At 39.0% G+C, this 56,431-nt stretch overlaps 1 protein-coding gene and 2 long non-coding RNA genes across 3 annotated transcripts; 2 read left to right on the forward strand and 1 right to left on the reverse strand.

Annotated features, from left to right (window-relative positions):
• Positions 1–11,381: 11,381 nt before the first annotated feature.
• syt9a (synaptotagmin IXa) lies at positions 11,382–37,646 on the reverse strand. Its single transcript, XM_047362252.1, has 7 exons — positions 36,953–37,646; positions 27,454–27,949; positions 26,798–27,353; positions 15,916–16,036; positions 15,648–15,819; positions 15,253–15,382; positions 11,382–12,018 (listed from the first exon to the last, which is right to left on the reverse strand). The coding sequence occupies exons 1-7, from the start codon at positions 37,098–37,100 to the stop codon at positions 11,950–11,952; spliced, it is 1,692 nt and encodes a 563-aa protein (XP_047218208.1). The 5' UTR covers positions 37,101–37,646; the 3' UTR covers positions 11,382–11,949.
• LOC124866460 lies at positions 31,435–32,034 on the forward strand. Its single transcript, XR_007037827.1, has 2 exons — positions 31,435–31,876; positions 31,974–32,034. It is a non-coding gene; the product is annotated as an uncharacterized LOC124866460 (long non-coding RNA).
• LOC124866459 lies at positions 37,182–44,231 on the forward strand. Its single transcript, XR_007037826.1, has 4 exons — positions 37,182–37,315; positions 38,449–38,511; positions 43,347–43,461; positions 44,089–44,231. It is a non-coding gene; the product is annotated as an uncharacterized LOC124866459 (long non-coding RNA).
• Positions 44,232–56,431: the final 12,200 nt, after the last annotated feature.

Consider the following 56,431-nt stretch of genomic DNA (forward strand, 5'->3'; position numbering starts at 1 on the left):
TCAAGTTGTATCCACCCTGAGCAAAGCTCTAACAGCTATACTGACATTTTTGTGACTCTGAAAGTAAATAACCTCCTGAGTGTGGTTTTTGGGTTTAAACTCTCCTCTCATTTGGTGACCAGAGTGTCACCAGTTGTCAGGATTGTCATCTACTTAAGGCCCAAGCTCCTATTTGGAGTGTTTCAATTCAGTTCAGTTTAGTTTGATTATTTAGCGACAATTCACAACGAAAGTCAACTGAGTCCGTTATATGAATTTGATTTCTGTCAAATTATAACCACATTTTAAATGACAGAATCATGTTTACTGTTTTAATAACAATAAAAGAGCAGTTTTTGTTGTCCATCTACTAAAACTGACAAAGTCTTGAATTTGTAGTTTATTTCCCAAAACAGTATATGCAGGGTGGTGAGAAAAGATCACTTAAAAAAAAAAAGATTTGTTTTGCTGCAGTAGTGGCCTTTATTTTGTCATTTTTCTTTGAAATTAGGTTGACAGTAAATGGGGTAAAGAGAGGTGGAAGACAAGTAGCACAGGTCCCTGTGGTCGGGACAGCCACATGGACCGCAGCCAAGATCACATTTTTAATAAGAAATTAACTCCATAGATTCAGGTGGGACGTTATTTACTTCAATCATTTAGCAACTGATGATTTAACAAATTTGTTATGTTTTAAGTTGCAACTGGACAATTTATCAGCTAGACTTCTTGTAAGGTAAAACAGTAGCAGAGATGACTTACTCTTCTTCATTCTTTCTTATTCTTTCTTGCATATCTGTGCAATCACTTCTCTGTACTATCGCTGCCTGCTGGCAACACAATGAACACAACAAAATTGATACTAATATGTAAAAATGTTCTTAGGAAACACCTAAGGAAACTGCCTTAAGAAAAGTAATAAATATTTTATCTGTGGCATTGTAATATGTCAATAGTGAAAAACAATGTCCCTTCAACGAGGATTATTGCAGAATAAAAGATGATGTTCCATGTCTGCTGACTCTTTTAGGATCAGATTGTTGTTGGAATAATTTTGAAAGTAAGATTTAACTCTCAAACTCAAAACAAGTGTTAGTTACACAATAATTATTCTTTCTTCTTCTCTCTTAATATCTGTGCAATCGCTTCTCCACTTGCAGGAAACATAATGAGCACAAAATTCCCCCTTTTTGTAAAAACAACGTACTTGTACCCCTGTTCCACCAACACAGTTCGTAGCCCGTTCCGGTTCCCGAATGTAATTTCGAACCAGTGTTTCCACCGCCGAAAAGAGGATCCAGGGCGCAAACTCTGGTTTTTCTGCTCAAACTGCAACAGCACCCGTCCATGGGTCGAGGCTGTAGACAACAGAAGCAACAAGGTGAAGTCAAAAATGTACCATATAAATTTACATGTTTGCAAAAACACACATTATAATATTTTGTTTCTGCTATATACTCCCAAATACTGAACAAATACAAATGAAAACATAAAGATATCATTGTTTTTGCAGAGTCGCTGTCTCAATTTCCGTATAAACTGTAGTTTATGGATGCTTTTTTTTTCGCTTTTTATATTAGAAAGAACACTACACAGCTCAGCACGCCCCGCTGTCTTGCTTTCCCCCCGCATTCTGTATTGCCCTTGGTTGATAACTAATGCTCGATTCCCACAACTGGTGAAAAAACACGCATCGGCACTCAACAAAACACCAAAGTTCAAAGGCACCTGAACTGAACTGGTTTAAGAAGGATAGTTCTTTCTCAGTGGAATAGTGCTATTAGTGTAAAAAAGAGAAAACCAATTTCAATGTATATAAAATAAAATGGCAATTAACAACTTGCTGAAGATATGGTAAAATGTATGTAACTTGGCAGTCAGCATAAGCAGTAGCAGTAATACCAAAATTTTACAGTTAACGTCAGTAGCCAAAACATTCTCAAGCCAACATTTGCAATTGGAAATAGTATCAAAACAGATGTGCTGACATTCCTTAACACATTCAATATTTAGCATTCATTATCAGTAAAGAAATAGCAGTCTATTAATTTTATGAACCAGCAACATGCATTAATAAACATTTAGGACTTTATCTTCAGAATGCATTTGTTACAAATGGAGTGTCATGTACAGTCATCAGGAGATCACTGTGGTTGTGTGTGTGTGTGTGTGTGTGTGTGTGTGTGTGTGTGTGTGTGTGTGTGTGTGTGTGTGTGTGTGGGTGTGCGGATGTGTGTTATAGCAGTCAAAGTCTGTGCTGTGACAATTTCTTCTATTTACTGTATATTCACTTTACCTCTAGATGGCGCAGCAAGTAGAAAAGTATATTACAACAATAAAGCAAGTGTAATCAGAATCAGAATCAGAATCAGAAAAGCTTTATTGCCAAGTACGTTTTTGGACATACAAGGAATTTGTTTTGGCGTAGTCGGTGCAATACAGTACAAATTAAACAGTATAAACATATCTACAATATAATATAAATATATGTGCACAGTTTTAAGTGAGTGAGAGTAAGTATAGAGCAGTATAAGATGCAAGAGCAATACAACAGTGCAGATGATCATTGTGCAAGTAAAGCAGGAGTCCATGCTGAACGTTAATGTAACGCATAGAGTTGCAGGTTACAGGTGTCCTGGGGGGGGGGGGGAAGGGAGAGTGTCAGGGTGGTTTCTGGGCTTTGTTAACCAGGCTGGTGGCAGATGGGAAAAAACTGTTCTTGTGGCGTGAGGTTTTGGTCCGGATGGACCGCAGCCTCCTGCCAGAGGGGAGAGTCTCAAAGAGTCTGTGACCGGGGTGGGAGGGATCAGCCAGAATCTTCACAGCCCGCTTCAGGGTCCTGGAGGTGTACAGTTCCTGGAGCGACAGTAGACTGCAGCCAATCACCTTCTCAGCAGACCGAATGACACGCTGCAGCCTGCCCTTATCCTTGGCTGTAGCAGCGGCGTACCAGATGGTGATGGAGGAGGTGAGGATGGACTCAATGATGGCTGTGTAGAAGTGCACCATCATAGTCTTTGGCAGGTTGAATTTCTTCAGCTGCCGCAGGAAGAACATCCTCTGCTGGGCTTTCTTGATGAGGGAGCTGATGTTTGGCTCCCACTTGAGATCCTGGGAGATGATGGTTCCCAGGAAGCGGAAAGATTCCACAGTGTCAATTGTGGAGTCACAGAGGGTGATGGGGGCAATGTGGGGCTGGGTTCTGCAAGAAGTCTCACTTTAACATGAATTATGTTTTGTCTGGTGCATTTTTGAAACCTGCTTGTTCTTCATTTAGTGAAGCCAATTACTCAAGAAAGAGTAGCGTTACCTAAAGATAATATTATTCAAGTAAAACTAAAAAGTATGGGGCAATAAAAATACTCCTCAAAGTACTTTCTTCTGTCAAGGAGTTACTTAAGTAAATGTGACTTAGTAAATGTAACTAGTTACTACCCAACTCTGGGTGTGAACTGAAGACTAAATGCTCAAACTAAATCAAAAGCTTTTCAACAAAGTGTTCATTTAGGAGTTTGCATTCATTCAGCAAGGTTGTTGCAGCTTTGTATTTTAGATTTATTTCCTCTAAAGTTTTTTTTTGTTTGTTTCTTAATGAAAAGATAAACACTGAACAGATTTCTATGTAATATTATTTTCTTTCAAGCAAAACGTTTGTCGTAGAAAATGAGACAGGCTTTTAAATTTGACTACAAATGGCATGTCAAAAATATGTATGCTCTTCTCAGTAATCATGTGGTAAAATATTTATTGGCATTACAGCTAAACTGTGGCTTGGTTAATTATGTCAGATCTTCATTAATTTCTTTTTAAACACTGTTTATAGTGCTTGCTTCATAAACACAAAAGGTAAATTTGCTCATACTCTTATAGCCACCTACTGATCTCTCACATCAAAAGAGATTATATCTACTAATGCTTTAGGAAGTTTCATTTAATATGTTTTAACGTAATTATTATGCAATTATCTCTGCTCAAAGTTAGTAACTGAATCTCATTTTTCAGTCCAAATGGATAAAAACAAAATGAGTACTGTTTTATTGTTCTTTCAGAAACAAGCCATAAAGCATCAGCAATAAAGTCTTCATCACGGTGTCTTTATTCAAATAATTTACCAGTAATTTGATTAAATTATTCTTGATTAAAATCTGTCCTCCACCAAGGCTGCAGCTAATGCTTGCTTGCTTCCTCTTTCAGTTCTGTGACTGGGGTCGAGATTGCGACCTCAGTCCCTTAGCTCCCACAAGGTTTGCATCTTCAAAGATTGAAATTACTCTGTATTTTACATCCTCAGCTACCAATGTTACTTAATAAAAATATTTCTTAGCTGAATGCCAACTTAATTTCTTCACATCCAAATTGTTTCTCAGCTCACGTATAAAACTAAGCATGTAATATGGGACAGGAGGATTACACAAGCATTACAAGTTTAATGCATTAGATGTACAAAAACAAAACTGTGTGCATTGCCATTGAGGTTATTTCCTAAAGTGTGCAGTTTCTTTGTCTTACCAGCAAGAGGCGCTAATAACACAATAATTAGACAGTCATTGTTTATTCAATCTAAAAAGAAAGGTATAAAGCACCTGTAATGATGATTCTATAATTATCCCTAAATAAATATGGTTACATGGCTGTGATCTAATCAAATCTAGTTCACTTACAAAATATTATATGAATATATCAAGGCAGTTTAAATGTGTAGTTATGCTAAATAGAAAGTACACCCTCTGTCACTTCTAGAGTTTTAACATGTAAATGATCTGTTCTTCATCAGGTTTTAAAATAATCAACAGCATTTGTATAGCAATGATGCAGCCAAAATAAAAAAGTTAGTGAAAAATAGATATTAAATACAATCTAGAATTAAAAGTGTGAGTACTTTCTCTTTACCATTGTTGTGTATCTGGACTGATCAAACAAAGACAAAAACATTTTAAATTCATGAAACAGTGTGGTCCTATTTTCACTTTTCTATAAAAATCACTCATTGTGAAGGCTCAGTGTTCCCATTTTGTTCTGATGGATCATGGTCATGCAAAAACAATGCTAAACGAAGAAATAGGTTCGACAGACAAAAAACAAAGTAAGCAAATTATTGAAAACTCAATTTATGACAAACAGGCTGACCAAAGATGTGAGCCCATAGCCTTGAAAAAATGAAATCTGCACATACATATTTCCTTCATGCCATTTTCTTAAAAGCCTAAAACTGTCATAATGCTAGGCAAAAATGCTTTTTGTCTTTGAGCATGGCTGGATTGTTGAGATGCACAACAAGACCTCTCATATTGTGATGGCAAAGGTTGAATGTAGTCATTTTATATCTTTTGAAAAATCCCGCAACCCTAAAACCTAGTTGTGATTGAGCAGAGCACCTGAATACTTGTAACTTTCCCCCAGTCTTAAGATCTGGATTAGCTGTGTACATATGTAGGTTAAGCATTCTAGCACTGTTCCACTGAGGAGCTTATTTTTTTTATTTACCGGATTGCAGGAAAACAAGTAGATTGACTAAAAATGACAGTTTGAATCCCACTTATTTTTTTTTCTACCAGGTTAAAGTTTTACAGTGTTTTCATGTCAAACCAATAATTATTCTTATTCATTTCTTATTAAAGATCCTTTTCAAATTACTTTTGTCTTAAACTGATTTTTTTTCTGTCAATGTAGCTATTCACAATTACAATTCTTAAGCGTTTTAACACTAACACTCTTTGGCTGTATATGCCAAATGTCTGCTGGATAATTACATTACCAGGTAAGTTGTTCAGGAAAAAGATCTCCCTCTTTCCTCCAAGCACTTGGCTGAATCATTGTAGTACAGTGCAGTAGAAATGTGTCATACACAGTGCCCACTAACAAGGCCTTAACAAGCAACCCACTCACCTCTGTCTGCAGTGACAACCAACTCTCTCCCTCTTTTTTTGCTCGTTCAGATGACACTCCATCACGATACAGTCACATGGTATGTTATAATCAGCAGAAGACTAAGTAGAAAGCATCACAGCTGTTCACTACTTGGTCATAAGTTTGAAGGCTGTGATAGTTACATAGAGAGTTCTGAATTATTCATCTGTAACAACGAATGACTGCCATTAATAGTTGCAATCAACTGAATGTATCTTGGATAAACAAATTTAAACGTATTTGTTGTAAATCTACATGAGCAGGAGTTAGAAATGTTCTAGGACCTCCATCTTTCTATTTTCTGTTACTTGGGATGTTTTTTTTTATGTCCACTGGTTCTGTTCTATCTAGGTTTTATATAGCATAATTATGTGTCAGTGTTTCAGTCATATAAATGTCTTCAACAATCTGTCAGTTGGTCCAGACTAGATTGCTTCTCTGGTCCCATTTTCTTATTATTACAATTTTACAAGCCACTGTAAGGATCCTAGTCCAATGTCGATGCATATATCTATTTATAGGTCGGGCAACAATAAGGGTGAACATATTACTTTTGAATATGTCTAAAATGTTTCCCTGTAATTGGCAACAACCATTCTAACTTTGACCAACATAGTAAGCTTTGCTTGAAGTAAATAGTCTAGTCCTAATGACCCTTAATGTGGTGTGATATAATTAGTGTCTAATTAATGAAAATAGCATTATTTATTTTCCATATGTCAATTATTTCTTATATATATGATAACTTTTCCTAGTCATGACCTTTTTTTCTTTATTGCTTGCTTCTACAATAGGAATTTAAGGTTATGAAAGCTAAATGTTATGTTTTTTTTATTCCTTGAAACTGTACATTTTCCTGTGTTAGCTTACAGCCTATAATTATGATACTCCATTTATTATTCATGGGTGAAGCCTTTTGATTATATTTTACGTTAAAAGTTACAGTAATAATATGTTAGTAATTTTATTGGTTTCAGATATTTTTCCAATCTTTAAATAATTTTCCAACAATTTTGTTGGAAAATCTACACAAGATTTCATATGAATCCATTTTTGGAAGAGGAATGCCAAACATGTTGTTGAGGGAGCTTACTTCTAAATCTTTTTCCTCTCCAAAATCCCTAGTAGTTTTTTGTTCATACCACCTCTCACTCATTAGAAGGTTGAGTTAGGCACCCCCACAGACACACCCCAGGTACTGCGACTGACTTTTGGACAGCTGTACTTGTAATATCACCTCTTATGTCCTCTTTTGCCTGTTCTACATGTACCACCTACTTTCAGATCAAATAATTTACATTCCATTCACTGATTTGCAGTTGTAGCAAATTACATCAAAACCAGACAACTCCTCCCCAGGATTTTGTAGCATTGATGGCATCAAAAATGCTGAAATTTTAGAGATATGGGCTGCAATAAGATTTATTTTCTTTTTCAAAGTCTGTTTTTCCTTAATCAGAGAGAATATTGAGTATGTTTGACCTTTTCAGTTGATGATTTCCAACCAATGAATAGACTTTTTTGTGTTTTGCATTTTTAATTTCTGTATCAATAATATTTATTTTCCTAATAATATTTATACTTTTTGTAGCCATTTGGCAAGTCGTTAATTGCTTTTAAAATATTTTATTCAGCTTTAAATGACTAATACAAATGCATGTCTCTCAAAGGTTTTCAAAGTTCATATCAGCTTGTAACACTGCTTGAAAGCATAAAATTATGTTGTTCCCTGTGTATAGTGATATTATTTTGATGAAGGAACCGCCATGTTAAACATCTGTCCCTTCTAGCCCTGAAAATATAACTGCTTGCATGCTTTACTGCTTCTAATTTAGCCTGATGGGTTTTGCATAAAAAAAGAGATGAACATGTCTTTTCCACTCCAGAAAATGTTATAGCAATTTCCACTCATGAAAGAAAACTGAAACATAGAAAGTTAGGATAATAACAGAAGCAAGTTAGAAACATGTCTCTTTCCGAGGTTTGCAATTTTCTAAAGTTTTTCGAAGTTGGCTTTTTACGAAATCATATCCATATAAAAATATGAAAGGGTTTTGTAATAATTTAATCCAAGTTAAACAATATGACTGGAAGAGTAGTTATCTTCTTGCACAAACACATTTTCTGAGCTGCCCTGCATTTGTATAAATACATGTACTATAACATAGTATGATCTTAAACCTTAAAATATCCCATATAAATCAAGATATTTATCTTCAATGTTCTGTATCAAAGGTAAAACATTTAGATTAGTAATGTTTTGTTTTGTTGGTGGGCACAATTTTGAAATTCCTCAACATTTCACCTTGCCTCTGAATGACACATGTTGAGTCTTTGCATTGCTGCCATAAATAAAAAAAATAAAAAATGTAAAAAGCGTTATTGTTTTGTGTTGCATGGATTCTCATTTTAGGAGTTTTGTATTTAACTGATTTTAACAACATGGCTATATATATACAAAGCACATTATGTCAATACATTTCCTGAAATATGCAGTCATATTCAATAAATCAGAATATGTGTTCCGATGAGGCTTGTTTGTCAGATTAAAAGTAACAACCTTTAGGCAGGTATTAAACTGAATTTTCATTAAGGCCAGACCTCTGTCTTTAAAAGTGTCTTTCATTGGTCTGATGTAATATTCAAATCTTAAATGTATGTTTGTTGCCCTCCACAGTTAGCACAGTGGATGAAAATTTCATTATAGTAGATCATTATCAGACAATGCTGTAACAACCTTTAAAGAATCTGTTCCACTTTTGATTTCGTCATTATCACAGAAAAACACAGTGGAGGGCAATAATTTTGTTGAAAAACTACAGACCTATATCCAATCTTCCATTCTTATCTAAAATTCGTGAGAAAATAGTTGCTAATCAAATGTGTGAGCATTTACACACCAATGACCTGTTCGAAGAGTTTCGGTCAGGCTTCCGAGCTCATCATAGCACTGAAACAGCTATTCTTATGGCCTCAGATAATGGACTTGTGTCTGTTCATGTCCTCTTAGATCTCAGTGCTGCATTTGATACAGTCGATCATAATATTCTCTTAGAAAGGATGGAACATGCTGTAGGGATCAGGGGAACAGCGCTAGGCTGGTTTAAATCTTATTTGTCTGACAGATTCCAGTTTGTTCATGTAAATGATAAATCATCTTTAAGCTCCAGGGTTAATTGTGGAGTACCACAGGGTTCAGTACTTGGGCAGCATAGGATAAATTTTCACTGTTACGCCGATGATACTCACCTTTACTTATCCATAAATCCTGATGAGCCCAACCAGTTAGATAGATTACAAGCCTGTCTTGAAGACATAAAAACTTGGATGACTTTACATTTTTTGCTTCTAAATTCAGACAAGACAGAAGTTGTCATCTTTGGACCAGAGTCTTTAAAAAAAAAACTGCTTAGTTAATCACTTAACCTGGATGGCATTAAATTAACCTCCGATAATAAAGTAAAAAACCTTGGTGTTATTTTTGACCAGGACATGTCATTTAAATCCCATATTAAACAGGTTTCAAGGATTTCCTTCTTTCATCTCCGGAACATTGCCAAAATTAGAAATATCCTAGAGGAGTGACGCTGAAAAACTAGTCCATGCATTTGTTACTTCAGGGCTGGACTATTGTAATTATTTACTATCAGCCTTCAGCTGATTCAAAATGCTGCAGTAAGAGTTCTGATGACAATTAAAAGATAGATCATATTTCTCCAATTTTAGCTTCAATTCATTGGCTCCCTGTTAAATCTAGAATAGAATTTAAAATTATCCTCCTCACATATAAAGCCCTTAAGGATCTAGCTCCATCATACATCAAAGATCTGATTGTTCCATATGTTCCTAACAGAGCACTTCGTTCTCAGACTGCAGGTATACAGGTGGTTCCTAGAGTCTCTAGAACTAGAATGGGAGGTAGATCCTTTAGTTATCGAGCTCCTCTCTTGTGGAACCAGGTCCTGGTTTTGGTCCGTGAGGCAGACACCCTGTCTACTGTTAAGGCTAAGCTTAAAACTTTCCTTTTTGATAAAGTTTACAGTTAGAGTGGCTTAGGCTATCTTCCTTATTTATTACCTCCGCCTTCCTCCGTCCCTGTTGTATGGAGTAAGAGGGAGTCAGGTTTAGCTTAAACCGGCTCAGTTATGGTTGAGGTGCAAACACACCCTCCATTTCTGCTACCTGAATGACCCTTCTCTTTTCCAATGGTTATACTCAGTCTGACAGAGAGAGGTATCCCGATCCTTGTGGTTTTTAGTATAACAATGGCCATCAGTGGGCTCTAGATGGACAAACTTTATCAGTTCATTATTTTACTTAGTGGCCCGTTCTGGGGTGGCCAGGCTCTGGCACTCTGTGGTTTGGTATGGCCTCCCCGGCGGCCCCGCGCCCTGGGGTGCCTTGAGACGACATCGTTGTAAATAAGCGCTATATACATAAATAAACTGAAAATGAAACTATCTCTGTAGTTATGCTGCTATAGGCTTAGGCTGCTGGAGGACAAAATGACCACTTTCATCCTCTTCGCTACATTCTCACACTACTCTCCAATTTTGCATTATTTGCTGTTATTTCAGTTTTTAACTTTATGTTCTCTCTCTTTTCTCTTCCTAGAAGCTACACCTGCCCTGACTCTGTCTACCTGTGACCCCTTTCTGGAGAGGGGCATTGTCCAAGCTTCTGCTGGCAACAATTTAATGCTCACATTCTACAGATGATCCACTTGGCCCTGTCTTTCAGTGTTTAACCCTTTCTCTCTCCTAGATATAGCAGTTGACTGAGCTTTAACTGTAACTAATTATAGGTGCTCTCTTTCAGACTCTATCCTTGAAAACTGGCTCAAAGTTTATCTGTTCTTTCTTTCTAGATGTAACAACTAAAGGAGCTACATCCACTAACATTTACTTTTCCTTGCCATAGAAAGTACTCCTGGATCAGTGCTTCTGTATTCTTTGTGTGTCTCTGCTCTGTTCTCTCAAACCCCCAGTCGGTCGTGACAGATGGCCGCTCACACTGAGCCTGGTTCTGCTGGAGGTTTCTTCCTGTTAAATGGGAGTTTTTCCTCTCCACTGTCGCTACATGCATGCTCAGTATGAGGGATTGCTGCAAAGTCAATACCAGTGACTGTCCACTGTCTCTACATGCTCATCCGGGATGGGTGAATGCTACAAATCTCTGACTTGATGCAATCTGCTGGGTTTCCTTAGATAGAAAAACTTTTTATCCAATTTGAATAAATAACTGAATCTGACTGCACTGTTCAATGGTTAGGATTAATTGGAATGTGTGTACCTGACTTTTGTGAAGTGCCTTGAGACAACATGTGTTGTGAATTGGCACTATATAAATAAATTGAATTGAATTTGTAATAGTCTACATGATGGCTTTCCCTTTGTAAATAGAGTTACTAAAATAATGTAACTTTTCAATAATAATCTAATTTATTGAACATGACCATATTTGCAGATGCATAACAACTGAACAGGGAAAAACAGTCATTTTTGAAGGGTGCTATTTATTTCTAACATTCAACATATTTTGCTTACATATACTTTGCATGTAAATTAATTGTTACTCCACACCAACAGACAGAACAATACATCGCAATGTAAAAATAGAAACAGAACGAAACAAACTAGGAGAAGATATCCCACCAAACCATGACCTCATGCACCAATTCAATACCAGATAAAACAAAGGAAAAACATACGGCAGTTCAACTGGTTTTAAGTACATCTTGCAAATACAGACTCACTTTGTTAAAACAAGTACCAAGACTATGTAAAAATAAATAATAACAGTATTATCTGTAAAAACGCAGGAATTGCACAGACCTAAAATGTCTGCATACACCTGTTTTTCTAATGAAACATCATAAAAAAACAGAACATCCATCTTTGCGATCATTCTACATGCAACATGAGACAGTTTGCATTTCTCTCTTCCATAGTTGTCATTAAATGCCTGCATTGTTTTCTATTAAAATCATGTCTGAACAACACTCAACAGCACTCAGCAAGAGCTTCAGGTTGATCATCAGTTGTATTTAAATTTTTGCAAAGGCTACGGAGAAGGAGGCGCTTTTAGGGAATTACAAGATCCTCCCTGGCTACTACTTGTAGTCTCCTGGTACTGTAATAAACAGAAGAGAATGAAAACATAAATACAAACTTTTATTGATATGCAAATAAGATTGGAACTCACAAGTCATAGAAGCAGATGGACATTGAGAAAAAGCCAAACATTTATTTAAAATGCACATTTTTATCTTTGAACCTTCCAGCAATTGCACAACATAGTTGCCGCCACCATAAACTGAACTGAGCAGTAAAACATAGCAGGAAACATTGGCCTTTATTATTATTTTTAATAGGCTTTCTACACTGACTGCCATCTGCAAGACAAAGGATAAAAGCTTGTGATAGAAAAAAACGGTTTCTTGCTTAAACCTCACTCATTGTCATGGGTTGAATTTTTTATGCTTATGAGATTCTGGGTGAGACTCTGATTATGTTACTGTGAAGGTCCCTGCAGAAAATAAAGATTAACACAGTCTGGTCTCACACTAACTTACTGAGAAGTTACTTCACACAGTGTGACCCAAAAAATATTGTTACACTCTTCTGTCCTTTAGAATAAAAGAACTGTGCAACACTTTGTAAGTTAGAGATGTTCCAAATGAAGATTTGTGATGTTCTTTGAGTACCATAAGGGAGAATGTGTGATTTGTGGAAACAAAAATAAAACTTGGGCTGAAATCACTTGGTTATATGTGTCGTTTCTACACAGATTTCAAAATACAGTAGTTGCTGAGAGCCTTGCAAAATATAATAGTTCTCTATTTGTGATTCCTAAGACGTCTTAGTATTTTTTGTTGATAATCTTTCATGTGTTTCAGCTATACACAAGAAATACATTATTTAAGTGCTCAAACTGAATTAAGCTGTCCATAATAATGTGTTCTCTCTTCCTTGCTCATCAGGTCTCTCCATATAATCTTTTTATTCTCTATACCTTCTAAGAATTTATTTCTCTTTTACAGAAAATATTTATTTTTGGGGGCAACACTTTTTTATTTTATTATTTTTTTAAATTACGTGGCTGGAAAACAAATCCAACCAAAAGTGCAAAATCATGTGAGTATTTTTGACTGAGGCATTACAACACCTGTTCTATACTTTTTCATACATTCTGTTACAGATTTGATTGTATCCTGGAGAATCATTGAACTGCTGCATGACATTGCTTTAGCTGTGGCAAAGATAGCCTCTACTCTGTTTGACTCTACTCCTGCTTTATATGCTCAGATGAGTGCACCGTTGACACAATTACTACAGACTGCAGAATGACTCTAAACCATCAACTTTCCACCATTAAGCTTGACCAAGAGGTAGTTTTACCAATAAGCTGAGATTGTTCTCTCCACTTTGGTCTCATGTGCCTTTAGCTGAATCTGATATGTTTGGTTTTAATGAACCGGATGGGAAAGAAGATTTATTTAGGTTTGTTCTCATCTATTAAAAACCTGGTTAAAGGTATACTTGTTTTATATTTCCCATCTTTTATATATGTGAAGTTTTCAAGCCTTCTGACAGTTGATAAAAATTAAATATAAACATTCAGGTGTTGGACAATGAAAATGAAACAACTGGTTTTAGACCACAATAATTTATTAGTATGGTGTAGGGCCTCCTTTTGCGGCATATACAGCGTCAATTCGTCTTGGGAATGACATATACAAGTCCTGCAGAGTGGTCAGAGGGATTTTAAGCCATTCTTCTTGCAGGATAGTGGCCAGGTCACTACGTCAAACTGGTGGAAGAAAACGTTTCCTGACTCACTCCTCCAAAACACCCCAAAGTGGCTCAATAATCTTTAGATCTGGTGACTGTGCAGGCCATGGGAGATGTTCAACTTCACTTTCATGTTCATCAAACCAATCTTTCACCAGTCTTGCTGTGTGTATTGGTGCACCGCCTTCAGGATACAATGTTTGAACCATTAGATGCACATGGTCCTCAAGAATGGTTTGGTAGTCCTTGGCAGTGACGCGCCCATCTAGCACAAGTATTGGGCCAAGGGAATGCCATGATATGGCAGCCCAAACCATCACTGATCCACCCCATGCTTCACTCTGGGCATGCAACAGTCTGGCTGGTACGCTTCTTTGGGGCTTCTCCACACCGTAACTCTCCCGGATGTGGGGAAAACAGTAAAGGTGGACTCAACAGAGAACAATACATGTTTCACATTGTCCACAGCCCAAGATTTGCGCTCCTTGCACCATTGAAACCAACGTTTGGCATTGGCATGAGTGACCAAAGGTTTGGCTATAGCAGCCTGGCCGTGTATATTGACCCTGTGGAGCTCCCGACGAACAGTTCTGGTGGAAACAGGAGAGTCGAGGTGCACATTTAATTCTGCCGTGATTTGGGCAGCTGTGGTTTTATGTTTTTTGGATACAATCCGGGTTAGCACCGGAACATCCCTTTCAGACAGCTTCCTCTTGCGTCCACAGTTAATCCTGTTGGATGTGGTTCGTCCTTCTTGGTTGTATGCTGACATTACCGTGGATACTGTGGCTCTTGATACATCACAAAGACTTGCTGTCTTGGTCACAGATGTGCCAGCAAGACGTGCACCAACAATTTGTCCTCTTTTGAACTCTGGTATGTCACCCATAATGTTGTGTGCATTTCAATATTTTGAGCAAAACTGTGCTCTTATCCTGCTAATTGAACCTTCACACTCTGCTCTTACTGGTGCAATGTGCAATCAATGAAGACTGGCTACCAGGTTGGTCCTATTTAGCCATGAAACCTCCCACACTAAAATGACAGGTGTTTCAGTTTCATTGTCCAACCCCTGTAGCAACACCATTGTACTATGTCAGAGAGAGCTGACAAACTCCCTTATGCCTTAACAGGGACAACATTATTATTTATTTTTCATTTAAAAGCCACAGATTTTCTTTTAGCAAATATTTGCTTAAGAAGTTCTGTTTTTAATATAAATAACCACTAGCTTGCCTTTATTGGAATGTGTTACTATACAGTATTATGAACATCAGCATTTAGAGACATTGGGGTCTATAACTGTATATATAAATCAATACTGTAGTTTTAATATATTTATCAATCTATCAATATATATTGTAAGAACTTCGAGAATCTGTTAGAAATTGTACTGTTAAAGCAACTGTACAATTCAGGAACTAGGAAGAAGGGTCAAGCTTTGTAAAAGTTCCCAGTTTTGAAATGGTTAGTGGCAAACAACTGCGGAAAAAGAAATGTTTACGATTGAATCCTGGTCAGTCCTCCACGCCTGGGAACACCTGTCACATCCACTATAGAGAAGCCAACTCACCTCAACAAGAGGATGCCAGTGGGCGACAGGTTTCCTTGGATATGAGAGCATTTCACTCCAGTGTTCTCGACCAAGGCTGTCTGCATCATTGCCAACTCGACACACACCAATGACCTCGTTATGGCCAACACTACAGGCGCAGGCGGAAGAGAGAAAGATAAAATGTAATCTCAGCTCACTCTGCATTCTAGGTCAATGTTATGTTAGATTTGTATTGAGAAAGCTTTTAGAAAAGAAAGCAAGAGTGTTAAAATGTTCAAACTTTAAATCATGGTTTACACATCTTTTAAAAGTGCTTTCAGTAAAGGTTTTTTTTTCTGTTTACCCTGTTGTAATTATGAATGACATGTAACTAATGCACATATGGTATAAGTTGTAACTTAAAGTAACCGAACCGATCATAGTCCATCACTGCTATTAAAAGGCTGATCTGCTCAATGTTTTCTGGAAGGACATCAAAGACAATAGCCTCATTATAAACTGGATTTAAGGTGTTCCTCTTTGTCGATGTCTTCCTCTTCTTTAATCTCCGACCCTCACACATCAACGAAACCTTCACATACGGATCTTTATAAGAGACAGAAATACGGATGGTGAGAAGTTATTTCTATCTTGGACACCTGTGGACCTCTCTATGGATTCACATTATACAATTTCACTTACCGGATGCACCAGTTATATCCATGGCCTTAAGATTACGAGCCTGTATCATGGTGATGGTCAATCTGCCCGCTGTGGGCAAGTAGCAGAGGGAAAACATCAAATCTCCAAGATCCACGTTATCCTACAAGACATCAGAAACACCCAAGTTAAATCTTCACGTTACTTATTTATGCATACTAGCCAAAGGTGTAGCAGAACAGCAGTAGTGTCCGACTTTTATTCACAGTGCTTTTCCTACCTTTTTTTCCTACTAAAGAGTCCTGTCCTATGCTTTGCTCAGATAAAATCCCTCCCATATTTCAGCCAGAATGCAGACTTCTATTTAGATGCAGCTCATTATCACCTACACTGAAAATAGCCCCACCAAGAAGTGAGAACCACAAAAGCAGACAAAATGTGCGGTGAACACCACTCCTACACTCCAACCTCTTGCTGAGTTATTGATGTAATTGTTTAATTTTATATAACTTCAGCCCATTTAACATTTTAAATGTGTGCTCCAGACATTAAATGTGATTTTATGAAATTCAGAAATATAAAATCTGAATATAGGGATGCACTGTATGAGTTTCATTGTTCTAATTAAGAACTGTCTTAACAATTTGAAACAAACCTGTATTTGACATCCATCCATCCATCCATCCATCCATCCATCCAGATGTCAGTGTACGAAAGGCAGAGCACAGATCTGCATACAGGACTGCCATTTATGATTAAAAGCTGAATCATGCAAAATGATTGAACTGCAATTTTAAAGTATATCCAGTCTCTACCATCATATATGTCTGCATCTTTTGAGTTAACCCTGGAGAAGCAAAGTCACTATCTGAGCAGTAATACAATGACAGTTGGGAAGAAGTAGTCACATAATGCATCATAACCAGATATGTAGACTCAAGTCTGTGACTTAGAAAAAACAAAGTTTACAGACTTGACTTAGCCTCTCACTGTAAAGATTTGAGACTTGAGTCAGACTCAAGGTCTGGGAGTTGAGTCTCATGAACAATCTTTATTTGATGTGATTGGAGGTGAAATAAAGAGTCAGTAAATAGAGATCATTTGAATAAATGAATAATTAAGTTCCTCTGAGTTACTGCAATTTCTACAAATAACTGCTTCACGTGGTAATGTTATTCACAGTAAGTATGGTTTCTGCTAAATGTTTCTGCCAGCATGTGGCAGTAGTTACCAGCTGTTTCCAAGTTTGTTTGTTGTATAACTTATTGCTGCAGCTCTAACAGACATGTGCTTCTTCTCCTGTGAAAGGGTGTCTGTGATTCATTAACCAATATTGTGGAACACGGTTTAGTTATGGTTCATAATAACCTGCTCATGTTAGGTTTAGTTTCATAATAATGGCCACACTGATGTCTCTCAAACTCAGCTTCACATAAATGTCTTTGGTTCATTTTAAAACAAGATAAACTTGTCATACCTTCAACAACCTATTCTCTGGCTGTTACACAAGTTTCAGGACAAAGGCTTGGTTGTTTGTGTGTTGCCCTGCAGTGGACTGGCGACCTGTCCAGGGTGTACCCCGCCTCCCGCCCATAGACTGCTGGAGATAGGCACCAGCTCCCCCGCGACCCACTATGGAATAAGCGGTAGAAAATGACTGACTGACTGACTTATTATTATTATTAGTCTTCTTCTTCTCCGCTAAAAGTCATTAGGCGCAAGAATCAGAAAATGCTGGAAAGAAACTGACATAGCAACCTAGTGGGGAATCGCAACCGCTACTCAGATGCTAAAATTCATACCCCCTAACAACTAGGGGCGCTATTATGTATGACGCATTTGGGCTTATAACTTCCAAACTGTTAAGTCCCACACTCCAAAGGTTTATATCACCTTGTTCCTTGGATGATTCTGCATAACTTTGTAATTGGCCACATCCGCTTCCGCCTAACTAGAGTTTTTGCTACGTTGCAACAAAGGCAAAATCAATTTTCCACAACTCCTCCTACATTTTGAGCTCAATCAAGAGAAAACTCTGTACATACCATTTAGATTAGAGTTAGCGGGACACAATGGTATGAAATCTTGGTCAAATGTTCGAAAGTTGTTAAAGCTACATGCAGACTAACGTTATTCACGAACTAGCACAAAAGTTAATTGACTATATCTCTGCCATATTTCATGATTTCCAAACAAGATTGGAGAACTTGATAGAGAATGAGCTATTGTGCCTATACAGGTCCTTCTCAAAATATTAGCATATTGTGATAAAGTTCATTATTTTCCATAATGTCATGATGAAAATTTAACATTCATATATTTTAGATTCATTGCACATTAACTGAAATATTTCAGGTCTTTTATTGTCTTAATACGGATGATTTTGGCATACAGCTCAAGAAAACCCAAAATTCCTATCTCACATTAGCATATCATTAAAAGGGTCTCTAAACGAGCCATGAACCTAATCATCTGAATCAACAAGTTAACTTTAAACACCTGCAAAAGATTCCTGAGGCCTTTAAAACTCCCAGCCTGGTTCATCACTCAAAACCCCAATCATGGGTAAGACTGCCGACCTGACTGCTGTCCAGAAGGCCACTATTGACACCCTCAAGCAAGAGGGTAAGACATAGAAAGAAATTTCTGAACGAATAGGCTGTTCCCAGAGTGCTGTATCAAGGCACCTCAGTGGGAAGTCTGTGGGAAGGAAAAGGTGTGGCAGAAAACGCTGCACAACGAGAAGAGGTGACCGGACCCTGAGGAAGATTGTGGAGAAGGGCCGATTCCAGACCTTGGGGGACCTGCGGAAGCAGTGGACTGAGTCTGAAGTAGAAACATCCAGAGCCACCGTGCACAGGCGTGTGCAGGAAATGGGCTACAGGTGCCGCATTCCCCAGGTCAAGCCACTTTTGAACCAGAAACAGCGGCAGAAGCGCCTGACCTGGGCTACAGAGAAGCAGCACTGGACTGTTGCTCAGTGGTCCAAAGTACTTTTTTCGGATGAAAGCAAATTCTGCATGTCATTCGGAAATCAAGGTGCCAGAGTCTGGAGGAAGACTGGGGAGAAGGAAATGCCAAAATGCCAGAAGTCCAGTGTCAAGTACCCACAGTCAGTGATAGTCTGGGGTGCCGTGTCAGCTGCTGGTGTTGGTCCACTGTGTTTTATCAAGGGCAGGGTCAATGCAGCTAGCTATCAGGAGATTTTGGAGCACTTCATGCTTCCATCTGCTGAAAGGCTTTATGGAGATGAAGATTTCATTTTTCAGCACGACCTGGCACCTGCTCACAGTGCCAAAACCACTGGTAAATGGTTTACTGACCATGGTATCACTGTGCTCAATTGGCCTGCCAACTCTCCTGACCTGAACCCCATAGATAATCTGTGGGATATTGTGAAGAGAACGTTGAGAGACTCAAGACCCAACACTCTGGATGAGCTAAAGGCCGCTATCGAAGCATCCTTGGCCTCCATAAGACCTCAGCTGTGCCACAGGCTGATTGCCTCCATGCCACGACGCATTCAAGCAGTAATTTCTGCAAAAGGATTCCCGACCAAGTATTGAGTGCATAACTGTACATGATTATTTGAAGGTTGACGTTTTTTGTATTAAAAACCCTTTTCTTTTATTGGTCGGATGAAATATGCTAATTTTGTGAGATAGGAATTTTGGGTTTTCATGAGCTGTATGCCAAAATCATCCGTATTAAGACAATAAAAGACCTGAAATATTTCAATTAGTGTGCAATGAATCTAAAATATATGAATGTTAAATTTTCATCATGACATTATGGAAAATAATGAACTTTATCACAATATGCTAATATTTTGAGAAGGACCTGTATATTGAGTTTGATACACATTCAATAATAGGGGGCCCTATAGGCACCAGACGTTTATATCTGCATAACCGATTGATGTATTGACACGCAACTTGGTCTGTATGCTCAAGACCTTGACCTCAGGACATACTTTTAATATGATTAAAAAGTGGGCGTGGCTTATATGCTATCTCACATTTGACTTTTGAACTCAGTGAATTTGAAAGATTTTGTCAGCGAAATTACAGATCATATGCAGAATTGTGCTACCTAAGTACATTTAAAAAATTGTTAAGTTTCACCACTAGACGGCGCTGTTATAATGTAAAATGCGTTTCTGTGATTATCTCTGAAACTGTTGCTTGCAGAGACTAAATCTCAATTCCTGGATGTTCTTTGAGTCATTCTTAATCAGGTGAGTTTTGGAAAAAAAATAGAGTCATGCTAATTAGTAACAATGTTGCGTAATATGCGAAACCTACTTTAATTAACTCCTTCTAAGGGGCAAGGCCAATCAAAGCGAAACTGGGCCTGGTAAGACTGCAGACATAGCCAACAAAACGATATGGAATGAATTTCCAAATTATTTTTCGGTTTGCAAATTATATGCAATCAAACTTATTTGAAGCAAAAAAAAAAAGGTTTTTTGGCCCAACTTGAAAATAGATTAGGATGTACAAATAATTTTCATACCAGTAGTGCATAAGGTCAACCCGTAGGTATGCAGTCATTTTCAGAGGGATCTAAGCCTAGGGGGCGCTATAAGCAAGATAAATTTATATAGCCAAAATGGCTGAATGGATTTTTATAAAATTTGATAGATTTCTTCAAGATACCACCTAGAGAATATGTTATCAATATGGTAATGATTGGGCAAAGTAGGCGTGGCTTATGTGGGAAAATGTACCTCCGACCCTTCACTTATAAAGAAATTCCCCAAAAATCACCCGTGGTACCTAGAGAGCCCAAACCTTCAGGATATGTTCTGTGCATAATCCTGAAAAGTACCTATTCTAGATATAGCTCTATCTCAAAGCACGTCACTACAGTGTACAATGTTTGGTAATAAAGCTAGCAGGTGTATCTCAAGTTTTGTTGGGCCAAACGCTGTGGAATTTTGCACACTACTTAAGTAGACAATGCCTATAATCCCCAATAAACATTGTTCATTTTGGACTGCCCATGTGTGTACAATTAATTCATAAAGATATATGCTAATCAATAATGGCGATTATAAATTAATTTTGATGAACTCATTAAAGGGTGGTGGCTGAATAAAATCAGGCCTATTCTACATATTACCGAGGTTCTTGGTGAAATAGTCTGAGATTTTTCTGACAATGCATGGATTTTACGTGAATTTTTAAATTTTGCTCATTATTACTAATATCATTTAAATGATAGCTAACAATTTCTTTTAAAACAATCATTAAAATTAGTGACATGACAAACAATGTATATCATTCCACATATAGATATGGTTTCTGAGAATATTGAGGGAATTTTATGAAATACCATATATTTTATATAAATTTTTTAATTTGGCTAAGTGCTATGGATATGACAGTTAACCTGACCCTTTGGAAAATGTGGTCACGTGGGCATGTGATGTGGTAGTCTGGAAGGGGCAGGGGGCGGAGTAGCTGGGAGGGGCTTGGAACTGTGGAGATATATTATGTGTGTGCATCATTATTATTATGTTCATAACCAGTGTGGGAAATAAAATGTGTAACATGTGTTAGTATAAAGACATTGTGTATTGTGTGGTCTGCAAAAGTATTTCTCACAGGGAGGTGAAGTGGAAAATTACAGGGAACTGAAGGAGTGTGTGAAAAGTAGAGACTGACTTACTCCCTTCTCATATCAGTAGAAAACATGGCGCAGGTGCAGGACAATGACTGTCTAAATATGGTAAAGCTGGAAAAATGTGTACGTGACTACATGTGAGAAAAAAACTGTAAACAGGGCGGTGCCCATTTTAATGTGTTTTAATAAAAACAATGAGCACAGTGAGAAGCTCCGAAGCCGTCTCGGTGTGTGTCCTGATCACATGAGAGCTTCCCCTGGTCCAGGTACTTTGAATGACATACAGCTGTCTCCGTGTGATTTATTCTAATGTGTTGTGAATTCCTCCAGGTTACGGTGAATAAACGAACGCGCAGAAGGCCTCTTTAAAGGGGTACTTCAACAGAACCTGATAACTGCTTGCAGTTCTAGTTTAATATTTCAAATTGCTGTTAAAATTTCACTTGCTGAAATTAATTTCAAGTAAATATAAATATGTTAACCGTGTTAAATTAGGCTTTAGGATAGTCAGTCAGTCATTTCTACTGCTTATTCCATAGTGGGTCACGGGGGATCTGGTGCCTATCTCCAGCAGTCTATGGGCGAGAGGCGGGGTACACCCTGGACAGGTCGCCAATCCATCACAGGGCAACACACAAACAACCATGCACACACTCATTTGTACACCTAAGGGCAATTTAGAGTTACCAATTAACCTAACAGGCATGTCTTTGGACTGTGGGAGGAAGCCGGAGTACCCGGTGAGAACCCACGGGGAGAACATGCAAAGCCCATGCAGAAAGACCCCTGGTTGGGAATCGAACCCAGGACCTTCTTGCTGCAAGGCAACAGTGCTACCAACTGCACCACCATGCAGGCTTTAGGATAATTCAGTGCAGTTCTTCAGCATGCATCCAATGTGAGAAAGTTCATTTTTCAATTGTTAATTGACGTGTGAACATATCTGTCACAACGGAAGACTGATATGATAAAAAACAACACTCCTGTGAGTTCCAGTCCTCACAAACGTTATTCTCATTAAGGAATTGAAGAAATGTGCCAAAAATCTAACAAAAAACAAATAAACTTTTTTATGTTCACAGTTTCTGTCAACATGTATGACCTAGAGACACCAAATACACCAACTGTACTTACATTAAAACAGTAAATTCATGCATAAAAACATTTTCATTCCAACATTTACAATTCTCGATAAATATGCAAGTAATATAAATGTACTTTGCATGACCACTACAGTCATATTTACTGAATTAGAATAATATTAAAAATTTAATTATTTCAGAGGTTAATTACACACAGACTGATGTATTCAAGCCTTTATTTGAGTTAATTATGATGATCTTCGGTTTGCAGTAATGAAGACAAGACATTTAAGATTAGAACATTACATCAGTCCTATACAAAACATTTTTAACATAGAAATGTGGGCTTAATGAAAAGTATGTTTGATACCTGTGGTTAAAGGTTGTTATTTTCAAAAGACTGTGCATATGTGTGTGATCCATCACAGCAGTCGTACAGTTTAGTTTACACTTTATAATCACAGTCATACCCTTGAAGTGTGTGTTTAATATAATGGGTCTTACTATGCTTTTATAGCTAACAAATATTAATATTTCATATGTAGCATACAATGGCTGAGATTACTTTATATGTGATGTCTGTACAAGCAAAATTATTATTAACTATATTCTTACTTATTACTACTAATTCTTATTAACTGCTGGAATATCATATTAAAAGGCAAGGAAACACATATTTGCTAGTTACCTTCTTAAGGCACAAACAAGTTATGTAACTTAGCATGAAAAAGGTATAATAAAATTAAATTATCCAACACAGCTAAGAATTATTTATTTATTTATTTATTTATTTACATAGCATGGTAAATGCTTCATGTCCCACCATCAATATGCATCATAGAAATGAATAAAGGAGGCAGCCAATTTCAGAATCTGCTCTAGGAACCAGCTTAAGAAACAAATACCAAGACTTTTTAATATTACAAAACATTTTTCCTTTATTTGCCATCTGTGGAATAGTACGCATCAAAGAAACCAAAAACAAATCCCCCTGAGCAGTAAATGCATTGCATAGTAATTGTTTGTTTTACCAATGCCATTCTCAATATCAGAAAAATAACACATGTTCTTCAATCAATATACAATCTGCTTCTGCTGTGGAACTCAACAAGCCAAATCTGGCAACAAAACAAGCAATATGGTCCCTCCTGCTGGCAATAGGACTTAATGAAAATTCCATCATTTATATCAAATCATCTGTGCTATAGTAGTTACTAAATGTTCTGCCTTTGTACTATTGCCCAGAGATTATTTTTGAGGGAATCCTGTACAAATTCTGTGGGAACAAGCGTTTGTGCATGTCTTACAGTCTGTGTGCGAACAAGGCATACAGCCTGTGAGCTGTATCTGGCCTCTTTGAGTACTGGGAGTGTGAAAGAATTGTGAGAATGGAGGATGTTGGATTCTGTGAATCACTGATTCTCATCAGGTACCTTTCTCATTGCTTTCTGCTCGAAATGGACATTGACTAAGAATTAATCAAGTGTATCAATTGATCCACAAAACAATCATAAGCTGGGAGTTTGCACAAAAATATCAATACTTTGTCAATATCCATCTAAAGTCTCTATCTGGGTCATGCTGACAGAATGTAGTTTCCATGTCTCTTTTGCCCCGCTGATTTGTCACAATTTGCTCTTTCATGTCCCTGGTCTCTTACACATGGTAATACATCCAAAACATTATTGATTTACAGTATTTATTGATTATTAAGCTCAAACCTGATTTTTATGCTTGTCTGTTATTTGATTGCAAAACTTGCACTTAACCTTTTGCTAAAGAGAAAATTACTGTGCACATTTGTTTAAGGGTTCCCCAAAATCTGCAGTGTTGCGAGTGTAATTAATTTACTGAAGTAAAGCATAACTTCTGCTTGTCTGTTTTTATGTATTTTATGCTGCAATGCATCAAATGCTTTTGCAATCTTGTTACATATCAGTGAGTTTGATGCTCATGGTTAGAACTCATGGTTACTGCAATTTAACAAACTGAAAATTGATGAAGTTGATTAGTTGTAATAAATAGTGAAACAAAATTATCCTAATAATTGGTAATGAAATTTACATATACTTCCTATGACATATCAACAAAGTAAAGTTATAATGAAAGGTGCATTATTAGTGAAATGAGGTGATGATTAACAAAACTGAATTTCACTGTAGATCACTTCCTCTTTACCTTAAATTCATAAAGTAAGCATCATACTCAGCGTCAAGAAAACATAGAGCTGCAGCTTTACCCGATTTCGGTCATTGAAATAGTGCTCTTCTCTGCAGGTGTGTATACTTTAATCTTTAAATAATGACAACCATAAAATTCAAAATGCACATTTCTCTACAGTTGTGAGGTATTTAGAGCAATTATGTTCTGCTGTGGGTTACATAGCATACTCTGATAACATAGTTGCATCACAGAAAAAATGTCCTGCTTTAAATCTTGGCTGTGGCCTTTGTTTGTGGTGTTTTCATGACCAATTCAATGGTGAACTGATACGTCTTTTTTAGGGCAATCTATTCAACAACAAACTACAACATTTTCTGCTAATCTTATTTTCCTTTCTGGAGCCCATACCAGCCATAAATATTAATATGGTATGGTTTATACAAAATAGGTTTCCTGTTCATTGCACTGCAAACGCAAAGACACAACAAACAGACATTCATGCTTATACACACTCACAATTAAGAATAGTGTTTTTGTAAAGCCAGCAAAGTAAAGCCAGAGTTCATGAAGAAAGTCTGGCTATTCATACTGAGAATGTGTAAACTCTCAAAGTCTTTACTGCCAGCATTTAAACTGAGACCTTCTTACTGTGAGGCGATGATGTTAAAGCTGCCACGTGGAACCCCTTAAGTCCTTCCAAGTTTTTCAATTCAGGGACTAAGAGACTAATGCCAGGATGTGGTTATAAAAAAGAAAGTTGTATAACTGATTGTTCATTTAATACTAACAAGCATTTGGCTGCTTTGACTCCTCTTAGAAGCTCAGATCATCTTAAGATCTAAATCTCCCCAATTTATCTACAAATAAGTACAGAGGCTCAACTTATTTGATAGATACTGACTGTCACTGATCTGTTGTCTAGTATTGACAACTATCAAATAAGCTCAATTTTGGTATTAATGATGGGTAATATATATTATATATGGCTGATCTGAAATTTGTGAACATCAAGGAGTGTGCTTTGACCCATTTCCTGATGTCTGTAGATCATTATAAAATATTCTATACAGACTAGACCCTTGCAGATAAAAAAAACACATCTTACAAAAGCAAAGTATGCAACTTTTAAACCTAAATTTTACTGTAATTGCTGATAAATGTCATCCTTGATGAGCAGCAAAAAAGCAGGAATTTGGTTATAGCTATGCAATCTATCAGAATCTGCTGAACATCAGTTCTCTTTGAAATAATGTCCTCTGAAGCAACATGTTAACATGGTCAAAGTGCATAAAAATATCACAAACTGAGGAAAATTACTTCAAAGGGCCCAAGGGAATTAGTTTAAGACATAAATCATTGGACATAGACTGATTTACACACAGGCAGACTCTCATCTACTAACCTAAAAACTAAATGATCCACAAAACTACAGTAATGATTTTTAGTATGATCTTCTTTATCTAGATACATAACAAATAACAAAATAAACAAAATAAAATGTATCACTTATTAAAACCATAACAGCTGTGATCCTAAAAGTAACATCACAATATAGTTTTGTCACCCTCTAAAATAGACACATGTACTACTACAAGAAGTAACCTGATGTGCCAAATGCTTCTGATTGCTGTTGATCTTTCAAAAGTCAAAAGCAAATTCATTTATAGTTGTAGAAGGGGGCTTGTTCCAGCAGACCTCACTGAACTTAGAGAAATAGCAGCAGACAGACTAAAATGAGTCATATGTCTGGCAACAATGAACATTAGAAAGAATTATGTTAGCTGAGTATCTAAAGGGTACAGTTTGTGCTGTTTTTATCCTTTATCCCCTTTAAAACTTTAAGCCAAAAGTGCTACTTCAAACTATTAAGAGCAATAGAGCACAAGTGTTTAAAGTAGCAATAATTAAACTGCTTTAAAACAAAAGAAAAATACTGTGAAAAAAAACATGTTAGCTTGAACTATAAAAGCATATCTTCTTTCGTTACTTATCATTTCTAAAAACCGCTGCACAAATGAGTAACCGAAATCTGATCTGTAGTGCTGACTTACCGAGGAAACGTACTGGATTTCTCTGCAGAGTTTTGTCTCCCTGGGAAAATCTGCCAGATCCAGGAAATTGTCTACCACCACTTGACCAATGATATCATGCCGTGAAAAGCGGTCGAAGTCGTAGACGCTGAAATGCAGCTTACGTGTGGGAAGCTCAGAGTAGAACACAGGGAACAGGAAAACCTCATCAAACACAGGGTTTAGCGTCTTGCGGTGCACCTTGGTCTGGTGTTTGGTCTTCCGATCAGGCAGCAGGTAGATCTTAACATAGGGATCAGAGGTACCAGAGAAATCCTTGGCAGGGAGGTCCTCTGCTTTGTGGATTTTAACTATTAATTGTTCCAAATCACAGTCAAATTTAAGAATAAAATGGAGGCGCCCACAGCCCCCACCTCTACGACTGCCTTCGTCCCCCTCAATTGAGCGCTGCTTGTACAGCTCGGGTTTGAGGCGGCCAAGGCCCAGACCCATTCCAGTCAAGGAATCTTGTCTTTGGAATTGTGCCACATTGAAGTCTGGGTTGGAGAGGTTCATTTGTCTGCGAATGGAACCTTGTCTGTGGATAAAAAAGTCAACTAATTAACAAATCCTGATTACATCAAACATAATCTTCAGCAAGTAAGATTGATATAAATAAGAAGAAAACCAATACTGACCCCATTTCTGAGACTGAGCAACCACCCGGTGCTGGTTCTGTGGTCTGCCTCTGCATTCGAGGGTTAGTGTGACTTCCATTTTCCCGGGTTTTACTTTGAGCATCCAGTGGTATGTCTGGGGATGTGTGGCTTATCTTCATTGCTGCCTCTGCTGTGGCCATCACCACAGGTGGAGGTGACATAGGAGTCATAGGAGCCTCCACCGACACAACAGAGGCCACAGGGGTAGGCTCTTTGGCGACAGAACAGTGTGATGACTTACGGCGGTTGTGCATCGGAGGATCTACGGCAGTGTAAACTGGCTGTTTGGGTGCAGGCAGTGAGGGCAGAGGGCTCATTGTGGGGTTTATGTGCCCTTGGGCCTCCTTTGTTGTGGGTGAAAGTCCTCGCTCCCTCCATGGTATCCAGCAGAGTTTCCAAGAGACAAAGAGGGAAACTCCAAATAGGGCCAAGCCACAGGCAGTAACCACTAGTGATAGTAGACTCACGGATATATCTAAGAAGATAAAAAAAAAGTGAAGGAAAATCAGAATTAGATTGTTTGGTTTGTTTTTTTTTACTTGTAATTGTATTTTATGCTAAAGCTACACCATTGCTATCAACAAACAAAAAAAGGAGAAAAATAGGAATGTTTTATGCTCTTAATACAAACACATTATCTTCGAGTGGATTATTTACATATAGTTTTTGTTTATAAATTACACACATCATATACTTTAACATGCTAAATATGAAATATTGACTACAGAGTTTATCTTAGACATTATCTTTATTTTATTTATCTTTAGTTCAGTGATGTTAAATTCAATATGAACATTTTCACTGAATTTCTTTCCTCTGTTAAGCCACTTAACTCTGGCCTACGTCATGTAAAAGTTCTTTAAAACTCAAGGGATGAAGCAGTGTTTATGTATAACAGTAAAATTAGCAACAAAACTGTCAAAAATTCACATTTCTTTAAAGCAAGTCACTAGTATTGCACATGTTTAAACTCAAACAACTGCAAATATGAATATAAACATTTTCTATAGTATTTGTACTTTTCATGTTAAAAATACTAGATATTTTCTTGAAAGAAAGCTGTAGATTAAACATTAAATTTCAGAAAATAAAGATCTGCTACAAATACTTTTTAGCTCTGAAAAGTATTTTCTTTTTTACCTATTCGTCCAATGTATTTTTTCTTGCACTGTGCAATATGTGATAATGAAATAAAATAGAATAATTTTGATTCTGCCATGCCAGTCTCACTGCTGTAAGTTGCATTTAATCTTCTTGTCCTTACACAATAATACACTGCATATCTATGTATCTTCTGGTTCACATTTATTTCAAAAAAGTTGTATCACAAAATTCAAACTACAGAGTCTGGAGCATGGGTTTGCAATCAGGTTCTCACAGCCATCATCACACAACTGCAGGACAAATCACACCTAATGTTATTTTCACATAGGCATATTGGTCTCTTGTTCCAATTGTAATAGTAATCTGAAGAAGGACCTTTTATATTAAGCATTGTGCAGAGTTTTCAGATGTTTTGGAAGCTCTAATTCATATCAACATTCAGATGCACAGCAGAGATGAAGCATGTTTCCCTTGTGCATCATCAGTACAACACATTGGTCAACCTAAATTTCTCACTGGGCTCTGCACTCAGGCCACTGATAAATAAGGAAATTAGAAACATAACTAACAGTGTTGTTATGCTCTTGATCTCTAATCTGGCATCCTATATATTTCCAGCATAATTTACCCTGGTGATAAAGCCAGGTAAGAAGTGAATCGGCTTTCTGATACTGAAAATCCCTGAGCTTGAATTTACCTTGATAAACAAAAAATCCTATTTATGAAATGGCCCCCAGACATTTTGGGTTTGCTTACATTTCAGTTGTCCTTGTAGCTGTATTTCTGTAGAGAGTCCAGTGAGCAAATTTACCAATTTATCACCTGAACCCAAAACTTAATCTACAATTCATCCTTTCCAAGGTAGCAGTTGAATTTGTCAGGTTAACTCAGGTTCTTTCTTTTATACAAACTGAGGTAGAATGTTTTGCTCAAGGAGCAGTTCCAGTTTTATCAAGCAAAGAAAGAGCTCTTATCCTGAAGTTAGTGTGGCAGGAAGTCTGAAAAACCTTGCAGGTGAAATCATCAGCCTTTATATGACAGCCCTGAATCTGACAGCTATAAAAACATTATTTTGCTAGAAATAAGAAACTGGCATTTGCTTGTCTTGATTTCTTCATCTAAGGTCAAGTAATTCCTAGTTATAGGAATGGTCTGTCAGATATGTAGATAACATGAACTGCCATTATTCCTTCAAGTGTTTTTTTTTTTTTTTTTTTTTTTTTCAGTATAAAACCCCAAAGCTGCAAACATAGGAGAAATTAGGCACTTTCTTGTGGTTTTCTGCTCTGTAAGAATGCTAACAGACTGTAATAATTATGTAGTTTGAATGTCTTTCTTTAACATAGAAAGGACTCCTGGATCAGTGCCTCAGTGTGGTTTTTTGTGTGTATGCTGTGTTTTCTCCAACCCACAGTCGATCACGATACATTGCTGCTCACACTGCCAGGTTCTGCTGGAGGTTTCTTCCTGTTTAAGGAGAGTTTTCCTGTCGCTACCTGTATGAAGGATTGCTCCAAAGTTGACAACTTAATGAAATCCAATGTCTACTTTTGCTACATGTTCTTCCAGGAATACTGATAGCTGCAAGTCAGTGACTCAAAGCAAAGAGCTGGGTTTCCTTAGATGGAAAATGTTTTTTTTTTTAACAATTTGAATAATAAACTGTATTGTTTAATATCAAATTGGATTGCAACTTTGATATTTGTTGTGAATTGGCAATGTATTATTTAACTGAATTTAATTGAGTATTAAACTGGCAGTCACAACGACAATGGGTTGATTTTACTAAAATGCACAGATAAAGTATACCAATCTTAAAATGTCATCACTATTGCTTTTTTAGCTATTGGTGATAATTATTTTAAAGGAAATTATTTCACTTACTACAATTTCAATTTAGTTTTCATCCTTTCTTCTATGTTTTTCATAATTTCATCAGCAGTAAAATACCTGTTCCAGTGATTCCTTCTTCAGCTACTTTTTAGGTAAGCCTATCTGGTGTTCTTCCTGTCATTTCAGTGCTGTATTTTGCATACAGTACAGCAACCTCTATCAAGTCAGTACAATTATATGTCTCCCATGGCCACTTCACACTGACATGTTCTGGAATTTGATGTAAATGTCTCCCATTTTGTGTACCTTTCTATTTTTCTTGCACATTTGATTAGTTTTTGTCCCAAGAGACACACAGGCAAAAATTTTACTTACTTTACGCACTGGTCCACCACTTTCAAGTGTCCCTTGTGAATTTATTGAAGCGCTGGTCACCTATGTCTGCCTCAGCTTTGGACTGAGCTCCTTGAAAGCAGCTAGTAACCTGTTTAACACCGTCTCTGTATGTGTACTGAATGACTCTAAACATCATAAATCCCAACCATCTAACTGTCTTCTCAAACTTCAACCTTTTGCACAGTGTTTTCTAATAACTGCAGGATCTGCTAAATCCACCTGACCATTTTGATTTTTGGATATATGGTGTCAGTGATGCACACTTATTTTCCCTTCTTATGCTGACAGTGCAATATGCCATTAGTTCCCTTTTGTAATAGAGCAAAGACAGGATTTTGTCCAGTATATTTAAAAAAAATTGTCTATACAATATCTGCTCAGAGGGAGACTTGCATTGATTTTTGAAAAATACCCTATTAGACATCTTAATGAGCAGGGCGGTCCTATTCCATCGTATCCAATTCTAACCCTGTCATTGTAGTTATCAGGATCTGGGTTGTGTTTGTGTTTTTGTGCTTGCTACATGTGTTCATTTTCAGACAGTGCTGGAGCTCTCAGGTGTGCTGGGAGACAGGTGCGACTTATTTCCACTGATTACTCTGAGGAGTACTTAAGCAGGAGGCTGCCAGCACTTTGATGCCAGAGTATTTTTTTTTTTTTTGCCACCAGCTTGAGCCAAACACTAAGTTTATACTTTGTTCTTCGAGTTTGTGCTCATTTTGCAGATTTTGACAGCCTAAGCTTTGGATCTAGATCACTGTGTATTGACTACGTCTCCCGAGGTTACTCTGAATGATCAAGCCTATCTACGCCCTGTGGATTTCATATCCTATCTCCTGTCTTTGCTTGGATTTGCATCAAGCTGGCCGTTTCCTGCTCCCGTCGTCTCCTGGACCAAGCTGTAAGCGTAACCTGTCCACCCTCCAACGTAAACATCTGAACACTGGACTCACTCCTGTCTGCTCTGAGCTCACTCAGAACTGCACCCAAGAAACCTTCTACGGACTCACCTTCGTTAAACCTGGATCCTGAATATCTCTACCCCTGGCGTCCTGACCACAGCTACCTAGTAAGCCGAACTCATAATTATATTAGTGTATTGTTCTTAGTTTCGTTTACTTTCTGTACCCTGTATTCACTCAACCTCTTCCCCTCTCTCCATACAGTGAGATTTTCAACCATTATGTTCCTGATTATCATCTTCCAAATAAACAACCTTTTTACTCATTCTGTTCTCTGGAGTGTTCTCTGTATGTGGGTCAGATCTATTGCAAAAATAATGACAGTAGTATTAGTAGTTTGCATTTTCTTTTTTTTTTTTTTAAGCAAAATCGACTTTAAGACAACGTAGGCCTTTTACTCAATTGTGGACTTCACTTTTTGTTTTATCTTCTAATGAACATGGAGAGATTATTCCTAGTTATTTATTTTAGTTTGAGATAATGGTGAATATTAAGATTTTTGTTTTTTTTGTTTTTTTTTTTGTTTAAGCTGATGCTGATTAGCATTTACAAATTTTCTGCATGGAATTATGCATCTTGCCTAATGACTGCTGGAAATAATCACCAGCCCTTATGACCCTGCAAGGAGAAGCGGGTATAGTTGATGGACGGAAATGCTTTAAACAGTTGCTTCCACCTTGAGATACAGAAATAATTATTTACATTGTGATCAATTAGTTGAAAGAAGATTTTGGACAAGAGACAAGTTTATTTGTGTAAAAACAGAAAGTAATTCTGTTAAAAACTAACAATCATCTTTACTCAGATGAAGTATGACAAGTTATTTGGTGTAAAGCTAATATTTAGGCACTTTTTATAAACTAAATGACAAAACAGGATAAATGGCATGCAAAGTCAGCTATAAAATATATAATCAAAGTTAATAACGGAGTTTCATTTTTAGGAATTGTGAACCCTTTGTCACAATTTCTAAAAAGGAAACCCAGTTTTACTTTCATTACATATTTTATAGCTGAATATACCTTTCTTCCAAAATGCTTGATGGTTTTGTCAGTGAAAAAGAAACTTTATACGGGAATTTTAAAACCGCACACTCCCATCCATGGAAGGTGCAAACAAAGTTTTGTTACAAGAACTCATTGTATGCAATTGCAGATTATGGGCTTTCCTATAATGTCCTCTAATGAAGGTTATTATAGGAAGATTAAAAGCGGTGAACCATACCCAAAATTTTAAGATTTGATCCTTTTATATTTGTTTATTTTACACTGTTCTGAATACTTAAATTGGTCAGTTTTTTTGTTTTTTTTCTGATGCTAATTAGGATCAATAAAACAAACATTTTACCTTAATTCATTTGAGCAATATTTTTGTCAGGAGCCATTAATCAAAGACACTTTTTTTTTTTTTTTTTTCAAAGAGTATAAAGCAAAACTGTTATGAAACCAGCAATTAAACTCACTGAGATAAAACTTCTTAATGCAATTCTTAGAAAAAACTTACCAAAAGTAATTGTATACTTATATTTTTTTTGTAGCTCAGGAAAGCCTTCCTTCACATCCCGCAGCTTTGCTTAGTGCTTTACTGAGTCTGTGTGTAGGCACGATCATTAGAGTTAGCAAGGAACTTATACCAACTGTCCTTTCTGTGCTGTGAGAAAACCAGAGCAAGTGTGATTAGGGAGAAACGGAGGCATTTGCAATTTTAGGACAATGAGCCCAGCATGGCCGAATGTCGAGGAACTGACTTGTAAAGAGATATCCACAGACATCTAGGAAGGTTCAGAGACAGCATCATAATGAAGAAGGTGGACCAAATTTAGAGCTCAAGACCTTCAAAGGTGCAATAGTGTAGGAGGTGAGCAACTGCTGAAAAAGCAATGTGCAACGTCTAGCTCTGAGATGCTGTTTTCTCAATGTATAATAAGCAGAATTACTTGATTTTTTCATCCAGTAATTAGTTAAAAGCTAATATCCAGGGATAGCATCTTGAAATGTATATGGTTGCCCTCTGGGTCTTACCTGCTGCTTGGTGTTCATATTCACAGGAGCTTAGTTTTAAAGATGTATGACATGTTGGCCCATGGTTAACTACAAATATTAAAGAATTATGAACAGCAGCAGTTTATATGCTGCTTAAAAAGAAGCAAGAACTGTTATACATTTGCTGGGGTTTAGAAGACAACCTATTTTGCCCATCCCTAGCTCAAAGTTTAGAATCTGGGAATCTACAATACTAACTTCACTGAAAACTAGGTCCCGAAGGCAAAAAAAGATACAATATTTCTCCTTTTTGATTTGAAATACAAAGTCAGTTTGTTAATGTTCAAAATAAAATCAATGCCAATTTGAAAAAGATGACAGCAGGGCATATTTGCTTGTTAAATACTGCACTTATTGTCTGCTTTTAGTGTAACATCTGTGGATTTAGTCTTCTAATGTTTGAAGATTTTCTATATTTGCAGCTGATTTTTCTCCCAAAAATGATTAAGTTTGATGTTTCCTCCAGTAAATAAAAATCTGCCATCAGCTGTTGTAAGATTTGCTAAAAAAATTAAACCAGTGAGGAAGCTGTTTAAATTTGAGCTAGTTGCTTTCAAGGCTACTTTTTACCTATGGATAACTACTGGCAATATCTAGTTCAGACACGTAGCCTTTAAAATACTTTCATGGTGAGTAGGATTATATTGTTGTGTTTCATATGGTTGTCAACATAAAGTTGCAAGGTTACAAGCAAAGAACGTCAGGAACAAACATTTCCCGCACAGCCCAAACACTTTTTTTTTCATTTGATATAAAATAACTTTTAGTTTCTAATTTTTGCACTCCTTTTGCTGAGCTAAACAGTAACACTTGTATGAAACCAAGAGTGACAATGAATATTGTCCTAAAATTTCTAAGGGATTAATTCTGATGCATACCCAATGAAGGAATTATTTAACCGTTTATTATTAACACATTTGTTTCCTTGTGTAGTGTACATCAACACCTCAGATGTGAATGGCCATTTCAAAACGTCCTTAATGAGCTTCAGATGTAGTCAAAACAAACTTGTCACCCATGCAGGTAGCTTTCTGAAGTCTTAAAAGAACAAATAGTAAATTCACTGTTCTTTAGTGTGCTTAAAAGTGTTTTTTTGATTGCCTGTCAACGCTTGTCAATTTATGTTGGATAAAAATCATTCCAGATGGATCGATGTGGCTGCCGCAGTAATGGGGATGCTGTGCTGGACCGCTGTGGTGAAGAGAGAACAGAGCCGAAAAGTGAAGCTCCCAACTTACTGGTCGGTCTACGTTCCTACCCTCACCTATGGCCATGAACTTTGGGTCATGACCGAAAGAATGTGATCCCGGATACAAGCGGCTGAAATGAGCTCCCTCTGTAAAGGTGGCCAGGCACTCCCTTAGAGATAGGGTGAGGAGCTTGGAGCAGTGTCTGGGGAGAGCGACGTCTGGGTGTCTCTACTGAGTCTGCTGCCCCCTCGACCCGGTCCCCCGATGAAGCGGAAGACGACGACAATAAATCATTCCTCACATAAAAAAATCTTATTTTCCTTGTTTAGAGATTCAGGAAGCTTTAAACTAATCCAGAATTATTTGTACTTTAAATATAATTCTTAAAGTGTAAAACCTTGAATCTGAAAGTTGTCTGTTATTCAGCGCTTTCCCTTCATATCTAAAGTAGGAAAGTTCCAGACATCCAAAAGCCCAGAGCCTGAAGACAACTCTCTGTCTGTCCATTTGAGAGTAACTGTTGGCACACAGAACCAGTGATTGAACGGAACAATTCTCAAACTGATAAAGATGACGATGGAGGAACTGCTTCCAGAGAAGCACAAGCTGATTTTGTGCAGTAAACAGCCACTTCTAACCCAGTAAGGCACCATATCTGTTGTGGAAGTACTGGTGCCAAAAGCTAAAATATCATGGCTGAATCTTAATAATGATCATTTATCCTTTTTGGATTAATTTTAAAGGAGAATGAGGCTGATTGAACTGTAAACATTTATATAGCTTAACATAGCTTAATTTTGCTACACGTGTCTGATAAATTATCCTAATATGTGACTCACCACTGCTAAGTCAACAATATGTTCAAAGCCTAGAAAATTTGTTAAAAAGGGTTTACATGTAGGCCTGCACAAGGAATAAACTTAAATAAATCTTCCTAGTCCAGGCCAGTCAGAGATCTGTGGATAATCTAACCTTTATTTCTAATCCACCAGGTTTGTTCTTCTGTTAAGGAGAAAGCATCATACTGGATTAAATCTGCCAGCTATTGTAAAATTAAATTTGGGCATCATGTTCATCATGATTGATGACCTCCATGTCTATCTTTTTTAAGATGTCAGTGCAATGAAAACAAAAACAAAAAAAAAAATCCCAAATTAAGGAATAGGAGAATGAGGAAGTTTATTCAGGCAAAAATATTGAGGAAGAAAATTATTGGGGGAGTGAAATACAGCCACAGCAAGTGTAGAGGGACCTAAAAAGGCAGAGTTTCGTATAATTATTAATCATCATCCAAACAAATGGAAAGAAAATAGGTTTGTGGAGGACTGCAGGAATTGTGCCCAGCACGAGCTATGAATTGCCTTTGTGCGCATGCGCAGTCAACCAGCGAAGACAGGTGAGCTTTGATTGCTTCAAAGCCTTCGTAATTTAACATTATCATGGTCATTATTTCTTGCCATTTTCACAAGGTAAACACTTTATTCTTCGATGGCTGCGACTTTAAGGTCAGAGAGGAAATTAAACTTTTAAATAAGAAGCAGCCTATCAGAACTGTGACCCACAAAGGCAGTTAATAGACTTACTCAACATCATCATCATCAAAGAGAGGAACATAAATCCTATTATCTGATGTATAAGTAACTACGTGAAACCACGTCAGGAATTAACCTCTGGCTAAATAATTTAATTTTGGTAAATCCCAAATTTAAAATCATATAAATGAAAGATGAATTAGAAAAGCAAGACCTTCCAATAAATTCAAAGTGAATTTTGGGTCAAAGACGGGACAGAAAGAAGATGAAATTTACTTATTAAATATCTACTATGATCGAGAAAGCGCTCTAACACGAAAGCTCATGCCACCTGGGCGTTTTAGCCGATTGGAAAGAAGTCACATGCCCGTTCCCTCCTGCTCAGCTCAGCCACTGAAAGAAAGCAAATTATGCCTCACCTGAATCTGAATATCGTGGCCTGGCGAGATCTCGGAAATAGTAGATAAAATCCAGACAGTTTTCGTTCTGCACTTCCCCCTTTGAGCAAAGATCTGACAGGAGTTCGAGTGCTTTTTGACAAATCTCGTCATCTCTGTCTCCAGGCATTTCCCACCAGCATCCTTATAAATGATCGGTCTCTCGTTGGCACCTATTCCTCGCTGATCGGCACTGTTTCTGGAGTGAACCACTCACCCAGCGGCACGCCACTCACCCAGCAACGCCGTACTTTATTGGAAAGCCCCCAAAAAATTCCAAGTCCAACTGATCCAGAAAGAAGCAACCTATCCCACATGTGGCGTACGAGGCGTCTTTATATAACAGTAAGTGAAACACTCCTTTCACTCTGCTGCTCTGGTGAAAGCCACCGGTTGAATCCACGCACCGCCTCTGCGGCTCCTGTCCAGAGTGCTGAAATGTGCGCGTGCACTCCCGGTGTAATACACCTTTTGAATCACGCGGACTTCTGTCTCCGAACCGTTTTTTTTTTAAGCTACGAAACAATACGAATCCCGGGAATAGCTCAACGTCTTTATTCTGAATAAGAGAGAGTAAAATAGCCGCATCTGCGAGGTTTACAACCAGTGTAGAAGCCTCGATGTCTTATAAGCCTGGTGTGGTTTTACGTCCCTGCACGTGGCCAATCAGAACGTACTTTTTTCGCTTTGTGAAATCAATTGAGCCTTTCATAGGCAAGACTGCTTCCCACTCAAAAACCGTAAAATCTGCATGTTTCTGTTTATGTAGATTACCTTACAAAACCGGAATTTAGACTATTTTGTTTTTTGTCTTTACAAAGAAGCTTTTCATTGTTGTTTTCACGTTAGGGTCCTCAAAATAGCAACATAACGGGCAATGCTGATTTGTTTTCCCACAGGATAAACTAATCAGGATGAATTCTGAAAACAATAACAATAATAATTTATCTCCCCGTCTTTAATTTTTCACGATTTCAGATCGTTTCTTGCACAACTGAGAGTATTATTATGATCAACCGGTGGGCAGCCTTCCATATTTCTTATGGGACATTCTTCGTCAATATATACGCCATTGTACTGTTGTTCTGTTACTCTTTATATTAATTTACTTTACCGGTTGGTTCCCATGGGAGCACACGGTCAATTTCACATCCACTGATTCATTACTAATTATGGTATGTAGTTTTAGTGTGCACACCATTAATCTCAAAGAAAAAAGTAATAACTTGTGATTTAAAGGAGAAAGCAAATGTATACCGCTAACTAATCCGATTATCATAAATTGACAAACAATTTCTTGTTTGATCAGACATGTTTAGAAATTAACAGATAAGGGAAGACCAAGAACAGAGCATCCGGCAGTGATTTTCCATCAAAGATTAATACAATCCATAATGAGCTGGGAATGCATTCTATTGCACTGCTGTTTCTCCTCTTTTGTTTGCATTGTTCCTGTTGAGATTTTGTCACGATTGCAGGCTCTGAGAAAATATGCTGTGCTGAAAGGTATACTTTGAAACGGATGCCAAGTACATGGACATGTAAGTATTCTAATGCTTTTATACTGTTCATTTACGTTTTCCAACATTAGACCATAGTAAATAAAAGTTGTGCTTTAACAAGGGGTATAATGATTAGTCCAGCTAAAGAGATGAGGAAATACATGGTATTACACTTACAAGAGTGAAAAAAGATGAGATTTAAACAATAAGTTTTGGTAAATTAGCACATTGTGTTTGTGTTTTGATCATTTCTGGGTTCTTTATTATTGTTGTTTAAGGTCTTGCTGTTTTCAATTCATTTCGTTGTTTTCATTAAGTGTCAGTTAGTTCTTGTCTTATTAGTAAATTTCTTTGCATTTAGTTTCATGGTTTGTTCCTGTGTTCTGTTCCCTGTGTATTCTAATTTATTTCTCTTAGATTACTGTTTGTCTTAATGTCTTAATGCCTTAAGCATAATAAGTGGTGAACAGTTTACCAGTCTAGGAATTACTGCAGTGCTTGCACTACACTTCACCTTGTCCGTTATTAAATCACCATGTCTGTGTTCAACATGATACAAGAATGTTGCCACAAAAATGAGTAGAATGTAGTATTAACTTCTTTGATGTTAATTAAACAGTCAACCTGGCAACAAATAGGTAACTCAACAACTACTTTCTTTTTGCTTCAAAATAAGAGTAGAATCTCAAACTTAGAAATTGGGTGTCATTCAAACGACATTCACAAATCTAGGACTTGTGATAAAAGCCTACAATGATATTTAGCGTTTTGTGAGGCGGACTTTACTTTGATGAGAAATATTGTGTCGTTTTCATTTCACAAGATCTCACCCCTGACTTCAACATTTTTATTTGAGACGTACTATCTTTGTGAACTTGGCCTACAACAGAGTTGTGAAGAAAAGGATGGAAAACAGAAACAGATGAAGTAAATAAATATGTGATAATAGCAGTAACATTAACAACCTATGTTTGGGAGCTTTGCACCACAGTAATAGTCTAGAAATACAAACTGAGTAATGTTCTGTTTATTTGTTGGTATAACTTAGAGTTATCCTTGATAGAAATTATGGATCTGTGTCATATCAATCTGAGGCAACAACCTAGGTGGGGCAGTGGCAATTTCTGAAAGATGCTATGTTTTGCATAAAGGAATGAGTAAAGAAAGAATTCACATACCATTTGTTAAGAATTTAAGTTGAAAAAAAAATATTTTGTGTAAGAAGCCTATTTATCTTTTGTGTGGATTCTGGATCTAAAAATGTTGTTTAAAGGTTTTTAAACCTTCTTTCCAATTCCCTTGTAATCAAAAAGAAAGCTGAAATACAGATTTAACAAACATCTTTTTGCTCACTTGGTGGCATGCGCATGCTTTTTCATTTAATTTAATTAAGGGAAACAAAATACATAAAAAACGGCAGACATGGAAGCTTAAACTCACAGGAACCACTACCATCAGAGGAAAAAAGTCTGGCTAATATTTATGGACAATAAACCTGACCTTTGGCTCTTATCTCTTTTGCTAATTAGGCACCAGCAACGGGGGGGGGGGGGGGGGGGGGGGGTCCTCAGTAATTGATCTTATGTAAAATGCTTTACTTGAGGTTGTGTGAGGTTTTTGTGTTGAGTGGTTAGTGGGTCTAATGTTTGGTTTTGTATGTGGGCTTTCCATTCAAAAAAAGTGCTTGTGATGCACAAAGTCAGCTTACTTGGTGACCATGGCAACTAAAGCAAGACACTCTTCACACATGTTCAGCTCTCCAAGTCATTCTGCTTGCCTCCTTCCTATTAAATATTATTACTCTGTTTTTATACTTCTCTACTCACCTTAATTAGTTTCATTTTCACTCCTTGCAGTCTTTGTCATTATCAAAATCTTCTTATTTCTTGGAAGGCTGCACATTTTTTCTACCAATTTCCTCCCCATTTAGTGCTTTTCAGTTAGTGATGCATTTATTCGGGTTATTAACTGTTAATATCTGCAATTGTTCACAGTGTGAAAATAGTAAAAAGAGAAAACTGGCACTCATGATTATTGGTCCTGCTTGACCATTGCCCATGTAATGAACTAGGTATCACGGGGAGCAGTGAAGCTCATATCTCATATTTTTCCAGTAAGAAAAAGATAATGATCCCATCTGAGGGTTTTTCACTATCAGAACTGAAATGATAAGTCAATAGTCAGTCAAGTATTCACTCAAAACAGTGTATCCTGCTTGTTTTGGATGATAAAGCTGTATTTAAATTTGACAGAAATCAACAACAAAAAAGAAAAGAGAGAAATGTTGTTTTGGTTTAGAAAACACCTGCCTTCTTGTCATATCCTGTCCTGCTATCAAGAATGTTTCATTGCAAGCATTCACTCACAAAAGCTAATAAGGACCACATCACCTAGGGAAAGAGTGTGGGGGTAATAGGATTCAACACTCAGTCCCATAGGATACACTTGACTTTACCTTTGGCAACTTATGGTAAATGGACTGAACTTATATAGCGCTTTTCCAGTCATGCAGACCACTCAAATCGCTTTATGCTAGAGCCACATTCACCCAATCGCACTCACTAACGCTCACACATTCATACGCCGATACCAGTAGGCAACTTGAGGTTAAGTGCCTTGCCCAGGGGCACATCGACCTATGGCAGGAGGAAGCTGGAATTGAACCCACAACCTTCTGATTGCGACTACTCTCCCTACTGATTGCGACTACTCTCCCTACTGAGCCACAGTTGCCTTTTGACTGAATATATTTATAAAAAAGTTATGCTGACATGTTTTACTGGTAGTCAGGTTTTCCTTCAGGAGCAGAGGCATGCATTGGTGTATAATTTGGATTGTGTTTCCTGTCTGAAGTTTAAATGTTTGTTTTTTATGTCATTGTTTGTGTTTTATTTATGTGCTCTGTTTTGTTCCATTGTCCAAAGATACACTGCCTAGCCAAAAAAAATCATCCCATTGGATAATTACTGCATGAGCACTTATGTTTCACCTGGCAACAAGTTGTTTAATTCCAACTGGTGCAATGAGTTGCTTCTCATTTCTTAAACAACTATGTCAAAAGACACATCCCGTGGTCGTGGAAAAGATGTCAGTCTGTTTTAGAAGGGTCAAATCATTGGTATGCATCAAGCAGAGAAAACCTCTAAGGAGATTACAGAAACTACCAAAATTGGGTTAAGAACTGTCCAACACATTATTAAAAACTGGAAGGATAGTGGGGACCCATCATCTTCGAGGAAGAAATGTGGCTGGAAAAAAATCCTAAATGATCGTGATTGGCGATCACTTAAACATTTGGTGAAATCAGTCAGTCAGTCATTTTCTACCACTTATTCCATAGTGGGTCGTGGGAGAGCTGGTGCCTATCTCCAGCAGTCTATGGGCGAGAGGCGGGGTACACCCTGGACAGGTCACCAGTCGATCGCAGGGCAACACACAAACAACCATGCACACACTCATTCATACACCTAAGGGGTGTATGAAGAGTGACCAATTAACCTAACAGGCATGTCTTTTGGACTGTGGGAGGAAGCCGGAGTACCCGGTGAGAACCCACGCATGCATGGGGAGAACATGCAAACTCCATGCAGAAAGACCCCCAGCCAGAAATCGAACCCAGGACCTTCTTGCTGCAAGGCAACAGTGCTACCAACTGCACCACCGTGCAGCCCTTGGTGAAATCAAATAAAAGAAAAACATCAGTAGAACTCCGGGCTATGTTTCATAGTGAAAGTAAGAGCATTTCCACATGCACAATGAAAAGGGAACTCAAGGGATTGGGACTGAACAGCTGTGTAGCCTTAAGAAAACCACTAATCAGTGAGGCTAACTGGAAAAAAAAGGCTTCAATTTGCTAGGGAGCATAAAGCTTGGACTCTGGAGCAATGCAAGAAGGTCATATGGTCTGATGAGTCCAGATTTACCTTGTTCTACAGTGATGGATGCATCAGGGTAAGAAGAGAGGCAGGTGAAGTGATGCACCCATCATACCTAGTGCCTACTGTACAAGCCTGTGGGGCAGTGCTATGGTCTGGGGTTGCTGCAGTTGGTCAGGTCTGGGTTCAGCAACAGTATGTGTTCAAAGAATGAGGTCAGCTGACTACATGAATATAATGAATGACCAGTTTATTCCATCAATGGATTTTTTCTTCCCTGATGGCACGAGCATATTCCAAGATGACAATGCCAGGATTCATCGGGCTCAAATTGTGAAAGAGTGGTTCAGGGAGCATGAGACATCATTCTCAAACATGGATTGGCCATCACAGAGTCCAGACCTTAACCCCAATCTTTAGGATGTGCTGGAGAAGGCTTTGCACAGCGGTCAGATTCTACGATAATCTATGCAAGATCTTGATGAAAAATTTATGCAACACTGGGTGGAAATAAATCTTGTGACATTGCAGAAGCTTATCGAAACATTTCCACAGCGAATGCTATTATTTTTTTTTTTTTCATGCATGTTTTTGGGCCAGGAGGTGGACAATGATGTTAGTTCACTGGCAAGAGACCCAAGTTCAACCTTCAACTCATTAAACATTTTTCAAGCTTTTTTATAATTTATTTTAATTACAAGACAAGTGGTGTTACATATAAAAAATTGCACCATTTTACTGGAGGTGGGTAATCATGCTTTACTTCTGGATTTAAACATTAATAGGGCTTTGACCTGCGTGCATATTACAGCTTTTCTACTGAGACGGGGCTAAAGGTGTCAAACAGTAAAGAGAATTTTAAGATGTGGGAAAATGGCAGAGCAGAAAAGACTCAATGATTTTTATTACAAGCTATTCTCCAGAAAATCTCTCATCTGCTTCCTAGGTTTCTCAGCTTGCTTTGCATCAAACCATGTGTTTTTTTGTTTTTTTTTTCAGATGATCCTTGCAAAGAGAAGGACAATGGGATGGAATTATCTCATCCCAATTGCTTTTTTTCTGTATATGCCCTTCTGTGTGGCTTAAAGAGAGGCCTTGAACATCAGAGCAATGAGTAAGAAAAAAAAGGCTAATAATAGATGTGAGAAGCTGACAGAGATGTGTAAGAGATAGAAAGAAGCCTGATGTACATATTTATGACTGTGATGAGGTGTCAGCATTTTTCTTAGAAAATTTTATGTGGCTATTGACATGACACATGATGTCAGGAAAACCAAAGTAATCCAGAAAACAGAGACATCAAAACAAATTAGCCTATATATTAAGCTGTGTGTAATACAGTGGAAAAACACAATAGATAGGTATTACACAAATTTAGTGAAAAAAAAGTCATCTTAGTAAAAAAAGTCAAAAAAGTCAGCTTAGTAATGAAAACTTCAAGAGACGTATAAAGAACCTGGTTTAATGCATTTCTCAGGTGTGGTTTTGACCAATTTGTACACACAGTCTTTAAATCTTGAAGGATCTAAGGTTCTAACATGCAATTTGATGTTCAGTTCTTTCCATAAATATGCAAATGTATTTTAGCTGGTTGACTGAATAGGCAATTTTAACAGCTGTATTTTCTTTCTCTGAAACAAAGTTCAGAGTTTCCTTGGCTGATCATTGTCTTGCTGAAAAACCCACCATTGTCTTTCCTATAGATTATTCTCAAGATTTCCTCCATTTATCCTTTCCACAGTTATATGAAGTCTGTTGGTACCATGCACTGAAAAACCCCACATCATGATCTTCTCACCTCCAAACTGTGTTGTGTTTGGGTTGATGTGCCACGATATTTCTCCTCAAACCATGATGTGACATCCTAATAAATTTGGTCCTATCTCACCGAACTATAGTCTTCCCTCAGTATTTTATTGACTTCTCCTAATTTTCTGCAGCAAACTTTAAATTAGCTTTAACATGCTTTTTTTAGCAGTGGTGTACTGCTCAGAGGGTGTGCATAGAGGGCATTGAGGTTGAGTGCATTACTTATTTACTTTAAAAAACTGTAACTGCTAATTTTAGGTCTGCTGATATTATTTGATGTTATTAACCCTTATAGAGGGGAAGATTGGTTTTTGTATAGACAAATGCCAATTTTCCCCCAGTGGGCCCACCACCTGCAGGGGGAACCGTGAGGGAAAGAAGATTGGGTGGCGGACGAAGGTGGCGGACGAAGGTGGAGACCTCAGCGGCCCGATCCCCGGATGCTTAGGCTGGCTCTAGGGACGTGGAATGTCACCTCGCTGGGGGGGAAGGAGCCTGAGCTTGTGTGGGAGGTCGAGAGATATCGACTAGAAATAGTCGGGCTCGCCTCCACGCACAGCGTGGGCTCTGGAACCCATCTCCTTGAGAGGGGTTGGACTCTCTTGTACTCTGGAGTGGCCCACGGGGAGAGGCGGCGGGCTGGTGTGGGTTTGCTTGTTGCCCCCCAGCTCAGCCGTCTCGTGTTGGGGTTTACCCCAGTGGATGAGAGGGTCATATCCCTACGCCTTCGGGTTGGGGAGAGGTCTCTGACTATCATTTCAGCCTAAGGACCGAGTGGTAGTGCAGAGTACCCGGCCTTCTTGGCGTCTCTGTCGGGGGTGCTGGATAGTGCCCCTCCCGGGGACTCCATTATTCTGCTGGGGGACTTCAATGCCCACGTGGGAAACGACATTGACACCTGGAGAGGCGTGATCGGGAGAAATGGCCTCCCCGATCTGAATCCGAGTGGTGTTTTGTTATTGGACTTCTGTGCTAGTCACGGATTGTCCATAACGAACACCATGTTCAAACATAAGGGTGTGCATCAGTGCACTTGGCACCAGGACACCCTAGGCAGGAGGTTGATGATCGACTTTGTTGTCGTATCATCAGACCTTCGGCCGCATGTTTTGGACACTCGGGTGAAGAGAGGGGCTGAGCTGTCCACTGATCATCACCTGGTGGTGAGTTGGATCCGCTGGAGGAGGAGAAAGCCAGACAGACTTGGCAGGCCCAAGCGCATAGTGAGGGTCTGCTGGGAATGCCTGGCGGAGCCCTCGGCCAGGGATGTATTCAACTCCCACCTCCGGGAGAGCTTTGACCAGATCCCGGGGGATGTTGGAGACATAGAGTCCAAGTGGACCATGTTCTCCGCATCTATTGTCGATGCTGCTGCCCGTAGCTGCGGCTTTAAGGTCTGCTGTGCCTGTCGCGGCGGCAATCCCAGAACCCGGTGGTGGACACCGGCAGTAAGGGATGCTGTCAAGCTGAAGAAGGAGTCCTATCGGCTGTGGTTGGCTTGTGGGACTCCTGAGGGGGCTGATGGGTACCGTGAGGCCAAGAGTGCTGTGGCCCGGGCTGTGGCAGAGGCAAAAACTCGGGCCTGGGAGGAGTTTGGTGAGGCCATGGAGAAGGACTACCGGTTGGCGTCGAAGCGATTCTGGCAAACCGTCCGGCGCCTCAGGAAGGGGAAGCAGTGCTTCGCCAACACTGTTTATAGTGGGGGTGGGAGGCTGCTGACCTCGACTGAGAGCATTATCAGGCGGTGGAAGGAGTGCTTCGAGGATCTCCTCAATCCTGCCATCACGCATTCCGTGGTGGAAACAGAGGCTGGGGACTCGGGGTTGGACTCTTTCATCACCCAGGCAAAAGTCACCGAGGTGGTTAAAAAGCTCCGCGGTGGCAAGGCTTCGGGGGTGGATAAGATCCGCCCTGAGTACCTCAAGTCTCTGGATGTTGTAGGGCTGTCACGGTTGACACGCCTCTTCAACATTGCGTGGCGGTCGGGGACAGTGCCTCTGGACTGGCAGACTGGGGTGGTGGTCCCCCTTCATAAGAAGGGTGACCGGAGGGTGGGTTCACACTCCTCAGCCTCCCTGGTAAGGCCTACGCCAGGGTATTGGAGAGGAGAGTCCGACCGATAGTTGAACCTCGGCTTCAGGAGGAGCAGTGTGGTTTTCGTCTCGGCCGTGGAACACTGGACCAGCTCTATACGCTCTACAGGGTGCTCGAGGGTTCATGGGAGTTTGCCCAACCGGTTCACATGTGTTTTGTGGACCTGGAGAAGGCATTCGACTGTGTCCCTCGTGATGCCCTGTGGGGGGTGCTCCAGGAATATGGAATCGGGGGCCCTTTATTAGGGGCCAACCGGTCCCTGTACGAGCGGAGCAGGAGTTTGGTCCGCATTGCCGGCACTAAGTCGGACCTGTTCCCGGTGCATGTTGGACTCCGGCAGGGCTGCCCTTTGTCACCGGTCCTGTTCATAACTTTTATGGACAGGATTTCTAGACGCAGCCAAGGGCCGGAGGAGCTCTGGTTTGGGGACCAGTGGATTTCGTCTCTTCTTTTTGCGGATGACGTGGTCCTGCTGGCCCCCTCTAGCCAAGACCTACAGCATGCGATGTGGCGGTTCGCAGCCGAGTGTGAAGCGGCTGGGATGAGGATCAGCTCCTCCAAGTCCGAGGCCATGGTACTCGACCGGAAAAGGGTGGCTTGTCCTCTTCAGGTTGGAGGGGAGTTCCTGCCTCAAGTGGAGGAGTTTAAGTATCTCGGGGTCTTGTTCACGAGTGAGGGAAGAATGGAGCGGGAGATCGACAGACGGATCGGTGTGGCTGCCACAGTAATGGGGGCGCTGTGCCGGTCCGTTGTGGTGAAGAGAGAGCTGAGCCGAAAAGCAAAGCTCTCAATTTACCGGTCGGTCTACGTTCCTACCCTCACCTATGGCCATGAACTTTGGGTCATGACCGAAAGAACGAGATCCCGGATACAAGCGGCTGAAATGAGCTTCCTCCGTAGGGTGGCCGGGCACTCCCTTAGAGATAGGGTGAGGAGCTCGGCCATCCGGGAGGGGCTCGGAGTAGAGCCCCTGCTCCTCCACATCGAGAGGAGCCAGTTGAGGTGGCTCAGGCATCTATACCGGATGCCTCCTGGGCACCTTCCTCGGGAGGCGTTCCAGGCATGTCCCACCGGGAGGAGGCCCAGGGGACGGCCAAAGACACGCTGGAGGGACTATGTCTCTCGGCTGGCGTGGGAACGCCTGGGGCTCCCCCTGGAGGAACTGGAGGAGGTGTCTGGAGAGAGGGACGTCGGGGCGTCTCTGCTGAGTCTGCTGCCCCCGCGACCCAGTCCCGGATAAGCGGAAGACGACGAGTACGAGTACAAATGCCAATTTTCTTGGCTTTTGTGCCTTTTTCTGCTCCTCTAGTTTTTCCTATTTTCAATACTTTTTCTCTTGGTCATTCCACTTATATGCATAACTTTGGATTTCTGCTTTTTGGAGTCAGCGGTTACCTGGCATATTGAGAAATTCGGAGAATGTCAGCAGCTGTTCTGGCCATTGTAAGGCTGCCTGGCATGTGTGATGGGATCTTCAAAGCGATCGACACTCAGACTGAGATGTTACGTGAGCTGAATCTCAGACTGGATGTGATCCTCATACAGGATCGCAAGCGGGTTGCGGTTCCTGGACTCAGGGGTGAAATGGGATAAATCTTGGAGAAAGTTGTTCGCTCGGATCTGGCAGAAAGACCAGGTATTTGGCTATTTGGATTCGCCTTTGAGAAGCACCAGCGAGACTCTCAAGGCTGACGGAAAATTAAGAGTCAGCCTAACCCAAATAATTATTGTTTTTCTGAATCTGGCTCCCCTGCACGGCCTTGATGGCTGGCTATCTTCAACTTCTCCTGGAAGTTATGTACACATGACGCTCTGCTCCCTCTGCCCCCTCCATTCCCTGAGGACATCTGTGGACCTGCTCAGAACTTGGCCGGTTGATATACATTCCAACGAACCATCAAGGACAATAGCCTCTGTGACAGTGCTTCATGGACTTACTTGCACACACTCACGTGCACACACACACATGCTCAAGATAAACATATGCACTCCTCACACCACCTTCACCGTTCCCGGCACGATGTTGTTTTGTAAACTCGTTGCTTCTTTGTGATGAGGTTTTTTGCAATCTCAAACTGTATCCTGCTAAGGATAAAGTGTGAAATATGATTTTTTTCCCTCTACTTACCTAATGTGGCCTCTTTTCTCATCTAGCAAGGGCAGCGCCTGTGAGTGGGCAGCAAAGCCTCGGTGACCCGTCCCCCCCTTGTCTTGTGTCATGATGGATGTTTGGATGGGTTGTACTGGAATTCTAATTTCCCCTCGGGGATCAATAAAGTATCTATGAATTGAATTGAATTGAATTGAATTAAACTTACTTTGTATGAACTAGTATGGACTATTTTGAGTTGAGTATCATGCAAATAGACCCATTTCAAAGTGTTTAGTGCTTATGTGTTCCTACTGTATTGTCCACAAATGCAATACAGCTGCAATAATTGATATTTAAAGAACCTGACACAACAATGCACATGTGTTTATGTCACAAAATATATAGATAGAAATTTTCCTATAAACGTACATTGAAGCTGTAACAGCTTAGGACTCATGTACTATATGCATAATGTTGTGGTGCAGAAAGATGTGACATATGACAAACAGCTGGCAAAGTTAAACAGTAAAAGTCAGGTTTATCTGCAGAAGAAAACACAATGAAAAAATGCTTTGATATTAGCAAATATTACGCATACCGGTTAGGGTGACAGATTAACTAAGACAAATTAGATGATGTGATTTGTCCCGGTGGAAAGAGATGGAAGTAACAGGTAGCATAATGAGTCAGTGAGGGACAGAGGGGTGGCAGGTGTTACAGGTCACAAGGGGGAGCCACGTGTTTAGGATCAGGTGCACATGCCCGAGGGACAGGATTTATAAGCAAAGTAAACGAGAGAGAGCCTTTGATCCTCTGAACCACACTTACATGCTACCAAACTCACTTTAAATAGCACATTTATTCTATGTGAGTACTGAAAAAGTAGTGAGTTTAGGAAGAAAATATAAATGTACATTCAAGAATGAAAGCATCCAAGCAAAACAAAATCTTTTAATTTACAGTTGTCCAGGGCAATATAATTTGCATATAATCCAGCTGTGATGGGACAGTTTTAACAAGCAGTATAGGAGTCAGTTAACATAAGGTTTTAATTACATCTTACAGCAGTTATTTCTTGTGTTTGAAATGAATTACCTTGGTAACGTGGTAACACTTATTGTGATATGGTACATTGCTGAGCAGGGACAATTTAGCCCTTTAAACTAATTGGAATGATGATGTAAAGCAGTGCTTAGAGATTTGGAGAATGTCTTGACATTTTTATCTTTAATTGATGGACTCTAATGAAAAATAAAATAAACAGTTATTGGTCCAAAACAGAAAATAACTGAATCTGTCCATGCATCAATTAGTGTATTGCTGATGTGTGGTGCATCAACTGCCCTAGAAAAACGCAAAATTATGAATACAAAAGCGTGAATACAAAACCAAATTACTTACCAACACATCCACAACTCAATGCCATTATTTGCCCAAATATAAGACCTTTGTATTCCTAAATCAGCAATAAATGTAGTTACTTATCTTTCTAAATCTAATCAGCTGATTTCAGGACACAATCTGATAAGACTCCAAGCATGACTTTCTAAATCTAAATCTGTTAATTTAAAAATCAGGCAAATGTTTTCAGCCGAAAAAACATCTGTTTAAAAAGTTAACCTAATTTCATCCTAGCCACGGACATTACATTAACTTCTTCTGGAATGTAGCAATGATATTTAAACGGTGCTGAAATTAGGCACAGAGGTGCAGGCTGTTCTCTAGTGGCAGTCTAGTGGATCAGTAATAGTGGACAAGTAATAATCTATGGTGGCTCAGTCACAACTCCCAGTTGTAAGAACTGGTGTTATGAAACTTTAAGTCCACTTAGTCTAACATTCCAAACATACCTTCATAATCTAAGGTCATTTAAGAAGGACTGATTTTAGGAGAATTTTGCCAACAAAATTTATCTGTCTGTTTCCTGCTTTCTTATTCAGATTAATTAATGCACCCCGTTGATGGACCCACTGCTGTTTTTAAAAACAAATCAATGTCAAGTTTTTATTTTCTTTATTCACATCACAAAAGGAGATTCAAATGTCACATAGAGTTGTTTGTCTGCAGTGTGACTCCTATATTGATTACATGTACACAATCTGCATCTAAACACTTGTTTGGTTTATTGTGAAGTTTTTCTGGTGGGAAGACAACATTTTTTTTCTTAGTTTTCATATTGTGACATTTGTTTTTCAGCATGGATATAGACAAGACATCTAGAGACCTGCAACTATCTGGTTGAATCAACACAGAAGACAAAACAAAACGCATGAAATATCATCAATTCAGTTAGCTAAGTCCGTACAACTGCGATAAATGTGTTAAAGAAAATTTAAACTATCATACTTGTCTGAAATCAAAATTACCTTTGGGCTTTTCCCAAACAACACTGTTAACATCGGTGGCATGACAGATTGCAAGAGACAATTTTCAAACAAGTTGATATAATGTCACACATAAACTTTTAAAAATCAAGTTAGACCAGTATTATTGCATAACATTCCACTTTAACAGTGACAATTATAGTCTTGTCCCTGTTTTGAAATGCATTGTTTGTATTAAAACAATAACCAGGTTTAGTTTGTGTACTCTTTTTAATCAGAAACAAAATTAAGATTTCCATAAACTCTTTTAATACAGTTATATATTTTTTCTTTTTAAATTGTATGCCACATTTTGTATTAAGTGGGTTTTATATGCGAATTGAAGGTAAAGCATAAAAAGTATAACTCTGAAATCAAACTAACTGGAATCAAATGGTGTGGCCTTATTGTGGAAATAATTACTTTATACAACTAATTCCTTTCACAGTAATTAACATCCAAACTGTTAAAGCAATTATGAGTTTGTAAAATTAAAAATAGGAAAGCACTAAAGCTACATAAATGTAAATGAAACAGGGGTCACAAACTAATCATGGGTTAATTGTCTTTGGGATTTATTGCAGAAGAAATGTACATCGAGAATCTTATGTATGCGGCACTGTCTGAGTCTACAGGACAGTTGTTATTTCCTGAGCTGGAGCAAAGAGTAATGTTACTCATGGACTGAGGGAGCCTCATCTGCCTGTCCATCATCTCCTCTCTCTTATGACTGACAGACCCAAAGCCGCTGCAGGAATGAGAGGTGTTGTTTAGCTAGACATTGTTTTCCCTTTGGCAGGGAACATCCCAGAAAGAGGTTAGCACCTGCTAATCCTGCTGAGACTCAAGGGAGGATGTTCCCCTAAAAAGCCTTAGTTTTGGAAGAGGAAGACAAATACAACAACATCCACACACAGCACTTCGTGCCCAAGCTGATGATCATCAGTGGCAACCAGGAAGCAACAGAATGTGGTTCCCAACCCCTCCTTGAGTCCTCCTGTCCTTCATGTTTTAGGTGTTTCCCTGCTTCATCACACCTGATTTAAATTGATGGCTGGTTAACAGGCTATTGGTGAACTGCCATCATCTGAACCAGGTGTGTTAAAGCAGAGCAATATCTAAAATATGCAGGGCAGGGGGCCCTGAGGACCAGGGTTGGGAACCACTGGCTCATGTCAGACAGTAAATCAGACAGTTTTTCAGTTTTTTTTCTGTCCTTATTCCCTGCTGTCTTTTCATTTTGGTTTTACAGTTAAATGACTTTTATCACGTGCAAAAGCAAAGTAAAAGTTACAACTTTTGCAATAAATAGAAGCTCTTATACTTGTTAGAAGGATGGCTGTACCTTGACGTTTCTGAGCGAGGAAGCACAGTTGTGAAACACCCATAATGATGGTTATAATGGTGATTGTGTACTAAAGTGTGTGGTTGATTACGTTTGAGTGAGGTATTTTCTCCAGCGGCGATGTCAATGATCTATTCCTCTGTGATGGTCTTACATGTTTCCACAGCATCAATGCGTCTTTGTGAGAAAGAGCCCTGGAAAAAGACTCTGGGGAGTGGGGGTGGGGCCAAGGTTTTGAACGCATGTGTAGAAGCCTTCATGTGTTTGTGTTAAGGTGTCTGCTTACATGTTTTGTATAATGCATATTCTGGACTATGATGATATTGAGCATACAGTATAGTCGCTCAGGGACATAGTGAGATGATGTGTTTGTGAAAGCTTTTCAGTAATAATTTATCAGAGAGATGAGTGAGGCTGTGTGTGAATGTTGCATGTATTTCCTCAGGGGTAAGAGCGTTAAGGGACGTAGACAAGCTCCATTGACTGACTGCTCTAGGATATGCACAATGGTGCACAAAGCTTGTAACATACTTATAAATACTTAATATATCAATACTGTAGCAATAGCAATGTGATGATATATATATTGATATGTTTTTTATTTATTTAATAAAGAACGTAAACAACTAAAACTAACAAAATGTTTGATGCAATTACACAAAAAGGAAAACGTTAAAAGACTAAAGAATTTCTGTGTTTTAAGATGAGTAGAATGCTGCCATTATGAAAAATTCTAACATGGTTATTATGTCCCTGAATATAAAAAAAAGTTGTTTTTTTCATGGCTTTGAGCAATTATCTCAAGCTTCAATGAGTTACATCTGCATTCTTTGCTGTTTTTGCATCGTAAATCCAAGAAATCTCTCCTAGATCAAGGTGCACAAATAGCCAAGCTGAACCATTGCACCAAACCAACAGCAACCAATCTCAAAGAGCCTGCGTTGACACCCTCCCTACAGTGTCCCCCCCACCCACACCCCCCACGGTTTGTTGCCATAGTAACAGTGCAGCGAGTTCCTCCATAGCTCTAATATCTCTGGTTATGGCTGTCCGTTTCCATTCCTAGTTAGAGGGATTGGATCACTATTCTGCTCACCAAGTGTCGAATCACGGTGGCACTGGTGCAGAAAAAGCTAAAAATGGCCTGAGCTGAGACTGACTACTTGCTTCCCACTCTACAAACCATGTGGGAGGGCAGACCTGATGGGAGCACTGATTTTCTCATGGTGAAAATTTGTTCCATCCATCTATCACTCAGGCTTCAAGCTAATCTGCTTTTTTTCTGACTGGTATTTCTACACTGCTCTAAATTCTCGTTCCATTTTGAGTCTGAAAAAAATTTAAATATGAATTTAAAACAGAAAAGCAGCATGCTTCACAAACACTTCACTGAAATTACCTTGTTGACATCCATTGAAACCTAATAGTGAAGGGATTTTTCCTTGATTAAAATGATTGCTTTCACAGCTTCTCTTCCTGCTGGAGCAGTTGAAATTGCTTAGCAACACTGAAGTAAGCTAATTAAGAAATTATGCGTTTGGGGTATGTCTGCGAAGCACAATGTTATCATGTGATAACAGCGTTAGTCACAAGGGCAGCAGAACCTGCTAAAATGCAAATAACCACTGGCTTGACACAACTGTATCTCCTAACAGGGAAAAAAAGCTTCTGCTATTTATTATTGAATTATGCATTATATCCACATTACTGAGATACTTTAACACTAGTTAATCAGTGTTGTTTCACTAAATACCTGAAGTTCCACTGAAACAGTAACGTTAATATAAAAAAGTGCCAGAATCCAATATCTGGAAGCATTTTTGTTGCTTTGAGAATATCCAAACACCACATGCAGGATGGTGATTTTAAACTTTGAAAGACTTCTACTCAACAACACCAAAAGCTTTCTTGTGAGAAACAACAGATATCTGTTGTTTGAGCTCCGACTCATGCTTTCTGTTTGCTAAAGATGCTCTATGACAAAATAATTATTACACCTAGTCTGCTGGAACCTTATAAATCCAGGACTGTACTCTGCAGTTCTATTATTTTCCTCATTATGCTTCAATTGCGGGCTGCACTGTGGCGCAGTTGGTAGCACTGTTGCCTCGCAGCAAGAAGGTCCTGGTTTCGATTACTGACCGGGGGTCTTTCTGCATGGAGTTTGCATGTTCTCCCCATGCATACGTGGGTTCTCACCGGGTACTCCGGCTTCCTCCCACAGTCCAAAGACATGCCTGTTAGGTTAATTGGTCACTCTAAATTGCCCTTAGGTGTGTGCATGGTTGTTTATGTGTTGCCCTGCGATGGACTGGCGACCTGTCCAAGGTGTACCCCGCCTCTCGCCCATAGACTGCTGGAGATAGGCACCAGCTCCCCCATGACCCACTATGGAATAAGCGGTAGAAACTGACTGACTGCGTCAATTGCAGCAGCACATGATCATTATCATACTGAAATGAGTCCAGGACAATAAACATTTAGAGCGAGGAAAACTAGAATAGATTCTTTAAAAAAGGAGATAACTTTCTACTTCCTTGTTCAGCAAAAGTATTCGTCAATCCCTAATTCATGTCCCTCTGTGTCATATAGTGCAATAGAATTGGCATAACAATACACAATCAATTCATTTCTTTCTGCTGACATTTGACGTATGTCTCTGTTTGATTGGATGTTGGGGGTCGATGAATGAGCAGAAGAGCCATATTCACTAAGGCTTGCTAATGAGTTTGTATTCCCAAGCCACTGAGAAACAGTAAAATATTCAAATATCAAGTGCAGCCGTGGAAGGGGTGTTCATGTCTTTCACTTGAGCAGAAGTATCAACATGTATGAGAAATGCTGATTTCATATAAGGGTCTGATATGTAAAAATCCACTATATAGCATATCAGCAGTGTGCTGCTTTTAGCTGCTGAAGGTGGGATTAATGTTAACTTTTTTTTATAAAACGTTTTTGCCTATACAAAACTACAGTTAAACTTGAATAGTAGTAAGATTATTCATGATAATTAAACACAAGGAAACCAGATTTTAATGCACAGATCATCTTTCAAGTTTTTAAACTTTTGCAGTCAGATACTGCAGAATTGCAATCTATTTTAGGTTTGAGAGCAAACATTACAGGCTCTTGTAGCTAATAAGCTTTTACCTCAACCTAACATTGGACCTTGAATAGTCAAAGCTTTTAGGAAGAAATTGGAAGCTGCAAAGCAATGGCTTGATTTGTAATAGTTTTAATAGTTAAAGCAGGTTACTAGATTAATAATGTTTTTTTTTATCATTTATCAATGTTTTTATCATAAACAGTTGAGCGGTTATCAGTTTCCAAATCATTAATATAGCAATGAAGGAACAACATTTTCACCTTTTTAAATGCATTCTACAACAGCACGCATCCGCAGCACATTTTAGCAGGCGGAGATATAGGCTTGGGGTCTTTCCACACCCCTGTTCGCTGTTTGCCATGTGAGGTTGGAGGCTGGGAGGAGGAACAGGCCTTCTCTTCAAAGTAGGGGCCATGATTCAGAGTCGGGTTTCGAGGATCGATTGGTGCCAGGGCTGGCATTTCAGCTCTCGGGTTTGTTTGGAATTTTTGGATTTCGGTCCCTGGTTTCGGTGCCCAGTCCATCAGCTGGCAGGGCCACCGGTTTCAAGCTAGGGGATCTTGGCTGCGCAGTGTGTGGCAGCGATTGGGAGTATGGCTTCCCTTTGGTGGAGGGGCTTGTTAGCCTGCTCAGTGCGGCGTAGGGTATGCCGTGTGGGTATGTGTGTGACCAGCATGCTGAGGCATCTCTGGGGTTGTGGTGTGGGGTTGGTGGGTGACTTTTCTCCGATGCCTGTTGCCGGCATTTGGATCCACTGAGCGGAGATAGTGGAGTTAAGCTGGTTGGTGTTTCTCCCTCGGCAGTCGTTGCAGTGGCGCTGATGTGGTGTGTTTGTGCGGTTTCAGGGCATGGTGGGGGCATTTGGCTCCAGGTGCATGCCACTGGCTGGGAACTGCTTGCTGGGTGAGTTGAACCTGTCTTGGTGTGGGGTAAGGGGTCCGGTGTGGTTATGGACCCCTCTTTTGTTCATGGCCCCTTCTCTGGATGGGGACAGGGGTCATTGGGGGTTGGGACAGGGCAGGGGGTTGGTGTCTGGGCCAGGGTTTGGGTTTGAGCAGTACAGGCACTTGTCTGCACTGGTGGCTCAGGCGGTCTGCCTGTCTCCACCCCGGAATGAAGGGGACCACCTCCTGGGTCTGGGGGCTTGCTGCTCCTCTGGGGTATTGGTACCTGGACCTGGGAGTATAGGGTATGTATGGGGTGTGAGTGAGTGTACGGCATCCATTTACATTGGGTGTGTGGGTGTGAATGTTTTTATGTGTACACATGAGGGTG

Source organism: Girardinichthys multiradiatus, chromosome 4 (assembly GCF_021462225.1).
Source record: "Girardinichthys multiradiatus isolate DD_20200921_A chromosome 4, DD_fGirMul_XY1, whole genome shotgun sequence".
Lineage (NCBI taxonomy): Eukaryota > Metazoa > Chordata > Actinopteri > Cyprinodontiformes > Goodeidae > Girardinichthys > Girardinichthys multiradiatus.

Bases quoted from the DNA above. Each gene is read 5' to 3' on its own strand.
- syt9a (XM_047362252.1), bottom strand. From the start codon at position 37,100: ATGCCTGGAGACAGAGATGACGAGATTTGTCAAAAAGCACTCGAACTC. The intron at 27,354-27,453 runs GTCAGTATTGGT...TTTTATCCACAG, and splicing joins TGCTCAGTCTCAGAAATGGG to ACAAGGTTCCATTCGCAGAC. The intron at 15,383-15,647 runs GTTCGGTTACTT...CTGCGCCTGTAG, and splicing joins GCAGTGATGGACTATGATCG to TGTTGGCCATAACGAGGTCA.